Genomic DNA, 55,586 nt, shown 5'->3' on the forward strand with positions numbered 1-55,586 from the left:
GTTAATTTCGTTTAATTTGGTTGATAGAAAATTGGATTTTTTTAAAAATTATTTTCTCTATCTTACGTAGCGATGGTGTGATTAAAAACAATGCCGTTTTGGTCAAAATCTGAATTTTTTTTAAATTAAATTAAAAATAAGGTAAATTTAAGAAAAGGTTTTTTTAATTTGATTTAAATTTTGACAAAAAATCAATTTAAATAAATTTAGTATAAAAAATCGGATTTGGACAAAAACGACGTCGTTGTAGCCCGTGTTTTAGCCACATCATCGTCGCGTAGGAGAGCAAATATTAAAAAGAAATCACGTCAACATTTTCCGTCAGCCAGATTGTACGAAGTTAACGAAAGGACCCAATTGCATTAATTCGATAAATTTTAGAATTTGATTACGCTTTTCATCAGCACTTATCCCGATCATTTTCTTTTCGGAAGATGGACCTTTGGAGAAGGCAAGATGGTGACGGGAAAAAGGCAATTATGCGCTTCATAATTACTGCCGCTAAAGTCCGACCCCCCCAAAAAAAAAGAATTTACCGCTGCTAAGGCAATGGAAGGTAAGAAAAGAAACGAAAAAAAAAAAAACAACGAACCGATTCGAATCTTTGACGAAACGAGCCCCGACATCACTGGCCCCTTCCCCTTCAATAATTCACAGTTGCTCGTTGCCTTCGAATATGTTCGGAAAGGAAGTAGAGATGAAACAACACCACCATCACCACCTCGGAACAGTTCGAGTTTTCACTTGGTTTTTTTCCCTCCCCCATTGGACAGGACCCGCCACCATCTTGTACGCAGGCGAAGAAGACCTCGGGGCTCCACTACGGGCTTCTTCTGACCTCTTATCTCTCTCTCTCTCTCTCTCTCTCTCTCTCTCTAGGAAGTCCGTATTTCTTCTGCTGCACAGCAGAGGGGGGGGGGCGGGGAGGACAAATGCCTTCCTCTTGAAAACGCCGAATGGGGTGGTGGGTCAGTCCCTTTCCACCTACACACCCAAAAGCAAAAGAGACCAAGAAAAACAAAACAGAAGCTATGTCACTATATATGTGTATATATATAATATAAACAGAGAGACCCAGTTAAGATAGTGCAGTAAATGTAAAGTTCTGCTCTTTGGGCATGCAATTCTTGATATTTTTGCATAGCTTGTTTGCTTTTGCCTAACCTTCGTTGTCCACTTGATGATGAGGCAATGATATGGTGCACCCAACTTCAGTATCCAGGCTAGACACCACCACCACCACAGAGAGAGAGAGAGAGAGAGAGAGAGAGAGAGAGAGAGAGAGCTTTAGCCGGTTCTGATCACTGAGCTCAATTGGGCTTTCTGCAATTCGAGTGTGGGTTCGAGGATTTGAGTTACCTTTGGGGGAAAAGAAAGTCGCAAGCTTGATGCTTTCTTTTGGCGATACAAGGGCTATGAGCGGAGGAAAGAGCACATGCACAGAAAAAGGGCCAAAGTTTTTCTTACCTCATTAATGATTCTCTCACGGGTTTTGCTAGCCACAACAACAGTTGGTTTTTTGGGTACAGCTAGTTGTTTTGGAATGATTATCTCCAACTTTATCTTCTTCAAAATAGGTGTGCTCTTGATGACCTTTCGGGCTTCTGAGGGCATGGACTCAGAAATTTAGAACAGAACAAGAAATTACACACCAGAAGGACATCAAGAAAAGGCAAGAACCTGCTGCTTTGTTTTGCCGGTATAGTGTATTAGCTAGAGCATGGTATTTGTCAGGTTGTTTCTCAAGAATCACAAAGCGTTGAAATTTTGTCCGAGTCAGGCCGAGTAGTCTTTTGGGTCATGTTCTCTATCGGTTGAGCTCTAGCTATTGATGAGTTTGTCACCTTTAGTTGGAGTTCTTCTTAGGCTCTCAAGTCTCTTTGTTGAGTGGCCTATGGTAAAGATGCATCCTAATGGCAAGCTTGCCGGATCTAATGGCAAATTGCAAGCGAGTTTCAAGTTGAATAAAGCGAACGAGCCCATTAAGGGTCCCAATTGTATGGAAATATGGAGGAGAAAGCTCATATTCTTTTGTGTTCTGCTTATGGTCGCCTCTGGGGTTGTTTGGTTTTTCTCGGGTTTCAGTGAGAGTTCTTTGGTGGGGAAGGTGAAGTCCCCTGAACTGGGGGAAGAAAAAGCTCGAATCTTACGATTTGTACAGCATTTCAATGCCAGCAAGAACCAACTCCATGCTTTAGCTTCTCTGCTCGGCGACTCTAATCAGGTGATGTTTTGCTCTGTCCTCTTTCTTACGATTTTCAGTATCCCTGCTCGCTCTGCATCTCAGTAAAGTGGCCATTGTTGCAATCGTTGTTGAAATCTCATCTCGTTTATGTGGAAGAAAGGTTGAATATTACGAAGGACATAGTTATGGGACTCCTTTTTTGTTGAAATGTTTGTTCATCCAGCGCGTACTTTTCAAACTTGATTGATGCAGAGACGATATCATATACTAAAAGTTGTAAGATGAAAATCTTGTCTCTTCTCCTTCTCCTTTGACAGCCTTACTGATACACAGTTATTTTGGACTTTGTAACTTTGTTGAGTCGAACCTGGTTTGCCCCATCTATCTTCTAATAATCTGCACCTTGACCCGGCTGGAAGTTTATAGGACATCCCTCTTTCATTACTTTGTCAGAAGGAAATTCGTTGGATGTTTGCAAAGAATTCTGAGGGAGGGCATGAGAGGAACCAACCATTTAGCTTAACTGTAGTGTTCGCGGCACCACTAGAAACGTTGCTACCTTCAAAAGTCCGTATTTTTCTGGAGATTTTGTTTTGGATGGTCATATTCGTTATTTAGTGTATGAAGGATAGAAAGGCTTAGGATGTGGCTGAGAAATGCTAGTTCTCTGTTGCATCAGCGTTTTTTGCGTCTGTTCACCTCCTATGTATCCTGGTTGCTGTGGGCCTTTTGCATCATTATATGTGTTCGCATTTCACTAAGTGGATCACATCTCTGAGCACGCTCTCAATTTTTTTTTAACATTAGTTCGAAGAAGTCTGTTAAACATGCTCTTGGGTTTGTTTAACTAAGCAATTTTAAGAGGAAACGGTGAAGATTGGATTTGTCATCTTTGGGATGGCCTTGACTAAACTACTGTATTCGGTTTATCTATTTCAGGTAGCATCCGTCCAATGTTCCAAATTACATAAAGAAACGGGCAAGGAAATGACATTAATAAATGGTTGTGCCTGCTCTCTAAAAGTTGTTTGCTCAGAACATCTGGATCTTCTGAAGCAGCAAGTATTGAATGGGGAAGATGCTGAACTTGAGGACCAGTGCCCGGCTCACCCTGAGAATCTCTCTTTGGAGGATTGCCAATCAATGCTACAGGAAAAATCAACTGCAACTGCTTCGCTCTCTGAAATTTCATTCCGATCAGTCAATAATCCAAATGTTCTGGAGGTATACTTGCTGCAAGTAGCGACCAACTATGTGTAAAAGTGACTAGATATGTTGATAGAGTTGTATACATATACTTCTCTTCTGTAGTTTGTCATATTGTTCTTAGATGTAATGCTTATATCTCTGATATTCTTGTCATTTTTCATAGCTAGGAGTTTCACCTGAGATACCGTCTGTCTGTAGTGACTATAAGAAGCTATAAGGATATCTGATGGATAGATTAGGTAACTCTATTGGAAAGAAATGGTAACCCCCACATAAGCATCCCCTTTTTATCTGCTTGTTGTGTTATCATTTCCTTTATTGAATGTTAGCATTTTTGTAGAGATCATCTGTGTATTAGACATTTCATTCTCTTCATATTTCTGCATCACTCTCATTCCTTTACTTAATATTGCATATCAGACATTGCGTATCAGTTGAACTACATTGCTTGTTGAAGCATGTCTTCTGTTGTTAACTTGTTAAAAACTAACCTCTTGTTTTACCGACTTTCTAAGTAATTAATAGACGATATCATTTTTACAGTTAAAAGGCTTCTTTCCTTTGTCATGACCAGGACATGTCACAAGCAAAGGGGAAGGGAAATCATGCAGGAGATAGTTGCAGGACTAGGTCCTTTGGTTTAGTAGAAGGATGCTGGTGGGTTATTGTTGTGATGATAGTGATCTGCAAGATGTATGGTTTTTATATGAGAGTTCGGAGGGACCAAACACAAAAAAAAGTTAAGCCAAAACCAGTGAGTCAGCAGCGGGAGCTGCTGCTTCAGCAGAGGCAGCAACAGCAAAGCCATAATTCCTCAAAAAGTGCCGGAAGTTGGCGGAAAAAACTTTTGATTGTATTTGTCCTACTTGGAGTAATGACGTCCGTTTGGTTGTTTTGGCATTTGAATGCTAAAAACACTTTGTGGAGAAAAGAGACCCTGGCCAACATGTGTGATGAGCGAGCCAGGATGCTGCAAGATCAGTTTAATGTCAGCATGAACCATGTTCATGCCTTGGCTATTCTCGTATCCACCTTTCACCATGGAAAACAACCTTCAGCTATAGATCAGGTGACATTGCTCCCGACCCCTTCTTAATTGATATTCGTGCCAAATTTCCATGGCTTCAGGGGTTCTACCTTGACAGTGAAATGTTCATGTCTAACTTTGTGAGCACTTGCGTCGCCACATTGATCAGGCAACAGATAGACTAGGGTTACATTTTTAAATGTTAAAAATATGAAGTTTGCTTGAATTTTTCCCATGTTAGTGATTTTCAGGTCGGGTTAAACTGACAGCCAAGCATTTTAAGGGGTTAGATAATAGGAGTAGATTTCCCATGAAAATTTTGACAGAGAACTAAACCGAGCCTAAGAACAATTGCAATTCTGCCACTTGTGGTGGATGGTCTCAGCAAAGAACAATCGTGAATGATCAAGGTTGTGATAGTTATATGTGAGTGCATATTTGGTGGTCTCTAGTAAGTAATAAGTTGAAATAAAATATAAGAACAATAATGGGGTGTCGAGCTGTACTGGTTGCTGATATTGAGATTCTTGCCCCTTTATATATGTTGGCATTGGATGGGCCAAAAGCCGTGGTAGATGGGAGTTTGTTATCAGCAGCCTCAATCATGTTAATGCATTAGGTTGACATTGAGAATAAGTTATTTGATTTTTTTTTTCTTTTTAAACGAGTTTCTTTCTGTTGAGTAGAAAAACATGTTTTCAGCCTTCAGGAGATTGAGGAGAAAAGCTTTCACACTGTTAACAAATACAACATATATTGTAAAGAAAGTTTGTGCTAAAAAGTGGTTGTTGAGCTCTACTAGGGAGAGAGTGATACCTGCACTTTTGAACTTAGTGCCAAAGTTTAAAAAATGATACCTTGGTGTATTTATGCCTTATTTCCTCAATCATGCATATGCTTCTTTCAAGCTGACACCTTCTACCCATGCTTGTGGTCACCATGACCATCCAAATTGAATCGGATAGGTCAGATAATTGGCTGATATTGTGGGAACTTATCTCAGAAAGATATTGTGGGAACTAATAATAACCTTTTGAGTTTTGTTGCTGTGTGACATGCATGGCCTTCAAGAGCGCCAACTTGGAGTAGTAGTGGCACTCATGGTGCAACAAACTTTTCCTTGGTCCTTTGAAAATTTGATGGAGAAAACTCTGAGATTGATATTTTTTCGATCTTTATCTTGCAGAAAACTTTTGGAGAATACACAGAAAGAACAGCTTTTGAGAGACCACTTACTAGTGGTGTTGCGTATGCTTTAAAAGTACCTCACTCAGAGAGGGAGCAATTCGAGAAGCGACATGGATGGATAATAAAGAAAATGGAAACTGCTGATCAGACACTTGTACAGGACTATATGCTGGATAGGTTGGACCCTTCACCTATTCAAGATGAGTACGCACCTGTTGTATTTTCTCAAGAAACTGTCTCTCACATAGTCTCCATTGACATGATGTCTGGAAAGGTGGGTCAAGTAAGACTAATGTGTTTTATCACTATCCTCATCTTTTTTTCTTTAATATGCAACTTGCTCTAACCTTTGATGTTGTATGGCATTGTCCTTGACTACTGATGATGTCCTGATGAGTATATTCACTCAGCAGGAGTAATTGAAACATTAAATTGTGTGTTAGTACTTAGTAGACAAGGTTATACACGGAAGTTACAATAACTTCTCTTGTGACTTCGGGGGAATCCCATCAAGTTTAATAGCTTCTTATACTATGCTTGTATAACACGTTGCTTTTGCTACAAATATAGGAAGATCAGGAGAATATACTGCGGGCTAGGGCATCTGGGAAGGGAGTACTGACTTCTCCCTTCAAGCTTCTGAAGTCGAATCACCTTGGCGTTGTTCTAACTTTTGCTGTATATGATAGAGAACTTCCCGCTGATGCTACAGCTGAGCAACGTATTGAAGCAACAGTGGGGTATATGTTACTTGATGGTTTGGTAAATTTCTTCTTTTGATGTAGGTAAATGCATTAAGTCTATGTTTTCCATCTTTTAGGTATTTGGGTGCATCTTATGACGTCCCCTCCCTAGTTGAGAAGCTTCTGCAACAGTTGGCTAGCAAGCAGACGATCGTTGTAAATGTCTACGACACAACCAATGGATCTGCACCAATCAATATGTATGGTGCTGACGTTATTGACACTGGGCTGGTGCACGTTAGTAACGTTGATTTTGGGGATCCACTTAGGAGACACGAGATGCACTGCAGGTACATCTCTTTATAAACGAGTGTTCATATCACTACGCACTTGGGGCATCACATGGTTACCTGGGCTGTTGTGTGTAGGTTTAAGCAGAGACCTCCTTGGCCATGGACTGCAATAAATGCATCATTGGGACTGCTGGTCATCACGTTGCTCGTCGGCCATAGCTTTCATGCAGCTATAAATCGAATTGCTAAGGTGGAGGAGGACTATCGAGAGATGATGGAGCTGAAAAGTCGTGCTGAGGCTGCAGATGTGGCAAAATCTCAGGTGCACTTTGTTTCTGTTTCACTAAATTGACTGCTACTTTTAAATTCTTCTCGTTTGTCCTCAACATGTGAATCTATTTACTAATAGAATTCTACTTTGTCACCAACAATATGGGTGGCATCTTTGAGTGATTTCTCTTATACTATAACATAGATACTATGATAAGTACTCTGAATTGAGTTTCCCTGTTTCTGTTTTTCATTTGTAGTTTCTTGCGACTGTTTCCCACGAGATTAGAACTCCTATGAATGGTGTTTTAGGTAAGTAAAAGTTCTTTGGAAATACAATCCAGTTGCTGATCCGACTGAAACATTGACAATGGGTAAAAATGATGTTCCAGGCATGCTGCAAATGCTTATGGATACAAATCTCGATGTAAACCAACTGGATTATGCCCAAACTGCTCATGCATGTGGAAAAGATTTGATATCATTGATCAATGAGGTTCTTGATCAGGCCAAGATTGAATCCGGACGTCTCGAGCTAGAGAAAGTGCCTTTTGATCTTCGTTCTGTTCTGGATAACGTGCTATCACTTTTTTCGGGCAGATCTAATGAAAAAGGAATTGAGGTAAGTACCTAGTCATCTTCATTTTCCAATGAATCATCTGTAGCTGTTTCATGCAAAATCTTACAGGAGCTTGGTTTGTCTCTTGTGGTGGTTCTGTTGGGTGAGGGAAGTTGGCTGTCTATGTCTCTGATCGGGTGCCAGAAGTTGTTATTGGTGACCCTGGTCGATTCCGGCAGATAATTACAAATCTTGTGGGGAACTCAATCAAGGTCATTGTTACTTCATTTTCTGTCTATTTTCTCTCATGCAGTCTATTTCACAAATATTTTTGGCATTCATAAAGTTAGTCATTAGTTTGTCTATTTGTTAAAAGGACCTTATGTCTAAGCACAAAAAAAGTAGCACCGGATCTTCAACTATTTAAAAGAATGTATTTCTTGTGCTTATGTTTCTCTTCAGTCCTTTGCTTTCCAAATTTTCTTGGAGAAAAGGTCATGTGGATAATGGATACTTTACCAGTGAAAAGTAGACCTTGCTGCACAGGTTTGGACAGTCAATTTGCTCCTCCTCAGATCATCTTTTGCTTCTTTGATGGCCTTTCAAACTCTTTCCTTTGAAGAAAAGAGCAATTTATTTGATCTGTGTAATTGTTTGCCGTGTTATCTGTGATCTTTCGGTAACATCAACTTTAAGACAATTCCACTTTTTTGATGTCTTCATGTTTACTGCAGTTTACCCATGAAGGGCATATATTTGTCTCAGTTCATCTGGCAGAAGAAGGATGCATTCAGCATGATTTTAGAGATGCAGAGAAGAGACTAAGTTCAAACTTTGTTGAAGATACATCAGACAAAAGTTTTAATACATTGAGTGGTTTTCAAGTGGTTGACAGAAGGAAAAGCTGGGATCACTTTAAGAAGTTAAATCACTCTGATCAAATTGATGTGAATGAATCAGTTGAAATACTGGTTACTGTTGAGGATACAGGTGTTGGAATTGCCAGAGAGGCACAGAGCCGCATATTCACACCTTTTGTGCAGGCTGATAGCTCCACATCACGTACATATGGCGGCACTGGAATTGGCTTGAGTATTAGCAAATGTCTAGTGGATCTTATGCACGGGGAGATCGGGTTTGTAAGTGAACCGGGCACCGGAAGCACATTTTCCTTTACTGTCCCTTTTGCAAAATGTGAAACAAACTGTCTTGATATGAAGTGGCAAAATTACGATGCAATCATATCAGAGTTCAGAGGATTGAGAGCCTTGGTGATAGATAAAAGAAGCATCCGGGCTGAGGTTGCAAGATATCATCTCGAGAGACTAAGAATATCAGTGGACATCGCTTGTAGTTTGATGTCAGCTTGCACTTATCTATCCAACTCTTCCAGCCCAAGGTAGATCCACTTGCCACCATTGTGACAAAATTAAAGCTAGTTTATTGTTTCGATACTAAATATGTAAAGAAGCCGAAATAGGTTTATACTGAACAATTTATCTATGATCAGACCTTAGTACTTTGCTCTAGAACAATAATTTAACTGAAGGTTGTAATAAAGATGTCTCATATGTATTTCGGTGGTTCCATAGTTGTATAATGTAGCATCTATATGATCTGCATGTTGCCTGGGACTTCTGAAGCTGTTTTGAATCTCCACCAATGAGTGTCACCTACAAAAATTGACTAATGTTTCGGTAATTGTTGAATGATAAGTCTAGTCAGATCTTTTATCGGCCCAGTATTTAGTTATTCTCTCTCTCTCTCTCTCTCTCTCTCTCTCTCTCTCTCTTTCATTGCTGCATAAGTATTGTTGATCTGCTTATGAAAGGAAGATTCATATATTTGAGTTATGTAACTTCAAACAATTGAAAGTCCCTTTGTGAAACAATTTCTTGGTTGTTTTTCCTGCAGGGAACAATCAGATTTTGACATGGTTCTTATCGACGAAGATGTTTGGGACGGGCAAACAGGTTTGGAATTCAATATTTCACTTTGGAAACACAGGCAAAATGGCAGCAATGGAGTGTCAATAGGTCCCAAGATCTTTCTTCTAGCTACATCCATAAGTCCAATTGAGCGCAGCGAGCTCAAATTAGCCAACCTGGTAGATAATGTGCTGGTAAAGCCTCTCAGATTGAGTGTCTTGATTTCCTTTTTCCAGGAAGCCCTTGGTAATGGTAAGAAGAGGCTATCTGATAGGAGAAAAGTATCAAGTCTTGGCAATTTGCTGAAAGGAAGAAGAATCTTGGTAGTGGACGACAACTTGGTAAACAGGAGAGTAGCAGAGGGTGCTTTAAAGAAATATGGTGCCATTGTTACTTGTGTTGGGAGTGGTAAGGATGCTTTAGCCATGCTTCGGCCTCCCCATGACTTCGCTGCTTGCTTCATGGATTTGCAAATGCCAGAGATGGATGGGTAACGAAGCTACTCTTTTATTCATTTATGCTGAACTATGTCGATTTATTTATTTCTTTGTTTATTTTATGTTTGGTAAGCATTTGGTAGTTTATTCTACTGTTGTAGGTTTGAGGCAACACGACAAATTCGTCACCTTGAGAAGGAGGTTAATAGTAAGATTGCCTCTGGGGAAGCATCTTCCGATGCAGTTCATAATGTGTTACATTGGCATACTCCTATATTAGCCATGACGGCTGATGTAAGTCAGGCTACAAATGAGGAATGCCTCAAGTGTGGAATGGATGATTACGTCTCAAAGCCTTTTGAAGAAGAGCAGCTTTATTCAGCTGTAGCACGGTTCTTTGAGTCTGGCTGAGAGAGAATGATATGATGACAGCACATCTACTGTCAAACGTTCCACGCCAGTGGCTGATTACTTTTCACAAGTTCACCAGGGTTTGGGGCGGGGGCATCAAATGGTTGTCGTGATGAGCCTCGTTCATCATACAGCTGTTGTCTTTCCTAGTGGCATTCTTGGAATTCCAGGTATGGGAAACTTCAGCTTACTGTGATATGTCTAGATGTAAGGTAATCTTGTTTCTTCTGTGTATGAAGCATTGCACGCGGTCTTGACTTATTGTCATTATATTCGACTTCTGAGTCAGGTTATTAGATAATCTCATACTTCAAACAATGTGTTCAGAATTGTCCAAATTCAGAACTTTTGGTTGGACTCATCTAATTAACATATGTTCCTTAAATCTACTGCAGGAGCTCTGAGTTTGTTGCCTTAACCGATGGACTTGAATATCTGATCTTGATTCTGGGGAGCAATATACTGGTGTCATGACGCATCCTGATCTCTCAACATTGATTTGTTATTGGATTCATTCTTTTCTTGGAATAGATTCATTGAAAGGGCGCGGCTTGGGGATTGTTCAGAGTCCCAGCTAGCCTGGTTGCAGAGTCAAACTCAGCTCGGCAGATCCTACTACTATACTGCAGTTAAAAGTGAGGTAATTGCCTAATGTCAGGGAGCATTCGTATTAACATCGCAGATTAGCGGTTGATCAAGCAATCGGTTCATATTCTTTAGTTCCTACCAAATTTCCTCTCTTTCTGCAGCTTCGAGGAAGATGAATGGTGATTATTTTTGGCCCTTGGAAGTTGGAGGTGCCTTTCTGAGATGCATCGTGGACCCCCCAAGTTTTTGAGATTGATTTCTCGGGCATGTCAGCTTGTGTCTCAGAAGTAGAAGGGAGTAGAGTTCCTCGTTCGTTTCCTCTCGCCAGTGAACCTTCTCTCCGATGCTCAATAAGGGATTTGTATTCTTTTGGACACTGAAGAAGCAGGCTCGAATTGAAAATAAATTTGTCAAGTGTTATTTCTACCACGGTGGCAGGATATAGTTAGTTTTTGTTTCCTTATGTAAGTGCTGATCCCTGCTCCAGCAAAAGATGCCTCAGCTGAAGAGGTCCAATCTTTAGTAACATTGCCATAAAATACATTCTCACTCTCAATCTTATGTATGGAAATCATAATCTGGAGATTACAGTGGTTCTATTATCCCCACAGACAATGATATGTGACTTTGGGTATAAATGGACATCCCAAAACAGTTCTTTTCCCCATTCTTTACCATGTTGTAGAATCAATCAATTTTTCAAAGCATCGGGCCTTCAGAAAAGAATGAAGTCCACATTTTCTCAGGTTGGCGATAAAAGTAAATGATAAGGCAATATCTTCTCGAGGAGACTGCCAAAACAGCCTTGGTACAACTTCACTAGCACTGCATTTATTTCACAGGAACTAGAGAATCGTTCCCAGGGTTATTCACCCAGTTAAACCATGGTCGATGCATTACAACATTTGAATTGCATCGGACCGACTGATCAAGGAGTATGGTGTTTTCTTGGGTTTCTTAAAACAACAGACATGAACCACTGTGGGTAATCCTTCAGAATCTCAGCTTATACATGATGACAGAGAAACCCAATGAATTTTCAGCAGCAGAATGAACACAGATTTCCAATTAAGTTAAACCTGAAACGGGCACATCCGATTTTTTGAGATCTCGATCATGGTACGTGGTATTTACAGATCTCGAGTTCCTGTTTCCTTCAGATCCTTAAAATAGCAAGCTTGCCCAAGCAGCTACAAACGCGAAACCTCCAACGGGTGCCAACATGGAGTAATCTCTGTCCTCATACAATGCCGCTGCGTAGCACCTAAAATATTTTGCAGTTAGTGAGGAAGTACAGATGATATCCAGATTCCAAAAATTGAGCAAATGGGATTGTTAATGATCATCAAACGAAAAATTGTGGCATCTAGCAGCAAATGGATGATTGTATAGTGCGAGACAATAGCAATTTATACCAACTAAGGAAGGCATGATCGGATGTATCTATCTCCTACAATGCCTAAAGCTAAAAAGATGTAATTCAATACACCATTGCCAATTTCCATGAAACTTCATTTTTACAAAGAATCTAGGTCATTATACCAAGTTAATTGCCAAACAAACCCAAGTCATCACTATATTCAATTCGCTGCATGCGAACTGTACATACTCACAGGCACAACACAATCATCGCAAGTCCCACACCATAATAGAGGGAGCTCATGATGTGAAATATTAGCGGAGAACCACAACCACCCCACTCCCCCAAGGATCATTACAAGAGCGGAACCTCAAAGGGGAAGCTTTTAATGCTTGCTAACAGAGAGGAAAAAGAAAACAACAAACAAGAAAAGCTCTGAAAGCCCCGATGCATTTGCTGAGGCTCTTTTCACAAAGATGCAAAGATGGTTGACGCCCACAAGTAGGTCTCAAAGTTTACACAACACACTCTCTCTCAGCCGCGACAGTGGTGAAGCAGCAAGTAAAAAGACCAAAAATCCATTTTGTGGTAATGGAATCACTTAAAACAACTTCAGAAGTTTCTTTTGGAAACAAAGGCGTTTCTCAGGTTTTCGGTGAAGAATATTTTAGAAAACATCCACCAAGTCAGTTTTGTATCGTACTAAGAAGGTAGTTAAATTTCAAGAAAAATTCATCAGAATTGTTGATGTCGACGAAATTAGAAAGAAATATGAAACCAAGAAGCATAGGAAGTCTTCCAATCCAATTTGTGGATTTGGAAACTATGAATAGGTGGTGTAGTCCTTACCAAAAAAAAAAAAAAAAAGGTGGTGTAGTCAACTCAAGTCAAGTTGGCAAACAGAGAAATTCTCCTAGAACCACCGGTAGACTTTACATGGTCGTCGCTTTCAAACTAAACCTGCACAAGGTGAAAACACCTTTTGCTAGCACACAAAGCAAGTTCTGGTTCCCTGCAAAGCAAGGGAATAAGTAGGTCTCACAAGATCCTTATCACCCACCATGCCAGAGAAAAAAATTAAAATGTCTTGTTTTGTTCCTCCCAACTTCAAAGCATTAACTTTTTTTTTGGTCTAATCAAAGCATTAACTTCACTATGCAGATACTTGCCACTCTGGCCCTAAATCCTTAGAATTTAGATGCCAAGCGCCATCCAAGAAAGTAACAGAGGATACCAAATTCTATGATGTCCTAAATGCTAAAAATGCATTCCTACTTCGACTTTCCTATGGAAAACAATCTCCACTCGCAAATTTCAGGCTTATAACCCCAAAAGAATTCATCATATCAATACAGCATATGGGTGAAATAACATAAAGGGGCTAAGACTTACGACCCGGAGAACAAAACGATTCCAGCAGTCAAGAGCCCTCCGAACTGAAACAGGAAACGAGGTGAACCCACATATTAGAACTGCATAAGCACTTCCATAAAAGAGTAACCAGCTAAATTGAACCGCCTCTAGTTAACATTTAATAACAATTCTTCCACAACAACTCAGCAATCAGCATAACATTAGTTCCTTCCAAAATCAGCAATAGAAACTTTTCCGATTGCAAGAACAATCAGTGTTGAAGGAGAAGATGTACTCACGACATGGGGACGTTTGGTGAAAGGGGCAGTGACAAGTGCAGCCGTGTGAACCAGATGGTACAAAGAGGCTGTTTGCCATACCTTCACATGATTTTCAGATAGAAAAAAAAGATCCACCAAAAAAACAGAAGAAACCCATTCAGTCCTAACAAAATCAGACCCTTAAACGAAAGAATCGAAAGCAAGCACGCGCGGCCATGGAAATGCACCTCCTTGTAAGAGGGATTTTGGGGTCTGAAGACATGGGCGCCATACGTCCCCAATCCAAGAGCCGCTACTCCTGCTCGTACAACCAAAGATATGATCTTTCTCGAACAGTTCGATGATCCAATTTGTCACAGAAGACAGAGAGAGAGAGAGGATACCAGAGACGGCAGCGACTTTGTGCCAGGTGAGAGCGTTCATGTCTCTTCACAGTCTTGATCTTCCTCCGAGCCCCTTTTTGACTCCCTGCAAAATTTCTGCAGATGATCTTGCGAACCAACGCTCGCTCCTCCCAGCTGCTACGACAACGAAGGGAAGAAGGGATCGGAGCGATTACTGGTCAAACTCTTTCTTCATCCGTCCGCCAACCGTTCGTTAAAATGCCCGCCCCCGTCACGGCAAGAACAATGCAGGGTCCCGACAAAAAGCTAGCGTCTTCTCCAGGGGCCCGCGACGAGTTAGGCCTGACTCCATCGATCCCATTAAAGCTTCCCACCAATGGGCCGATCACGAACCCAATTTCTCCGGCCCAAAAGATGGAGAGAACAACGATCCAACGGGTCGTCGTGCGAACTGCGAACAAGGGTCCAGATTTTAGGAGCGAGAGCACAGAGACGGCAATCATCACTTACCCCGTGAACGTCAGTCGCCTGGCCTGATCAAGATAGATGATCACGGGTCCATGCAATGAGCTTTCGTGCCGGAGATCAAACAGGGGAAAGAAGAGGACAAATGAAGCTTGCCACCATCTGTATAGAGGAGGCCAGCTGATCGTTTGCAGGAGGCAAAAAGTTCATCAAGCAATGGACCTCTCTGGGCTGATCAGATTTGGACAGGCGTGATAAAAGTTTTTAGGTGGTCCCCGTCGATGGTTAACATGTACTAAGTTACATGATGTTTTGTTACATGATAATGCCCACAACTCATGCGCCTTGGGTCCTCACTACAAAGCTGTATACCCAATAGCAAATTTTGGTGTTTGAAGGGGGGAAATGTGCACATTTCATATAGATGTATGATCGATTTACACGGTTAAAATTAAGACGATCCGTATTAAAAGCGATGGGAGCGATGTAAGTAAAACGTGATTCACTTTGTCTAAGCACTACCAATTAATCCTTTTATCACAATGTTGAAGAAATAATTTCCTCGGAACTCACATGACTTCTTCGTTCAAAGGGTTATTTCGAATTATTTGGTTTTGTCGATCTCAAGAAAGCGACATTACAATATTTACGAGATTGAGAGGTCAGATTAATAATAGCTAAAAAAGACCAGATAATAAACTGCCATGAGACGCATCTCTCTTTCGATACAAATGCTTCTTGCTGCTATTTCTCGAAAAATCATTCTCCAAATATCGTAACTCATCGTGACAATGCACAAATTCTCCTAGTTTACTTTAGTTGAGAAAATTGTTTCGCCGACTTAGATATACTTTCGCTATTTAGTGACCAAACGGACTTAATTTATCATGAAATCGCTATTATAAAGTATTTACATGTTAGGATATGCAATCATGCATATCATCCAAAGTGAGTGCTTGGGCAGAGATGTCCTGCTCCCTCCCATTGAAATCCAAGGAAAAGAGAATATTCACCAACTAAATAGTACAAATCGCTCCCCTTAACTGTCAACATCAAGCCCAGCTTGGAGGCCAGTGGCCACCTAAGCAGCTGAACTTCAATTAGCTCTATTACAAAAATAACAAATACATCCTTCAATCATAAGCTTAATATGGTATATATTAAATAATTTCTCCCTTCGTTTATCTCATTCTATCAAAGCAACCCATAATTTGAAGAGCATCATACAAGAATATCTGCCACTAAAGTTGTAAATGGAAAACCATCTACATTCGCATAGAAAGTAAATTTCTTTATATTAATCAAATTCAACACATAAAAATAACGTTTCCCGTTAGTTAATTCGGCTAATTCATTATATATTTAAGTTAAAACCACCATTTATATCTATTCATCGAGTAATTAATCACTTTCTTTCTATATTCATCGAGTAATCAATCACTTTCTTTCTATACATATATAACTATCATTCCTTTCATTTTGCATACGTGTCAGTATGATTTCGGGACACAATGATTATTATATAAAATTTGCATTATCATCTCAAAAGTAATTAGAATTAGTATGGTATAAACCAAATAATGCAATAATGATCGGACAAATTGATCATCATATAAAAAGCGGGATATGACATTTATTTCTAATATTCTAAACAAAAGAATTTATAATGGATATAGACTGGCGGGTCGCTTCACTAGCTTTTTCCTTCCCTTCTACGCTCAAGCTTCAAGTTTTTTTCCCTAAGAAAAAGGTCAAAACTAAGAAAAATGGTAAAAACGATCTGATGTTTCTCTTTCGTCAGACGTTCACGGGCTTGCAGAGGAACATGAGCGACGAGGACGCGCCCGCAGACCCGTCACCGAATCTGGTGCCACCACCAGCGCTCCCATTCCCGAGCCTCTCGTAGTAGTCCACGCAGAACAGCGAGAGCGACAGCTGCAGCTCCTCCCGGGACCGGACCCGCCACGGGAGCTCGGCGCGGCGGGACCGCCCGAGGCGGCTGAGGACGGGGCGGATGCAGACCATGTAGAGGCGGCGGTAGCCGCCGAGGGCGGAGACGACGGGGCGGACGGAGGAGGGAGGGGGAGGGGAGAGGTGGCGGAAGCAGAGGTGCTCCCAGACGGAGTCGTTGCGGGCGAGGGCGGACCAGAGGCGGCAGACGCAGGCGGCGACGCAGAGGGAGCGGCCGTCGAGGCGCTTCAGGATCTCGGCGAGGACGTCGACGTGGTCGTTGATACAGAACTTGGGTCTCTTCTCTTTGCAATGGTGGTGGTGGTGCACCATTTTTCAGCTCAGACAGTGAGCGAGAGAGAGAGACAGAGAGCAGTGAGGGAGAGAGAGGAGAGGGCTGAGGGGGTTTATATAACGTGGGAGTGTGTCAAAAGGACGTTGATTACCTGTGAGGAAAAAGAATAGCGTGGAGTTTAAGGGATTTGACTTCACACGAGAGAGAGAGAGAGAGAGAGAGAGAGAGAGAGAGAGAGCGAGAATCGAGGTGAACAAGAGAAGAGGCCAAGAGGAAAAGTTACAAGATGAAGAACTGGAATCAATGCAGAGAGTTGCATTTTCTTCTCCTTTGCTTGTGTGTGTTTGTAAGACAGAGAAAGAGAGGGAGGGGAGATGAATATAAATTGTCTGAGAGTCTTTGTTGGGTAATGGTTTTGCAAACTTCAAGAATTGGGGGCCGTTGTGAAATCACTGACTTTCGAGACCATCATCAGTAGTCCCTCTCTCTCTCTCTGTCCCTCCTTTTTCACTTCGATGTAGGGTTCTGTCTGCAACTGCAACTCTATTTCTCCCTTCTCACTTATGTCTTTGTTGTGCATGGAAGAGTGGCAGTGACCATTCACGGGGGCGAAGAAATTATTGGCCAAACTCGAACTCCAAATTTCAAAAGTTGTCAAGCATTAATAAAAAGTTATTGGGTAGTTCTGCATAAAAACAATTTCCCATGTGTCCATAACAAGGACCCTAACGCTCAAGGGGGGTGAGCGATGAAGGGTCCGGGCGGGACCCTTGTATTGGCCTAAAATATTGTCCAAGTTCACCCGTTAAGGAAAAATGAATAAGAACGGGCTATGTATGCCTAGCTCGCATCCACTGGATCTAGTTGTCCGAGCCTCAGAGTTGTAAACACTTCACCAGACTCATTAAAAGTGTCTTCTAACTTTAATTGTGGTGGATCCTTGATTGCCAAATCCATCATCAGGTCTAATTAACACAAAAGCCCATTCTCTCTCTTTCTTCCATATGCCTGCCCGTGTAGTGATCATATCGTCATTGTTGTCGAGAATGTCGGGGGGAAGGGGGGGTGGGGGGAGAGAGAGAGAGATTTCTCTATACCTTTGGTCCTCGACAGTAACTATTCCAACATACACCCCATTGAGATATGGAAGAACAGAGTCATCGAGATATATGGAGGCCAACGTCTAAAGGAGAAGGCGAAGTTTGCTGTGCTGCACCTATATCGCTTGACCTTAAGATGATTTGTTTGCTCATTGATGGTGACACGACAAAGAGAGATGGAGACTTGTTAGAGAGGGAGGGGGTTGGAAGGGGAAGGGTGGGAGTAACTATTCCAACACACTCCACCATCAAGATATGGAAGAAAAGAGTTGTCGAGATCTATTGAGGCCAACTTCTAAAATGTAGGCGAAGTTTGCTGCGCGTACATCGCTTGATCTTTAGAAGATTTCGTTGCTCATTGTTGGTGACATGATAAAGAGAGATGGAGAGTTGTTAGAGAGAGAGAGAGAGAGAGAGAGAGAGAGAGAGGACAACGATGGCCGAACGACGACGTGACGGTGGATTGACCGCTTGGTGATAGCTTTGACAGCGTCATGGTGGCTAGTCACATGGGAAGGAAGTGAGACAAGAGGATTGAGTTAGGGCTTTGTGAAAGTGTCTATGTAATTTTCCCATATGGGAAATACCACGCATATTTTTCATGTGTCGATTGCTTGATGAAAGACTTGCCTAAATTGGAGAGGCAAGCATGGCTTGTCCCACCTTTTTCCTCGAGCATAACTCTACAAGGCCTCATTTTTCTCATTTATGAGATTTCCTAATTCCTTTACATGCACTAAAATTTAAAACCTCTTTTAAGCCACATGTATGGCTTTTGCACGAATTGGACTTTTAGGGTGCGTTTGGTAATCATTTTGTTTCCGGAAACAATTTCTACTTAGAAATGATTTTTCTTTATTCTGTTCTCGGAAACAATTTTTAAGCATTTGAAAGCATTTGGTAATGGCTCAAAATTTTCATTCCTGAAATAGAAAAAGAACATAAATGCGTTTAGTAACTGCACAAATTTTTTTTTTGTTAATAATATTTTGATAATATTTTAAATTTTTTAATATTTCTTTCTTTTCTTTTTTCCTTCTTCTCCTTCTTGGCCATGGCCGGCGAGGGTGTCGGGGCCCTTGCCGGCGAGGGCAAGGGCTGGACCGTCTCGGCTTGGGCGAGGGTCGCTGTCGAGGCTCGTGGCCTGGGTGAGGCCTGGATCCTCGCCGTCACCCTTGCCAGATCCGGCGAGGGTGGCCCTCACCCAGGCAGCGAGCCTTGAGGGTGACCCTTGCTGGCTCGGGCGAGGGCGGCCCTTGCCCAAGCCGTGAGGGTCCAGCCCTCGCTGGATCCGGCAAGGGTTGTGACGCCCTCGCTAGCCCTAGTCTGTGGCCGGTCACCGGCCACAGGCCAGGAAAGAAGAAGAACCGGCCACAGCCCGGATGGAAAGAAGAAAAAGAAAAAAAAATCTCTTCTATTTTTGATTCTTGTTCCCAGAATTAAGAATCAACATTTTTTTGGATTCTTGATTCTGTTCCAAAACTGATTTTGGGAACAAATTTGTGCCCGAGAACAAAAAATTTACCAAATGGATTTCTGTACTTTTTTTGTTTTCGAAAATAAAATAATAGAATCAGTCACTATTTGGCAAGTTACCAAACACACCCTTAGTCATCTCATTCTTTTATTACCATTTTCTAATAGTCCAGACCTTTCATATCAGATGGTTGTGCTTGTGCATGCAACTTGAGCAATTCCCTCCGCGTTCTACTCCAAGTAGCCTTGTAACATTCACGCGTAAGGTCTCATTTCACGGTTTCGACATATCTGCTAGTCGAGATCGATTTAGCATAATAAAGATATTTAAGGTTTTCAAAGTTTTTTTCAGAACACTAATAAAATTAGAAGCGATAACGTTTTGTTTTAGAAAGAAGAAAGGAGATTTGGGTGGACTTTAACACCTCAACCAAAGAGCCTCTAGTTCTATTACGGGAAATATATATATATATATATATATATATATATATATATATATATATATATATATGTATTGTCTTAAAGATTTATATGATTGTATGTTGAATTAAGAAAAGTACTTTACACGTACATTTCAGACATTTTATGAGATGGGCATTTAAACTCAGAAACCAAGTTGTTTATCAAATTTGGATGAAGCTCAATATTCCAAGATATCCAAACAATTGTTTCTTTTTGCATAGGATCCTGATTGAGAGATTAGGTTACGATTGTCTTTTTCTCGAATAATGCTAGAGATATAAATAATGGAACACAAAGTAATGTGATGTAACGGGATAGACATCTAAACAAATTCATCCAGACTCAAGTTTCCTAATAAATAACAACACTTTTTATGTCGTTTTATAGATCAACTTGAAAGCTACTAGTCGTATATCGTCATTTTTTGTTTTGTTTTGTATCTTTTACGTTTTGCAAGGTTAAATTTATTTTATGCACGTAATTTTGTTTATCCAACATCATTTCCCATATATTCTTTTTGGTTGATTTGCCACCACTTGTTAAGTGAGCTAAACTCTCTCAGGTTAATTCTATAGCCTCAACGATATTTTACTCGTACAATTAGATTTTCTAGGGGTTTAGTGGTTAGGTGGTGTTTAGATTGGCTCTCGTGCACCTCAACTGATCCATCCCACCAAACGAATTTGAGGGCGCACTCTCCCAGATCGGTTTGATGCATTCGGAATTTTACTTCCCGAAGTGCTCCCAGATGCTGTATCATCACATTTATGGATCATCGATCGAATACTGCTTTAAAACTTTAACCTGTCATGACACCAAGTAAATAAACAACTATGAATTCTAGGAAAATTATGAAGCTCAAATACGAAAAAGGAAATGTCGCATTCAGATCATTCAACGAGAAGGGCCCCTCGGATTCATGGTCAGGCGAGCAGCTACATGGTTGTCTTTTGGACTTTGTCTCAATAGAGTTGGCACTTCGCCCGGCAAAGGAAAAAAACCAAGTCCTGCGAGACACAAAGCATGAAATTTCGACACAAAAAATCACCAAGAAGGTCTGTCTAGAATCGACCTCAGACGCACATAGGCTTCTTCTATAATGGAAAAATAAAATAAAATAAAAATAATTGGACCCACCTATATATATAGACATATAATAATAATATATAAATATAAATATACGTATATATGAATGGATGATAGAGGCTGAGAGGGAGTGTCATTGGGAGTTGTTCTCTTTCGTGTTTGGACTTGTTTGTTGGACACACTTGAGGAGCACTTTTCCCTATTCTTGCTTGGAGGAATTTGATAATTGCTAAATTACAAAAGCATACCCGTAAAGTGCGCGAAAAAAGAAGGAAAAAATCTTTTTTTTTTTTTTTCACATATCTTCACTCACTCCCCGAACAACTATCATTTGTACTTAAGTTGCTTGTAAAGTATGTGCCTCACACAAACAAGTCAACACGCATATGAGTGTTTTCACCATGTCCATTTGCCATACGCCCTTATTCATGGGTAAAAATTCCATCACTTATCTATATGTATTGGCATGGATGTTTTCGCACTGAAAAAAAAATCATATAGCTACAAATCATTTAAGTTAAAAATCGAGTAGTGCCGGCGTAAGCCTTCAAATCTGCGAATAAATTATATGTGATGCATGATGTGGGAATGACTTTGAAGATCTTGGTTAGTTAAAATAAGTTTCGGGTCCAAGGCGAGGAAGCATTTGAAGCTCCTAATGCACCAATGACGCTGAGAAGCAAGTTAATTAACATTTGCTTGCTAAATTGGGAAACCACATTTAGCACTTTCGACGTAGGAAGAGAAAACATCATCGTAAGAGTACGATTTGTTATATCACGTGTCAATGGCGAGCGATTTAAGATATTGCACTTCGCGCATATTTGATATACAAAGTTTTAATAGATCCTCAAAGTTTATGACATTTATGAAAAGAATTTTCAGAGAGGCAAATGTGACTTATATACTATACAAAACACATCAAGGGTCAATGCCTCTCCATTTTTCCATAATTTAATGACAAAAAGTGAATCCAATGATACGATCACATCAGAAAAGTTAGTGTGTTGACATGTGTAATGATCTCTCTCTCTGTCCAGCTAATCTCCATGATCAGTAGCATCCAAAGAGCTAGTTAAAACGCCATTTTTGTTGGCTTCTCCACTGACACGAGCTCATTATTAAATGATTTGTATAAGCCCCTGGTCAATGTCGGGGACATACATACATATGAATGTAGTTTTTAAAGAGGGTTTTGTTTTGTTTGTTTGATCGAAGTGCTGGGTTTGCATTGAAAATCTTTTGGGAGACTTCGTGCATGTGATGATAAAAACTCGACAACAACGTGAAAAGGACCAAGACGTGAGTACAAAACATGAAACAACAACAGCAACCCTAAAAGGGGTTTCATTTCAAGAATTGTTGCGGTGTTTGGGTATAGACCGACCTTTCTTGCCCTAACTGCTCCTTTAGCCACGAGTTAGCGACGAAGGAATTTGTGAATATTTCTTGGCCTTGTATTTTGCTATATTGAGTTATTCTTTTCGTTAGAAGTTTCTGATGGGGCTTCTTTTTAGGTGTGTTACGACAATAATCTTATGTTAAAAGTTTATGCTATGTGTCGAGAAATTGACGTGGAAGCAAATGGATATGTACAAGTCGGGCTTTACGTGTAAAAGAAAGGATGTCGATGTACTTATGTCGTCATCGAAAGGTGTGAATAAAATAATACGAAGACAATACGAATCGATAACAAAAGTGAGTACCTTTCATTGAAGCTTGTAACTTGTATACTGATATCACTGTATACTGGACAACCGTTTACATAGAAAGTTTAAGGTTTTTTTCAGCATAATAGTTGTCTAATAATATATATCGACCATCTTGTTAAATAGAAGGAAATTACCCTTGATGTACACAATAATCATTCTAAAATATCAAGCGGTTGATATTTAATTCGCTTTCTTATTCCCTGTAAGCACACAAGCAAACACAATAAAAGAAGTTTCAATATCTTGTGCAATTGGGTCTGATACAATTTAAGTGCTTCTATGTAATAGACTATTCATTGATATAGTATCTTTCCATGACTTTAGACGAATTTCATGACCATGAGATATGTATGTAACAAAAAAACAGACATCTACAGATTAGAGTCCTCCAAGAAGTCGTCTTTTTATCCATTATAATATCTTGTTTTGTGGAAGTTTGATCACTTTGTGATCGAGCCCGAACCAGAAAACAAGTTTCTTTCTACTTGTCTTCCCAAATAGCCTATTTGTCAAATTAGCCTACTAGGATTCAGATCCTACGGATATGAAACTTCTATCTAACATTAGTAAGGAAATTAGAAAATTGCCTTTAATCCAGAAAGAGATGTATCCAGGCAAAACAGAGATGGAATCATACATTTCTTATTTGTTACATTCACACTATGTTCTAGCGACTGTGAAACAACTGGAACTTAACAACAGACCAATTCAATCTAAGACCACCAAAGAAGGTAGTTCCCAAATGAAGAGCACGGCAAGTTTTGTTCTTGTGCCCTTGTTTTTTAGCTTCTGTGCCTTTGTTTCTTCTTCAGGCGAAAATTTTTCACACTCCGTCGAGCCCTTTTTCCCGCGATCCACTTGTGCCCGATCACCACTCCAATCACTAGTCCACTGGCATACTGCACCGAGACAATCTTCCAGTCTATTTCATCTGGACTCCTTGACTTCTGATCTCTTCTTCCGATGTTGAAGATGGTGGTGGTAATGCATTGAGCTCTCCGCATTTCCTATAAAAAGGAGTACCGCACAACCCTGCTTTCCCTCCGTATGAGTTGGTTACAAATGTATCACGACTGTTGCAACTGTGGTCTGGGCCCAGTCAAATGGTTTTAAGGCACATTGAAGAATGCAAGCGATGGGAGTCGAGTCAACTCTTGTGGGATCTCTCCTGAGAGCTGGTTCCAAGAAAGGTCCAATGCTTCCGAATTTGTTAGGTTGGTCAAGGATGAGGGGATGGGACCGCCGAGAATGTTCTTGGAAAGGTTGAGCAACTGAAGCTGCTTTAGGCTTTCAAGAGACTCAGATATCTCTCCAACTGTTGCTTGAAAGATCGATCAATGTGAGATGTTTGTAGATCCTTGAATACTTTAGTTGCGCGAGCCTTTGTTTGTCATTATAATAAAGGGTCGAAGGACGTGTATCGTGGGCAGAACCTGTGAGACAGGTTCTTGATGGGATTTATGATTTACAGATCTGTGTAGGCCAAACAGTCCACTTGATGTACTGCTGCAATTTTCATGGCAGTTCAATGCTCAAAGTACTTAGATGGCAAGCTACCGGCAATTGTTCTAGGATAGGTCGATGATCTGAAGCCTCGGGAAACTATAGTTACTTCCATGTTCCCCAACCACCCCATGGAATGTGTTAGCTTGCCAGATTAGCACGACGAAAAGTGAGCCCAACCATGACGGAAAAGTGTCATTGATTTGATCATCTTGCACACTTAGGAACTCCTACTCTTCACAGCCTGCGAGTGACCTAGGTAATGGCCCTTGGGATTGATTATAACTTAAATCAATTATCATCAGTTGCGCACACATTTTCTTGACTTGGGGAATTCTCCCTTGGAAGTTGTTGCTTGATAGGCTAATCACTTCCAGAGTGTCACTCAGATTGCTCAGACATTGGTGGAAGGGCACCGGTCAATGCATTGTAAGACAAATCTAGGGCATGTGTGGAGCTCAATTTGGAAATTGACGGCGAAACTTGTCCAAAGAGTGTTATTCGAGACAAGACGATGCAAGACGGTTGTCGGGGGACTTAAAGCAGTCCTTGCAGCTTGTTGAAGCTAAGTGTAGAGTCTGGAGCGTTGTCCATTTGAAGACATAAGGACGTTGCGGAAAGCCCGTCAGGGAACCAACAGCCTCTCTTAATTCACATCTGAATCATTCTAGTACTTGGCCAGTGTAATGCCACAAAGTTCACTAAGCTTCCGATGCGCACTTCTGTCCCATGACCACCATCTCCTGTCTCCCAATCTAGGGAAACCTGTCAATACTATGGGTGAATTAGTCTCAACGCTGAGTAAGCAAGTCACTGATTGATATAAGATAATCACGGGATGACATGGTATTTGGAAAGAGAGCGAAAGTGTTTGGAGCATTTGTTGTATAGAACCTGGATCAGGCGTTGACTACAGATTTGCATTGTGATTTGCGTTGCTTTTCATATTCAAAGCAATGTGAACTTAGTTTGATAATTGCTTTCTAAAACGGATTGAAAATGTGAAATGCTTCGCAAAAGTGACAAATGATTTGGCTTGTGAACTCTGATTATACAGTGAGTTGTGATGGTCCATACATTTATTTCAAAGTGGTATTGTTAGACTTAGTGCCATTTGATATTTATGTTTCAAGCTCTGTAACCAATACATATAAGAAATAGGAATGTATTTTTCTTTATCTTCTATATTAAAAAGATTTCACATATTGCATTTTTATGTGCCAATATATGAAGTTAAATAATTGCTTATTACTCCACATATATACTTAAATAAGTAATGAGCCCTTTTATGAAATTAATTTTTTCTTGGTGATATCAATGTTAGATAATCAGAAAAAGATTAAGTGTATTTTATATGATTGGTGAAAGATAGAATGGTTTCTAAGTAATTAATGTGAAAGAAAGTGGAAGTAAATAGAGCTTCCAGAGCAAAGTTTCATTTTACTTAACTTTCTTAATATTTATAGATTTTTCTGATATATGTCTCACATATATATGATTACAGAATGCTTTATTTAAAATTCATATGGACTACATAATATCTGTAGCAGAAAAACTTAGAAAAAGATACAGGTACTCAAAAATAGAAGACGAAAGATTTCGATCGAGTGTTCCTTGGTTTCGGACCATTTCTTCTACCTTCTTCGCCTTTGCTTTCTTCTGCCAAAGTTCTTCACAAGGCTCTGAGCCCTTCTTCCTGTGATCAAGGTGTTCTCGAGGACCAGCCCAATCACTAACCCACTCGCATACCCCATGCACACGATCTTCCAGTCAAATTCCATTGCACTTCCCGAATCTTGATCTTCTTCAGACGTCGGAGATGATGGCGGCGACGCTTTGGGATCTCCGCATTTTCTAGACAGAGGAGTGCCGCATAGCCCTGAGTTTCCCTTGTAGGAGTTGTTTTCGAATGTAGCAAACTGCCGTGACTGCGGTATCGGCCCGGTCATACGGTTATAAGATACGTTGAAAACCGCAAGTGAAGTGAGTTGCGTCAACTCCTGAGGGATCTCTCCTGAGAGCTGATTTTGAGAAAGATCCAATGCCTCCAAATTCGTGAGGTTTGCCAAGAATGGAGGCAGAGGACCGAAGAGAATATTGTTGGAAAGGTTGAGCAATTCTATTTGCTTTAGGCTTCCGATGGTCTCGGGGATCGCTCCGCTGAAATTGTTGCTCGAGAGATCAATCAATGTGAGGTATCCTTGGATCTTTGAGTAATTCATTTGGATGCCTTTGGCAATTACTCTCATAGAGTAGTCAAAGGTTGCGTCTGAAGAGAAAATCCAGGCCCGCTTAATAGCATCCCCAATGTAGCTTGATGAATTTGTCTCAGAAACTTTCATGGCAGCCCAATGCTTGAAGTATCCAGATGGCAAGCTACCGGAAAAAGTATTTTGGGATAGGTCAATGATTTGCAGTGTAGGGAACTCAACCCTATCAGCAGGTTCCCCAATAAGTTCGTGAAATCTGTTATCCCGCAATATAAGTACCTTCAAGTTGAGAAGTGAGCCTAACCATGACGGGAAAACATCACTAATTTGATTGTTTCCGAAATTTAGGAATTCCAAATCGTCACAGTTGCGGAGCGATCTTGGCAATGGCCCGTGCAATTTATTGAAACTCAGATCAATCATAATAAGCGCACAGGAATTCCCATTCAAATTAGGAATTTTGCCGATAAAGTTGTTGCTCTGTAAACTCATTACTTCCAAAGTACCACTCAAATTACTCAAACATTGTGGAAGAGACCCGGTCAAATTGTTATAAGACAAATCGATCATCTGGATAGACGTTAGATTGCATATGAGTGGTGATATTTCTCCCGAGAGCCTATTATTTGAGATGAAGTAGTACCACATTTCAGGAGGGGGAATAGGAACTGATCCTTGCAACTCGTTGAAACGGAGGTCTGCTACAACGAGTTGTCCCCACTTGAAAATAACGGGGTCTTGAGTAAAACTTGTTAGAAAGTTGCCAGAAAGGTTCAAATGATGTAGGCATTGTGGACTCACATTCAGAAACCATTCGGGAACTTGACCAGAAATGTTATTGTAGGATAGATCTAGGAAAAACAATTCTTCTTGAAATTGTAGAAACTCAGGGAAACCATTCAAGTTACATGAACCTAAGCCTAGAGCAAAGTACTGTTGATGTTTGTCGGTTTCGACGATCAATGACAGTTTGTTAGAGGATAACCCAAGTACTCGAAGGAATTCGATCTCTGCAAACCTATCTAACTTTACAGTGCCACTCAAGTTATTTGAATTCAAATTAAGAGTGTCGAGATTCTGTAATTGGAAAATTGTGCTTGGAATTGCACCATGGAATTGGTTGAATGAAAGGTCAACGTCAATCAACTGGGTGAGTATCCCCAACGAGAATGGAATTTCGCCACTTAATTGATTCGACCGAAGTGTTAAGAACCTAAGCTCCAGGAGGTTTTGGAAGGAGAGTGGAATCTCGCCCACTAATTGATTGTATCCAAGATCTAAATGAGTAAGTCGAGCTAGGTTTCCAATGGAAGACGGAATTTCACCTGTTAACTTATTTAAGCTTAAATCTAAACAAGTAAGTTGAACGAGATTCCCAAGAGAGGATGGAATTTGCCCAAAAAACATATTGCCCGCTAGACTTAAATCCTTAAGCTGGACCAAATTTCCCAAGAAAGATGGAATTTCACCCGTGAAAGAATTAAAGCGTAGATCTGAATGCTTCGTGTGACCAAGACGTCCAAAAGAAGATGGGATTTCACCTATAAATTGGTTGACATATAGATCGCCCAACGGAGGTTGTCTCCATCGACTGATGGGAGGATTGAATATGTTTAGGTCTACGAGTGTTGGGCCTATTAGCCTATTATTTGAGAGGTCTAGATGGACAAGTAGGGTCAAGTTACCGAGCGAATGTGGGATGTGGCCCATGAAGTTGGAGCCGGAAAAGTTCAAGTCCCCCAAGGAACCAAGATTTCCAATTGCCGGAGGAATCTGACAATTGAAGTCATTGAAGGCAAGGTTAAGGCTTCTTAGATGAAGAAGACGGAAAATACTGGTGTTGGAGTTGATTTTACCAGAGAGACAACTGCAACTGAGGTCGAGGCCGATCACGTGACCACTTACCTCATCACACTCAACACCAGCCCATGAACAGCAGTCGCTTTTAGCTTCCCCTGTTGATGCATTCCAGGATTCAATATTTGCTTGCACATCTGAAGTGGCGCTGGAACAACACGGAGGCTCTAAGGTGAAGAAGGTTGCCTTGAAGTCCAACAACGCAGATCTCTCGTCTTCACGGCAACGTGGTTGGGTTGAAGCAAGAGAGTGTGAAGCAACAATAGTAAGCAAGAGTATCATATAGCTGAAGTGAAATGACTCTTTTTCCATGGTTACCTTTCCAAACCTAGTGGCACTCTCAAACTCACTCTGCCGACTTGGGCGTACATGAGGCCTCATGATGGATATGTTATATATATAGCCAAGTTCTTCTCTGATGTCATTTTCATGCTTTAATCTAATGCACTGTTAATTATAATTAACAGATCATGTTAGCGCGTTAATGTTAAAAGACATGGATAAATTTGTCTCTTGACCTAGAATTCTTGCAACCCAAAGAGCATGCTAGCTTAGAAATTGCAAGATACTGAATGTCATTGTTTAGGCGCTTTAAAAATACATGCCTAACACCATTTCTTCCCCAAATAAAAGCTGAAAAAGAAGTATATAATACTTGATTTCACCCGGTTAGTGTAGAATTTTGTGAGACCACCGCAACTCTTTTAAAATAGGGTCCAGAAATATTTGAACTCAGGGCTTTCTGGTTTGATGACATGTTAAATTTTGCGAGACCACTCTAAATGATTTTAAAAGATTAAGCTGTTGACGAATGCGTGGTTTCAATCATTTAATATTCTAAATTAGGATCATAGTAGATTTATATATTGGTTATGTCATATTCTGTAATCTTGGATTTCCTATCTCGAAAAACTTGAATATAGTGTAAATACATGTGTGCAGTCTCCGAGTGTCAGGCGGTGTTTTTCTTTCCAATCACACACCTGATCAGCCATAGACCACATGATAAAACCCATTCAATTGGAAACCATGCAGCAGAAAGACAGCTTCAGACTGTCTGTTGAGATGACTTGCATGCCGCCAATGATGAAAGTGATGCAGAGTGAGGACTGATTGGGCCAAACATCAAGTCATCTCTTTCGCCTCAAATGAGATCATTCCCATTTCACATCTCTTTCTTCGTATGAAAATGTTCTTATCAAACTGCAAATACAAAATGCGACACCAGTCTCACAGCATGATTTGTCAATTATCGTGGCCGAATTGTACATATAACTACGTTCCATCTCTCAGCAATGGCAGTTTGCGTGCAAATGGGTAGTGATTGTAATAGTGGCGTTGACCGAGTCAATTGGGTAGCAAAAAAAAAAAGTTGACTCGTCTACAAAGGGTAAGAAAAACTGGACACTACAAAGGGAAAGTTAGGGCGCAAAGAGAAGAAAAGACAAAAGGAGAAAAAGAACGAAAGGGAAAAAGGAAGGCAAGTCCTATTTCATGGCATATCGCCTGAGGTGTTATTGGAATATTGGTACATGATCACAGCTCGTGTTGTTACCGGAGGACAGCGTATTACTTACTGACTTGCCATAGTAATTACTGGGCTGCCTGATCATACTTTTTTCTTTTTGCATATGGAGCATCGATGTAGTATTTTCTAACTTGTCCTAGGAAAAATGAAATTGTTGCTTGCCAAGAAATTTGGATAACAAAACATTTTAGTGTCTTGGGTCGGTTTTCTAAGTTATTTCCAAAAACATATGGGGTGAGTTTTGTCACGGCTAATTTAAGGTTAAGTTCAAAATGTCGTGTTTAGCACTTCTTGATTTTCAATTTGTTCTAACAATTTGTCCATCCATCAAATTCGTTCTCTAAAACTCTAAGGCTCCGTTTGTTTTATGGAAAATGACTCCCAGAAAAATGTTTTCTGAATTTTCTGGCTTTCGTTTCACGAAAAATAAACTAGTCGTGGAAAATATTTTCTACCAATGGAAATAACACATTCAGAAAACATTTTCCATATCTTCTTTCACCTCATTTTCTTTAAAATAACACATTTTTCTTTTCTTTTTTCCTTTAAAAAATCAAATTTCTAATTATTTTTTAAATTTCTTTTTTTCCCTTTTCTTTTTTTTTCTTCTTCCTTGACCGGTCGCCGGCCGCCGGGCAAGCTTGAGCCTTGCCTGATCCAGCGAGGCTCAAGCTCGCCTGTGGTCGATCACCGGCCGTTGCCGTGGCCAGCCAAGGAAGAAGGAAAAAAAAGAAAGAAAAAAAAGGAAAAAGAAAAATAATTAAAATAATTAAAATTTTAGAATTCTTTGGTAATTTTCCCTAGAAAATCAAATCGGATACCGAACGGCGAAAGATATTTTCCAGTTCATTTTCAAGTTTGAGCCGAACACCAGAAAATATTGTCATTTTGGAAAATTACCAAAAAATTTGAATTTTTTTAATTATTAAATTATTTTTATTTTCTTCGCCTCGCCTAATCCGGCGAGGCCTAAGCTCACCCAAGGCCGGTCGGACGAGCTCGGGCTTCGCCAGATCCGACGAGCTGGGCGAAGCTCGAGCCTCGCCCGAGGTCGCTAGACGTTGGTGAGGCTCTGTCGAGCTCGCCTGTGGCTAGTAACAGGCCGAGGAAGAAGCCAAAAACAAAAAAAAGGGAAAAAAGAAAAATTTAAAAATCAATTTTTTCTTAAAAAGAAAAGAAAAATGTGTTATTTGAAAGAAAATGAAGTGAAAGAAGATAAGGAAAATGTTTTCCGCTTTTCCTCACTTTTGAATGTGTTTTTTCAATTGGAAGAAAATGTTTTCCATGACCCATTTATTTTTCGTGTAACGAATAGCGGAAAATCCAGAAAACATTTTCTTGGAAGTTATTTTCCGTGAAACAAACGGAGCCTAAAAGAAACTTGTGGCTACGAGGTAGGTTCTCTCCTTTGATCTTTTCTGTCTTTTTTCTTCTTCATGGTCCCACGGCAGATTCCTGGGAAATAAATACTAAAGTCATCATCTTCATGCCGGCCGAAGTAATCAGCACGATTTTGCTTATCCGTAATCAGCTCTTAGTGGGGACCGAGAAAAGTGCTAGGCTAGACCAGAGTTGACGTTCTTGACACTTTACAAAGTCTTCGATGACCTTGACTTAAACATCTGTGCTTTTTTTCCTGTTACCCTAGAAAAATGCATAACAGTTTCCGTAACAATAAGGATTGAGGGAGTTGGACTCTTTGTTGAGTTAGATTGGTCTCACGAATAGACTCTAGGGGGATCCACCTGATCTTAGGACTGAGGTGCATTGATTCACATCCATTTAGTGCATCCAAATGTGGCTTCAGTACGTTGGTACCATGCTCTTGCACTTTGCAGACTTGCAGGGAAGAAAGGATAGCCTTATTCGCAGTAAGAATGTCTTATTATATTAGTAATGCCTCAATGGCAAAATCTTCTTTCACAAGGACGTGGAGTGCATAATAGTCATTGATACTACTCCCAGTGCTTTGGGATGAAACGTTATAGGATGGCACTTAAGTTCAAGTCATTCTTTTTCCGAGCTGTAGCTCCAAATACCACGGCCATGTCAAACTCTTCTGGCTTCCAATGAAAGTGGTAGAGCAATTGAGCAAGCGGAAGTTCAATACTGGCAAGACCAAATAATATGCGGGGACACATCCTTCTACCTGCTCCAGATGGAATATATTCGAAGTTAGTCCGTTTGTAGGTAACCCAAGAGTTTTCCAAATCTCTCTGATATAAAGCGTTCAGCATCATTCCATTGATCAGGATCTCTTCTGAGTGCCCACGCAATGATGATGACTATAGTTTTTGGCCGTATCTCATATACTGAGACTGCACGTCTGTCCCTAAACTCTCTCGTGATGAAGGGAACAGGAGGATGCAAGCGTAGAGTTTCTTTTAAGACTAGTCTAAAGTAGTGTAGTTGCTGGATGTCTTGCTCGTCGATCCTCTCTTTTCCGAAAGAACTCGCCGAAATTCAGATTTAGCTCTCTCCATTGCTCTGGGGTTCTTCACCATTTTGGCCATCGCCCATTCAAGCGTCATGACCGATGCAATATGAGGACTTTGACTCCGTCAAAAAGCGTGCGCAACAAAATAAAAAAGAAAAAGAAGACCACAAGAGATCGAAGAAATAAAGAGGAAAGTCCAGCTTCGTCCAGTCAACACAGAAAAGGAGAGCGAAGGTTTTTTGCGTATACGCTACGGAGATCTGGTGAAGCCGGATTGTTGCCTAACGCTCGTAAGATTCAAGTCTTTTGTTCATCTAATCAAAATGATTGTTGGAGTTAGGTCATAAATATGAAGTTATGTGATATTTGAACAGCGGGATTTGATTTCAAAGTTGTTAAGGTGTGAAATTACGTGGAAATGATATATTAGGACCTTGTGGAGAGTGAGATTTGACGGAAATCTCTTTCAATCTTGAAATGTAATGAAGGCTCTTATCATTTAGAGTAACGGTTTAGTCGGAGCGAAATTTAAAAGTTTCATACTGCATTGTGGACAATTTCCAATATCTGCTTTTGGCGACTTTTTTTTAATTTTTTCCATAAATAATGAAATTATATTGATTTATATTATTTGGACGATTTGTAATTATTAAATTCTAATGGGTGGTAACTTCAAGGTCACGTGTTCACACTTTGCTTCCCCAATGCCTCCCGTATTGATTGTGAGACTGTTGCTTGAAAGATCGATCAATGTGAGATATTCGTAGATCCTTTTTTTTTTTTTTTTGGTCAGCTTTTTCGTAGATCCTTGAATACTTTAGTTGTGGGAGGCTTTGTTGTCATTATCATAGAGCAGTCGAAGAATCAATGATCTAAAGCCTCGGGAAACTAGAGTTGCTTACAAGTTCCCCAATTACCCCGTGGAATCTGTTAGCTTGCCAGATCGGCACAATGGAATGTGAGCACAAACAGGACGGAAAAGTATCATTGATTTGATCATTTAAAAACTCTTACTCTTCATAGCATGCAAGAGCCCTTGGAATTGATTATTACTGAAATCAATCATCATCAATTGAGCACTCGTTTTCTTGACTTGAGGAATTCTCCCTTGGAAGTTGTTGCTTGATAGGCTAAGCACTTCCAGAGTGTCACTCAGATTGCTCAGACATTGGTGGGAGTACACCGGTCAAGGCGGTGGAAGACAAATCGAGGGCATGTATGGAGCTCAATTTGCAAATTGACGGCGAAACATGTCCAGAGAGTCTGTTATTCGAGACAATATGGTGCGAGACAGTTGTTGGGGGGACAAGATGGTATTGGTTGCCCATTTCGACATGGAATTACATCAAATGGATGCGAAAACGGTGTTCCTCAATGGAGAACTAAAGGAGGAGGTTTACATTAAAAAACTAAAAGGATTCTTCTATAGATGGCTTAAAACAAGCATCCCGCTAATGGTACTTAAGTTTCCATGGTGTCATCTCTTCATTCGATTTGTAGAAAATGTCATGGATCAATGTATGTGGGAGCAAAATTTGTTTTCTTGTCCTATATGTGGATGACATTTTACTTGCAACTAATAATAAGCGGTTGCCACATGAAGTGAAATAATTTCTCTCTAAGAGTTTTGACATGAAACATATGGGTGATGCATCTTATGTCATTGGTATTAAGATCCACAAAGATAGATCTCGAGACATTTTAGGACTATCTCATGAAACCTATATTAATAAAGTATAAAAGAGATTTCAGATAAAAGGTTATTCACCAAGTATAACATATATTGTTAATGGTGATAGGTTCAATTTAAACTAGTGTTCGAAGAACTATCTTGAAAGGAAACAAATGAAAAACATTTCATATGCTTTTGCTGTCGGAAGCTTGATATATGCTCAAGTTTGCTCGACCTGACATTGCTTTTGTTGTGGGAATGTTGGGAAGATATCGGAGTAATCTAGGTTTGGACCATTGGAGAGTTGTAAAGAAAGTGATGAGGTACCTTCAAGTTACAAAATGTTACATGCTTATGTATAAACGGATTGATAACTTGGAGGTAGTTGGTTATTCGAATTTGGATTTCGCTGGTTGCGTTGATTTTCAAGAATCAATATTTAGATACATTTTTATGTTTGTTGGCAGAGCTGTGTTCTGAAGGAGTGCAAAGTAGACTTTGATTGCTACTTCCACTATGGAGGCTAAGTTCGTTTCGTGTTTTGAGGCCACCTCGCATGTTGTGTGGTTGAAGAGTTTTATATCATGGTTTAGAGTTGTGGATTCCATTACTAGGCCATTAAGGATATTTTATGACAATTCAACAACGATTTTCATGTTTAAAAACAACAAAAGTGGTAGTCGAAGCAAACATATCGACATTAAGTATTTAGCCATAAGTAAACGTGTTAAAGAGAACAAAGTGATCATAAAACATGTTAGCACTGAATTGATGTTAGTTGATTGTTTAACTAAAGGCATGCCACCAATGAGTCATAAGGATCCGTGGTTAGGATGAGAATTGGTCATTTCATGTAAATTTTCTTCGTATGGACGAATTTATTCAACTCTTATTTATTTGTGATGTTTTCTCAATTCTAGTATACACATTCGTTTATTCTAAGAATAAAGATCATTTTTTACCTAGAATAAACATAAGCTTTATTCATTAAGTTTTGTTATCACATATGGGCTAAATTTGAAGAGATAAGGTGCATTGTGATATATGGAAGATAATACTTGTTCTAATAGAACTTATCGCCATGATTTATGTGTTTTGTCTTCAATATGAAGTTTTTTTTACGGAGTTGATTCGATATTTCGTTTGATGAAATGTTGGGATTAAGTGGGAGAATGTTATCATACCGATCGTTGGGGGATGTTACTTTAGAAGGCATGGACAAATATGTCTCTTGACTTAGAATTCTTATACCCCGAAAAGCACACTAGCTTAGAAAATGCAAGATACGGAATGTCATTGTTTAGGTGCTTTAAAAATATACACCTCACACCATTTCTTCCCCAAATTAAAGTTGAAACAAAACAATATAATATTGGATTTCACCTTTAGTTTGGAATTTTGTGAGACCACTGCAATTGTTCTAGAAAATGGACTTGAAATATTTGAATTCATGACTTTCTGCTATGATATCAGGTAAAGTTTTTTGAGACCACCTTCAACTATTTTAAAATATTAAGATGTTAGACGAACACGTTATTTTAATAATTTAAAATTGTAACAGTTAGAAATAGGAATATAGGATCATAGTAGATGTTTGTATTGTTTATGTAATATTATGTAATCTTGGATTTCCTAACTCGTAACACTTGAATAGAGCGTAAATACATGCGTGCGGTCTCCGTGCCACGCGGTGCTTTTCTCTCCAATCACACACCTGCATTAGACCAGATCGCAAAACCCATTCAAGTGGAAACTGTGCAACAGAAAAAGCTTCAGACTTTCTGTGGAGCTAACTTGCAGGTCTGCAATGATGAAAGGGATGTAGAGTGAGGACTGATTGGACCAAACACCAACTCATCTCTTTCGGACAAATGAGATTGTTCCCATTTCACATCTCTTTCTTCGTATGAAGATGTTCTTACATCGCTAGTTCCGTTGAATCGTTCACTAAGATGGTCTAATTACAACTTTTTTATCAAACTGCAAATACAAAATGGGGCACCAGTCCGACAGCATGAATTGTCAACTAACGTGGCTGAATTGTACAGATAACTACGTCCCCATATCTCTCAGCAGTGGCAGTTCGCGTGCAATTGGGCAGTGCTTGTAATAGTGGCGTTGATTGAGTCAATTGGGCATAAAAAAAAAGGGGATATGTTTACTAGAAGTCCTAAAACTTATCACAAAAGTGCAATTAAATTCTAAAATTTGTTAAATTGGTTCAATCGAGTTTTAAAGTTAACACCGTCTAATTTACTAACGGAAAATTGTTGACGTGGCGCTGACGTGTCTTATTTTATTAATTTTCTTGATACACGTGGCGTCCAACAAGCGTCACGTCAGAAAAAGTTGAAAAAAATGTAAATTAAATTAGAAAAAGCTATAAAAAAACAAAAACAAACAAAAAAGGGGGAAAAAAAAAATCAAAACCAATGGCTGCAGCGGTGGCCAAGCCCTCGCCAGTGGCCACTGCCACAGCCGTCGGGAAGTACCGGCAGAGGTCGCTTGGGCCTTCTCGAAGCCCGGCGACCCTCGCCGGCCCCCGGCGAGTCCCCAACGAGGGCCTGTAGCCCCCGATCTGAGGAAGGCCGCGACCCTCGCCCCAGATCTGAGCGAGGGTTGCTAGCCCTCGCCTGGGGCCGACGTGGGTCGGCGAGGCCTCGCCTGGGGTGGGTGACTCTAGGCGAGGGTCGTGCCCTCCCCTAGATCGGGGGCTGCATGTTGTCGCCGGGGACCGGTGGGGCCTCATCCGGGGCCAGCGAGGGTCACTGGGCTTCGAGAAGGCCCAGGTGACCTCCGCTAGCCCTTCCCAGCGGCTAGCCAGTGGTCGCCACCACAGCCACTGGTTGGGGTCTTCTTCTTTCTATTTTTTATTTTATTTTTATTTTTTATAGCTTTTTTCTAATTTAATTTTAATTTTTATTTTTGCTGACGTGGAGCTGTTGTTGGACGCCACATCATTGCCACGTGTCTCAAGAAAAGTAACAAAATATGACACGTCAGAGCCACGTCAGCATTTCCGTTAGTAAATTAGACGGTGTTAACTTTATGACTCGATTGAATCAATTTGACAAGTTTTACGATTTGATTGCACCTTTTGCAAGTTTTATGACTCAATTGCAATTTTGTGATAAGTTTTAGGACTTTTAGTGCACATGTTTCTAAAAAAAAAAAAGTTGAATCGTCTAAAAAAGGCAAGAAAAAGTGGACGCTATAAAGGGAAAGTTAGGGCGCACAGCCAAGAAAAGAGAAAAGGAGAAAAAGAAAGAAAGGGAAAGAAGAAGAAAGAGAAAAGAAAGACATGTGGCATATCAAGAATATTGGTACATAGGGCCCATTTGGTTCAACTTTGCAAATGAGTCTTGGGGGAATGCAAATACCTTTAGATCAAAGCCCCTTAGAGAAATGCAAATGGCGTTTGGTAAAAATTCTTTGTGAAGCTACTTTGGCCTAAGTAATATTTGGCTATTTTTTATTGCAAAAGGGTTTTGGGACCCTTTTTTTATTAAAAAAAAAAGTTACCCTTCGCCGGAGTCGGCGAAGGGCTACGGCCTCCAGCGAGCCAGATCTAGTGCCGGCGGCCGTCGCCCTAGGTCGGGTGACCCTTGGTGAGGGTTGCGCAACCCAGGTGGCCGTCGTCGGGGGTCGCGCGACCTCAAGCACCTGTCGCTCAGGGTCGGTTGACTCAAGTCACCGTCACCCAGGGTTGCGACCCAGGCTGACGTCGACTGGAGTCGCGCGACCCAGGCGGTCATCGCTTGAGGTCGCGCGAGCCAAGCGACGGTGGCCTAGGTCGAGCGGCGACTGCCTGAGGCTGCTTGACCCAGGCCGACGGTACCTGGGCGGTCGCGCGACCCCCAGGCGGCCGTCGCCTGGGTCGGGCGACCTCGTCGGCCCTTCATTGTCCAGATCTGGTGTCGTCGACTACCCTCGCTGGCCGCTCTTTCGCAAAGAAGATGAACAGTAACAACAATGGGCAAAATCGGAATATTAAAAAATAAGTGGAGGCAGTTTGGGAAGAAAAAAATTAAGTTGAGCATTTGGCAAATACTTAAAGTCCAAAGTTGGTCCGGACCAACTTTGAGCTTTGAGCATTCCTAATGCTAGCTTTCAACCGAAAGCCCATTGGGAATGCTTGCGAAACGCCCTAGCATTTCTCCAAGGGGCTTTTGAGGCCGAAAGCCCCTTGGGAATGCTGAACCAAACGGGCTAATCACGGCTCATGTTGTTACCGTAGGACAATGTATTACTGACTTGCCACAGTAATTACTGGGGCTAACTGATCATACTTTTTTCTTGCTGCATATAGAGCTTCGATGTTGAATTTTCTAACTTGTCGTACGAAGAATGATATATTCGCTTGCCAAGAAATCTGGATAACTAAACATATTAATTTGTTGGGTCTTTGGAAAAGGATGAACAAGGTTGGTTTTCTAAGTTACTTCCAAAAACATATGGGGTGAGTTTTGGCATGGTTAATTTAGGGTTAAATTGAAAATGTCGTGTTTAACATTTCTTGATTTTCAATTTGTCCTAACAATTTGTCCATCCAACATTTTCGTCCTCTAAAACTCTAAAAGAAACTTGTGGCTACTGGGTAGGAACTCTCCTTCGATCTTTTCTGTCTTTTTTCTTCTTCATGGTCGCACGGCAGATTCCTGGGAAATACAAAAGTCCTCATCTTCATGCCAGCCGAAGCAATCAGCACGATTTTGCGCATCCGTAATCAGCTCTTAGCGGGGACCGAGAAAAGTGCTACACCAGACCAGAATTGACGTTCTTGACTCTCTGAAAAGTCTTCGATGACCTTGACTTAAAGATCTGTGCTTTTTTTCCTGTTACCCCAGAAAAAGGGCACAAATACTGATAGTTTCCGTAACGATAAGGATTGAGGGAGTTGGACTCTGCGTTGAGTTAGATTGGTCTCACGAATGGACTCTAGGGGAATCAACCTGATCTTAGGACTGAGGTGCATTGATTCATATTCATTCAGTACGTCCAAGTATGGCTTCAGTACGTTGGTACCATGCCCTTGCAGTTTGCAAAATTGCGGGGTAGAAAGGACGGCCCTATTCGCAGTAAGAGTGTCTTATTGTATCAGTAATGCCTAAATCTTCTTTCACCAGGACATAGAGTGCATAATAGTCCTTGATAATACTCCCAATGCTTTGGGATGGAATGTTATAGGACGGCAATAAGTTCAAGTCATTCTTTTTCCGAGCTGTAGCTCCAAATTCCACGGTCATGTCTAACTCTTCTGGCTTCCAATGAAAGTGGCAGAGCAATTGAGCAAGCGGAAGTTCAATATTGGCAAGACCAAATAATATGCTGGGACACATCCGTCTACCTGCTCCAGATGGAATGTATTCGAAGTTAGTCTCTTTGTAGGTAACTGAAGAGTTTTCATATCTCTCTGATAGAAAGCATTCAACATCATTCCATCGATCAGGATCTCTTCTGAGTGCCCACGCATTGATGATGGGCATTGATGCAGGAGCAAGCAGCATCCGGGTGAAAGCAGAGTGGCTAGTTGTTAGTCGCCTCCACTATCGTTTCTGCCGTTGCCCACCCCAGGGTCGTTAATGTATTAGCACTTCCACCTGAGAATATTTCTCGGATAGGAAACGTGGCAGGATTTTTGAGTTTGATCAATTGCTAAAAAAGAACAATGACACAAGATGGGCCAGTGAACCTTTGGAAACAAATTTTTTAAATGGTCATCCTACGGACCACGAGGCCTAAGGGAATTCATAGTTTATGTGTTTTTTTTCGAGCCTAGTTGACCATGCGATGCATGAGCACATTTCTTTTTAAGAACTACAGGTTACCCTGTATTACTACATTAATTATCTCGAGCTTAATCATGATAAAAGATCGCTTTTCTCGATCTCGGAGTATGATTAATCGCTCCGTTCCAAGCTAGCTATGATGGCAACTCCGACAAAGTCTCGGCCCTTTTCTTAGCCGGCATGCTTCTTTGGTTCGTACTAATCCTAACGAATCATATCTAAAACTCTCCCTTTTTCACGGCAAATTCTCTCGTAATTCTTGGTAAGTTATTGTACTACGAAGTTTTCTTAGTCAAAGCGGTTTATGATAACCTGGTGTACAAATTAAGCAGATCATGGAGATATTAATGTATGAAGATCAATGAATTCGATTTGAAGCATTTCTGATCATGGGCTTTCCGGCCAGCCTAGGCCTGAAGCACAAATTGAGCGGGTCTAGGCATGTAATTTCTCTTTGGCCCAGCGCATTCACCTAGGCCCACCAAGCCCATGAAGGTCCCATCGTTTTCTAAAAAAAGTTAATAGTTTTTAAATCACAGGCAAGGTTTTAGGTCCGATATTGGCTCGCCATTTTTAAACTCTAGTTCAACCAAAATCTCAGTTCGGACTAGTTCGGATATTTCAACATTGTCATTAGTTGGGGACTCTCTCCGCAATGGAGGAGCACGACAGAGATCTCTCTCAACGGAAGCACATGCAATGGTGCAAACGCTTCCACAACGAGCTGATTCGATTCGTATATAGAAGGATTAGGAAACAGAGAACCACAAATAGGAGCTTAGATTCAATTAAATCCTCAGATCTAGCTATAGGCTAATGCCAACTATGGCCTTGATTACTATCGACAACCTTTAAATGGTAAGTCAAAGCAAAATCATAAACTGCCCGGATTGTAAATCTTCTTAGCAGATGTCCTATGACATGCTAATCATCTGCAATTATAAATGGATTATGAATGTGTGTATGTAAATTTTTGTGTTGCAAGCTCTTTAACCAATACATATTGTAAATAGGAATATGTTTATTTATCTTCTATATTAAAAGATCACAAATTTAGCATTTTTTAAAGCCAAATTATATAATTAAATAATTGCTTATTATTAAACCTATATAATTAAATAGAAATGACCTCTTTATATATTACATGAATCACTTTAACAAATTTTTTTTTTTTTGTGAAATCAATGTTAGATAAGCAAGAAAAATTAAGTTTTTCCATCTGATTGGTGTAAAATATAGTGGTTTCTAAGTAATTAATGTGAAAGGGAGTGGAAGGCAATGGAGCTTTGTGAAGATGTGCCTCAAAAACAAAGTTCCATTCTACTCAACTTTCTTATTATTCATAGATGTTTCTGATTTATGTCTCACGCATGTATGATTGCAGAATGCTTTATTCAAAATGTATTCGGACTATTTAATATGTATAGCAGACAAACTTAGAGAAGTTACAGGTACTCAAACACAGAAGACAATAGATTTTGGTCGAGTATTCCCGGTTTTGGACCGTCTCTTTTACCTTCTTCGCCTTTGTTTTCTTCTTCCAAAGTTCTTCATAAGTCTCTGAGCCCTTCTTCTTGTGATCAAGCTGTTCCCGACGACCACTCCAATCACTAACCCACTTGCATACCCATGCACACGATTTTCCAGTCTAAATCCATCGCACTCTCCGAATTTTGATCTTCTTCGGACATGGGAGATGATGGCGGTGACGCTTTGGGATCTCCGCATTTTCTAGACAGAGGAGTGCCACATAGCCCCGAGTTTACCTTGTAAGAGTTGTTTTCGAATGTAGCGAACTGCCGTGACTATGGTATGGGCCCGGTCAGGCGGTTATAAGATACGTCGAAGACCGCAAACAAAGTGAGTTGCGTCAACTCCTGAGGGATCGGAGAGTTGGTTTTGAGAAAGGTCCAATGCTTCCAAATTCGTTAGTTTGCCAAGAATGGAGGCAGAGGACCGAAGAGCATGTTGTTGGAAAGGTTGAGCAATTCTAGTTGTTTTAGGCTTCCGATGGTCCCAGGGATCGCTCTGCTAAAGTTGTTGCTTGAGAGATCAATCAATGTGAGGTACTCTTGGATCTTTGAGTAATTCATTTGGATGCTTTTGGCAATGACGCTCATAGAGTAGTCAAAGATTGCGTCTGGAATGATAGCCCCGATCGGTAGCCCAATGTAGCTTGACAGATATGTCTCAGAAACTTTCATGGCAGTCCAATGCTCGAAGTATCCGGATGGCAAGCTATACCGGAAAAAATATTTTGGGATAGGTCGATGATTTGCAGCGAAGAGAACTCAATCCTATAAGTTAGTTCCCTAATAAGTCCGTGAAATCTATTATACCACAAAATAAGTACCTTCAATATGAGAAGTGAGCCCAACCATGACAGGATAACATCCGTAATTTGATTGTTTCCGAAATTCAGGAATTCCAAATTGTCACAGTTGCGGAGCAATCTCGGCAATGGCCCGAGCAATTTATTGTAACTCAGATCAAGCATAATAAGTGCACAATAGTTCCCATTCAAATTAGGAATTTTTTCGATAAAGTTGTTCCTATGTAAACTCATTACTTCCAAATTACCACTCAAATTACTCAAACATTATGGAAGAAAACCGGTCAGATTATTATCAGACAAATCAATCATCTGGATAGAGCTTAGATTGCATATTAGTGGCGATATTCCTCCAGAGAGCTGGTTATTTGAGATGAAGTAGGACAAGATTTCAGGAGGAGGAATAGGAACCGACCCTTGCAACTCGTTGAACCTGAGATCTGCTACAACAAGTTCTTTCCGCTTGAAAATAACAAGATCTTGAGCAAAACTTGTTAGGAAGTTGCCAAAAAGGTTCAAATATTGTAGGTTTTCTGTGCTCACATTTAGAAACCATTCGGGAACTTGACCAGAAATGTTATTGTAGGATAGATCTAGCGCTAACAAGTCTTCTTGATCTTGTAGAAACTCGGGGAAACCATTTAAGTTGCAAGAACCTAAACCTCGAGTAACGTACGGGTGAGTTATGTTGGCTTCGACAATCAATAATAGTTTGTTAGCACAAGTTCTATAAGGTTTTCAGCCTCTGAAAACGTATCTAACTTTACTGTGCCACTCAAATTATTTGAAGTCAATCAAGAAGGCAGAGATCCTGTAATTGGAAAATTGGGCTTGGAATTGCACCGTGGAATTGCTTGAATGACAGTACAACGGCAATCAACTGAGTGAGTCTCCCCAAAAAGGATGGGATTTCACCACTCAACTGATTCGACCGAAGTGTTAAGGACCAAAGCTCCAAGAGGTTTGTGAAAGAGAGTGAAATCTCGCCCACTAATTGATTGGATTCAAGATCTATGTCAATAAGTTGAACTAGGTTTCCAATGGAAGATGGGATTTCACCCGTTAACTGATTATAGCTTAAATCTAAACTAGTAAGTTGGACGAGGTTCCCCAGAGAGGATGGAATTTGCCCAATTAACTCATTGCCCATTAGACTTAAATACTTAAGCTGGACAAAATTTCCAAAGGAAGATGGAACTTCACCCGTGAAAGAATTGTGGGCTAGATCTAAATGCTTCAGGTGACCAAGACGTCCAAAAGAAGATGGGATTTCACCTCCAAATTGGTTGGTATGTAGACTCAAATGCCCCAGTTTCAAGATGTTGCCAAAATAAGTTGGAATGGTACCGTTAATGAATTATAACTTAAGTCTAAGTGAGTAAATAGGGTCAGGTTTTCGAGGGACGTTACTGTGCCTATCAGCCTATCATATAAGAGGTCTAGATGGACAAGTCGGTTCAAGTTACCGAGTGAATGTGGAATGTGACCCCGTGAAGTTGGAGTGGGAGAAATCCAAGTCACTCAAGGAGCTAAGATTCCCAATTGTTGGAGGAATCTGACAATTGAAGTCATTAAAGGATCTGACCAAAAAAAAAAGTCATTAAAGGCAAGGTTAAGGCTTCTTAGGCGAAGAAGACGGAAAATACTGGTGTTGGAGTGATTTTATCGGAGAGACAATTACAATAGAGGTCGAGGCCGATCACGTGACCGCTTACCCTATCACACTCAATGCCAGCCCAAAAACAGCAATTGCTTTGAGTTTCCCCCGTCGATGTGCTCCAGGATTCAATCTTTGCTTGCTCATTTGAGGTGGTGTTGGAACAGCACTGAGGCTTTCTAGTGAAGAAGGTTGCCTTGAACTCCAACAATGCAGATCTCTCGTCTTCGTGCCAACGTGGTTGGGTTGAAGCAAGAGAGTGTGAAGCAACAATGGTAAGCAAGAGTATCAGATAGCTGAAGTGAAATGACTCTTTTTCCATGTTTGCCTTAGCAAATCTAGTGGTACTCTCAAACTCACTCTGCCGACTCGGGTGTACATGAGGCCTAATGATGGAGATGTTGTATAGCCAAGTTCTTCTGCGATGTCATTTTCACGCTTTAATCTAATGCAGTGAGTTGATTATGATCAACTGATCCCGTTACCACGTTAATGTTAGAATGGGTTGACTAGATAGCCTTCTAAAACAGTCCATAACGTCCTTCGCAAGGCGTTTTGGAGATCATGACCTAGTCCTGAGACCGACTGCAAAACTTAATTGCTCTGTTATAGATAACGCCTCAAGATATGGACTTCTTGACTCGTCCAAGGATGCATTACAAAAGAATAAATCGAAGTCCTAAGAGTTGCTGTTGTCCTCCTAATTTCCAAGTCATTCTTTAAATTTCTTTTCAACTTTGTTTGGGCCACATCTTTGGGGGATGTTACTTTAGAAGGCATGGACAGAGATGTCTCTTGACTTTGAATTCTTGCACCCCAAAGAGCACGCTAGTTTAGAGAATTCAAGATACGGAATGTCATTGTTTAGGCGCTTTGAAAATATATGCCTGCAGAAGTATATAGTACTGGATTTCACCCGGTTATTTTAGAAATTAGTGAGACCAATGCAACAGTGTATTACTCACTTGCCATAGTAATTACCAGGGTTACCTTATCATACTTCTTTCATGCTACATATGGAGCATCGATGTAGAATTTTCTAACTGGTTGTAGAAATAATGAAATTGTAATTGCCAAGAAATCCGATTAACGGAATATATTAATTTGTTGGGTCTTTCGAAAAGGATGAACAAGGTTGGTTTTCTAAGTTATTTCCAAAAACATCTGCGGTGAGTTTTGGTATGGTTAATTTAAGATTAAGTTCAAAATGTCGTGTTTAGCACTTCTTGATTTTCAATTTATTCTAACAATTTGTCCATCCTACATATTCTTCCTCTAAAACTCTAAAGGAAACTTGTGGCTACTGGGTAGGTTCTTGATCTTTTCTGTCTTTTTTCTTCTTCATTGTCCCACAGTAGTTTCCTGGGAAATACAGAAGTCTTCATCTTCATGCCAGCCAAAGTAATCAGCACGATATTTTCATATCCGTAGGCAGTTCTTAGTGGGGACCGAGAAAAGTGCTAGGCCAGACTAGAATTGATGTTCTTGACACTCTGAAAAGTCTTCGATGACCTTGACTTAAACATCTGTGCTTTTTTTTTTTTCTGTGATCCCTGAAAAAAGTCACAATACTGATATTTCTCATAAGGATGAGGATTGAGGGAGTGGACTCCGTGTTGAGTTAGATTGGTCTCACGGTGGACTCTAGTGGAATCCACCTGATCTAAGGACTGAGGTGCATTAATTCAAATTCATTCAGTGCATCCAAGTATGGCTTCAGTACGTTGGTACAATGCTCTTGCGCTTTGCAGACTTGCAGGGAAGAAAGAATAGCCCTATTTGCAGTAAAAATGTCTTATTATAATATATATATATATATATATATATATATATATATATTTGGTAACCGAGGATCCGCCACCATTCCCCGGGGACGAGCCCGCACAGGTAATCCGGGCGCCCCTATACCTCGGGAGACTAGCCCAAAGAACCCACCGCCTGGGCCTCCCACTTAAATTACGGAACCGAACAGGGGATTCGAACCCTTAACCTCTCGAGGAAAGGAAAGCGCCCACCAACTCGGCCATGCGCAGGTGGGTGAATGTCTTATTATATTAGTAATGCCTCAATGGCAAAGTCTTCTTTCACAAGGACATGGTGTGCATAATAGTATACTACTCTCAATGCTTTGGGATGAAACGTTATAGGATGGAAATTAAGTTCATATCATTCTTTTTCCGAGCTGTAGCTCCAAATACCACTTTAATGTCAAACTCCTTTGGCTTCCAATCAAAGTGGTAGAGCAATTGAGCAAGTGGAAGTTCAATATTGGCAAGACCAAATAATATGCCGGAACACATCTTTCTACCTGCTCCATATGGAATGGAACCGAAGTTAGTCCCTTTATAAGTAACTGAAGAGTTTTCGAGTCTCTCTGATATAAAGCATTCAGCATCATTCCATTGATCAGGATCTCTTCTGAGTGTCCACGCATTGATGATGACTATAGGTTTTGGCCGTATTTCGTATAACGAAAGTGCATATCTGTCCCTCAACTCTCTTGTGATGAAGGGCATAGGAGGATGCGAGCGTAGAGTTTCTTTAATGACTAGTCTCAAGTGTTGGGGATAATATCCACGTGAATCGAAAAGGAAAGAAAATGAAATCAGACTTTGAGGCGTAATAACACTCTTTTTAAAAAATTATTTGCCTCACAACGTTGCTAATGGTTACTGGCAAAAATCCTCCGGGATATAATAAAGTCTCGAATGAAAATATCAGATAACAATTTTGGTACTTTTCTAGAATCTCTCAAGGAAAACAATTGGAAAAGATGGTTGTATTGTTTTTTTTTTTAAAGAAGTACCAAAAAGTAAGTAAAAGAGACTTGAAATATATGAATATGTATATTTCAGTCTTTTTGAACCAAATGCAACCTTTCGGGAGAAGTTGCATTGTCAAAAGATGCCTTCTCAAAAGACATACAAAAAAATAAAAATTCGGATTAAAATAATAAAAATTATTCCGAATTTTATAAATTCTGAAAAATAATCTTTTAACAAATACAACCTTTCAAAGATGAATGAGTTATGTCTGAAAAAGCACCTAATAACCGTTAGGCAAAAATAATAGACAAAAATAATAAAATTCAAAATTAATAACGTGGATTAGTGCAATTTGTTTCTATTGCTAAGTGTGCCTTATCTTCAATTTAACAAGTTAGAAGACATACACACTTATATAGTAGCCCACACAATCAAAACTTTTCTATGTGGGACAAGGAAAAGCACTAATTTGTTTGTTTTACAAACAACCAACCAGCATCGAGTAGTGTAGTGGCTGGACGTCTTGCTAGTGGAAACTCTCTTTTCCTCAAAGAACTTGCGGAATTTCAGCTTGAGCTCTCTCCATTACTCGGTCAAAAGTGTGGAAAAAAAAAGAAAAGAAAAAGAAGACCACGAGAGATAAAACGAAGAAAGAGGACAGCGCAGCTTCGTCCAGCGAACAGAGAAATGAAGAAAAGAAAGGTTTTCGCGTACATGTCACGGATACCTTGTCAAGCTGGATTAACTTCGTTTCGTAACGTCAATAAGATTCAAGCTCTTTGTTAATCTAATTAGAGTAATTATCGAAGTTAGGTTATTAATTCGAAATTACTTGATATTTGAACTGCAGGATCCGATTTAGGAGTTGTTAAACTGTGGAATTACATAGAAAAGATATATTAGGACATTGTGGAATTATCTTTCAGTCTTGGAATGCAATGAAGGCTCTTATCATATGGAGTAACGGTTCAGATGGAGCGAAATTTTAAAGTTTTGCGTCGCGTTGCGGACAGCTTTAAATATATGCTTTGAGTGACTGTTTTGTTAGTGTGTAAAAGTCGTTTTGTAAGCGATTAAGCTTAGTTTACTTGATTCATAGTTTAGGTAGCAAATTGACGGTGAAACTTGTCCAGAGAGTCTGTTATACGAGACATGATAGTGCAAGACTGTTGTCGGGGGACTTCAGGCGGTCCTTGCTGCTTGTTGAAGCTGCAGTCTAAAGTCGGAGCGTTGTACATTTGAAAACATCATGGGTTGCAAAGAGCCCATGAGGGAGTTAATAGAAAGTTTCGGAACCAATTGCTTTTCTTTACTCACATCTAGGAACGATTCTGGTACTTGACCAGTGCAATGCCCCGAAATCCACTTGGCGTCTGTTGCGGACCCTATACCAGGACCTCCATCTCCTGTCTCCCAATTTAGGCGAGCCTGCCATCACTATTGGTGAATCAGCCTCAACGTTGAGTAAGCAAAACACCGACTAATATAAGTATGGCATGACATGGTATTTTGGAAAGAAAGTGATAGTGTTTGGAGCATTTGTTTTATAGAATCCTGGATCGGACATTGACTAAATTTTCGTTTCTAGGATTCGCATTGTGATTTGGTTGTAAACTCTAATTATGACTGTACATTCGGTTGTTTGACAGTGGTATTGTCGGACTTTGTGTTATCGTATATTTATATTGCAAGCTCTTTGACCAATACATATAAGAAATAGGAATGTATGTTTCATTATCTTTTCTTTTTTTTTTTTGGTAACCGAGGTGTCCGGGCCAGCTTGCGCGCACCTCGACTATTCCTTGGGGGAGACTAGCACAGCAACCCACCGCCATGGCCCCCCACTTAAATCACAAGTGCTCAGCTGGGGAATCGAACCTGAGATCAGTGCGCCTAATCACACAATCCCAAGTACGCCCGAACCAACTGAGTTACCCATGGGTGGGATGTTTCGTTATCTTTTATAACAAAAAATTTCAATTGTCTAATTTTTTACGACCCAATATATATAATTAAATGATTGCTTATTATTCAACACATATAATCAATTAGTAATGACCCTTTTATGTTTTACATGAATCACTTTTAAGAATTTTTTATAGGGATATCGATGTTAGATAAATAGAAAAATTAAGTTTTTTAACATATTGGCGTAAAAATTATGGTTTTATGAAAGGGAGCGGAAGAAACGGAGTTTTGGGATAACGTGGCCCAATAGTTTCATTTTCTCCGATTTTTTTATTATTCATAGACGTTTCTCATTTATATCCCACGCATGTATGATTACAGAATGCTTTATTTAAAATGCATATGGACCAAGTTAAGAGAAAGTTCCAGGTACACAAAAACAGAAGACGAAAGATTTCGGTTGAGTATTCATTGGTTTCGGACCATCTCTTCTACCTTCTTCGCCTTTGTTTTCTTTTACGAAAATTCTTCACAAGGCTCTGAGCCCTTCTTCTTGTGATCAAGCTGTTCCCGAGGACCACTCCAATCACTAACCCACTTGCATACCCCATGCACACGATCTTCCAGTCTAATCCCATTGCGCTTCCCGAATCTTGATCTTCTTTGGATGGAGGAGACGATGGCGGCATTTTGATACCTCCGCATTTTCTAGATAGAGGAGTGCCACGTAACCCCAAGTTTCCCTTGTAGGAGTTGTTTTCGAATGTAGCAAACTGTTGTGACTGCGGTATCGGCCCGGTCAAACGGTTATAAGATACATTGAAGACCGCAAGCAAAGTGAGTTGCGTCAACTCCTGAGGGATCTCTCCTGAGGGATGGTTTTGAGAAAGGTCCAATGCTTCCAAATTGGTTAGCTTTGCCAAGAATGGAGGCAGAGGTCTGGAGAGAATGTTGTTGGAAAGGTTGAGCAATTCTATTTGCTTTAGGCTCCCAATGCTCTCAGGGATCGCTCCGCTGAAGTTGTTGCTCGAGAGATCAATCAATGTGAGGTACCCTTGCATCTTTGAGTAATTCATTTGGATGCCTTTGGCAATTACTCTCATGGAGTAATCAAAGGTTGCGTCTGAAGAGAAAATCCAAGCCCGCTTAATAGCATCCCCAATGTAGCTTAACGAATTTGTCTCGGAAGCTTTCATGGCAGTCCAATGCTTGAAGTATCCGGATGGCAAGCTACCGGAAAAATTATTTTGGTACAGGTCGATGATTTGCAATGTAGGGAACTCAACCCTATCAGCCGGTTCCCCTATAAGTTCGTGAAATCTATTAGCCAGTTCCCCAACAAGTCTGTGAAATCTATTATACCGCAATATAAGTACCTTCAAGCTGAGAAGTGAGCCAATCATGACGGGAAAACATCACTAATCTGATTGTTTCCGAAATTTAGGAATTCCAAATCGTCACAGTTGCGGAGCGATCTTGGCAATGGCCCATGCAATTTATTGAAACTCAGATCAATCATAATAAGCGCACAGAAATTCCAATTCAAATTAGGAATTTTGTCGACAAAGTTGTTGCTCTGTAAACTCATTACTTCCAAAGTACCACTCAAATTACTCAAACATTGTGGAAGAAACCCAGTTAGATTATTATTAGACAAATCGATCATCTGGATAGAGCTTAAATGGCATATGAGTGGTGATATTCCTCCTGAGAGCCTGTTATTTGAGATGAAGTAGTACCACATTTCAGGAGGGGGAATAGGATCCGATCCTTGCAACTCGTTGAAACTGAGATCTGCTACAACGAGTTGTTTCCACTTGAAAATAATGGGGTCTTCAGCAAAATTTGTTAGGAAGTTGCCAGAAAGGTTCAGATGACGTAGGTTTTCTGGGCTCACATTCGGAAACCATTTAGGAACTTGACCGGAAATGTTATTATAGGACAGATCTAGGAAAAACAAGTCATCTTGATCTTGTAGAAACTCAGGGAGACCATTTAAGTTGCATGAACCTTAAGTTAAAGAATTAAAGCCTAGATCTAAACTATTCGGGCGACCGAGATGTCCAAAAGAAGATAGGATTTCACCTCCAAATTGGTTGACATATAGACTCATATTCAGTTTCGAGCTGTTCCCAACTTGAGGTGGAAGTTTACCAACTAATGAATAATTTCTCGAGTCTAAGTGAAAAAATATGGTCAGGTCTTTGAGTATTGTGACTATCGGCCTATTATTTGAGAGGTCTAGATGGACAAATTCGGTCAAGTTACCAAGCGAATGTGGGATGTGGCCCATGAAGTTGGAGTCGGAGAAGTTCAAGTCCCTTAAGGAACCAAGATTTCCAATTGCTGGAGGAATATGACAATTGAAGTAATTGAAGGCAAGGTTAAGGCTTCTTAGGTGAAGAAGACGAAAAATACTGGTGTTGGAATTGATTTTACTGGAGAGACAATTGCAACTGAGGTTGAGACCGATCACGTGCCCACTTACCTTATCACTCTGCCAACTCGGGTGTACATGAGGCCTGATGATGGAGATGCTAGTTATATAGCCAAGTTCTTCTCCGATGTCATTTTCATGCTTTTGTCTAATGCAGTGAGTTGGCTATAATCAACAGATCCTGTTACCGCGTTAATGTTAGAAGGCATGGAAAAGATGTCTCTTGACTTGGAATTCTTGCACCCCAAAGAGCACGCTAGCTTAGAAAATGCAAGATAAAATATGTCATTGTTTAGGTGCTTTATACTCCCGACGCCATTTCTTCCCCAAATAAAAGTTGAAACAGAAGTATATAATACTTGATTTCACCCAATTAGTGTAGAAATTTGTGAGACCACTGCAACTGTTATAGAATAGGGTTCCAAAAGATTTGAACTCAGGGATTTATAGTCTAATAACATGTAAAGTTTTGCGAGATGACTCTCAACAATTTAAAAGATTAAGCTACTAGATGAATGCATGGATTCAATAATTTAATATGCTAATGGTTAGAAATAGGAATAGAGGATCATAGTAGATGTTTATATTGGTTATGTCATATTCTGTAATCTTGGATTTCCTATCTCGTAAAACTTGAATGTAGTGTAAATACATGCGCGCAATCTCCGTGTCAGGCGGTGTTTTTCTTTCCAATCACACACCTGATCAGCCAGAGACCAGATGACAAAACCCATTCAATTGAAAACCATGGAACAGAAAGAGAGCGTCAGACTTTCGGTTGAGCTGATTTGCATGCCGGCGATGACGAAAGGGATGCAGAGTGGGGACTGATTGAGCCAAACATCAAGTCATCTCTTTTGCCGAAAATGAGATCATTCCCATTTCACATCTCTTTCTTGGTATGAAAATGTTCTTATCGAACTGCAATTACAAAATGGGACACCAGTCTCACAGCATGATTTGTCAAGTATCGTGGCCGAATTGTACATAAAACTACGTTCCATCTCTCAGCAATGGCAGTTCGCGTGCAAATGGGTAGTGATTGTAATAGTGGCGCTGACTGAGTCAATTGGGCAGCCAAAAAAAAAAGTTGACTCGTCTACAAATGGTAAGAAAAAGTGGACACTATAGAGGGAAAGTTAGGGTGCACAGAGAAGAAAAGAGAAAAGGAGAAAAAGAAAGAAAGGGAAAAGAAAGGCAAGTGCTATTTCATGGCATATCGCCAGAGGTGTGTTCTTGGAATATTGGTACATGATCACAGCTCGTGTTGTTACAGTGTATTACTTACTGACTTGCCATGTAATTACTGGGCTGCCTGATCATACTTTTTTCTTGTTGCATATGGAGCATCGATGTAGTATTTTCTAACTTGTCCTAGGAAAAATGAAACTGTCGCTTGCCAAGAAATATGGATAACAAAACATTTTAATGTCTTGGGTCTTTTGAAAAGGGTGAACAAGGTCGGTTTTCTATTTTATTTCCAAAAACATATGGGGTGAGTTTTGGCAACTTCTTGATTTTCAATTTGTTCTAACAATGTGTCATCCAACATATTCGTCCTTTAAAACTCTAAAAGAAGCTTGTGGCTACTGGGTAGGTTCTCTCCTTTGATCTTTTCTGTCTTTTTTCTTCTTCATGGTCCCACGGCAGATTCCTGGGAAATACCAAAGTCCTCATCTTCATGCCAGCCTAAGTAATCAGCACGATTTTGCTTATCCGTAATCAGCTCTTAGTGGGGACCGAGAAAAGTGCTAGGCCAGACCAGAATTGACGTTCTGGACACTCTACAAAGTCTTCGATGACCTTGACTTGAACATCTGTGCTTGTTTTCCTGTTACCCCAGAAAAAGGGCACAATACTCATAGTCTCCGTAACGATAAGGATTTAGGGAGTGGACTTTGCGTTGAGTTAGATTGGTCTCACGAATGGACACTAAGGGATCCACCTGATCTTAGGACCGAGATGCATTGATTCACATTCATTTTGTGCATCCAAGTATGGCTTCAGTACGTTGGTACCATGCTCTTGCACTTTGCAGACTTGCAGGAAAGAAAGAATAGCCCTATTCGCAGTAAGAATGTCTTATTATATTAGTAATGCCTCAATGGAAAAATCATTTTTCAAAAGGACATGCAGTGCATAATAGTCCTTGATACTACTCTCAGTGCTTTGGGATGAAACGTTATAGGATGGCAATTAAGTTCACGTCATTCTTTTTCCGCGCTGTAGCTCCATATACCACGGTCATGTCTAACTCTTCTGGCTTCCAATGAAAGTGGTAGAGCAAGTGAGCAAGTGGAAGTTCAATATTGGCAAGACCAAATAGTATGCCGGGACACATCCTTCTACCTGCTCCATATGGAATGTATCCGAAGTTAGTCCCTCTGTAGATAACTGAAGAGTTTTTGAATCTCTCTGATATAAAGCATTCGGCATCATTCCACTGATCAGGATCTCTTCTGAGTGTCCACGCATTGATGATGACTATAGGTTTTGGCTGTATTTCGTATAAGGAAAGTGCATATCTGTCCCTTTTAACTCTCTCGTGATGAAGGGAACAGGAGGATGCAAGCGTAGAGTTTCTTTTAAGACTAGTCTCAAGTTGTGAAGTTGCTGGATGTCTTGCTGGTCGATCCTCTTTTTTCCTCAAAGAACTTGCCAAATTTCAGATTGAGCTCTCTCCATTACTCTCGGGTTCTACACCATTTTGGCCATCGCTCTTTCAAGGGTCATGGCTGATGTGATACGAGGACTTAGGGTGCATTTGGAATTGGCTTTGCCAAGCGGCTTTGGGCATTCAAAGCTACTTGGGCTAAATTTTGGTGTTTGGGAACAATTTTAAAAACTCCCCGTCAGCAAAAGTGAGCCTTGTGAAGGCTGAAAGCCCAAGGTAGGTCCTAGGCTGCCTTGGGCTTTCAGCTTTCTCGGCATGCAAGTCTCCCAGATAAGTAAAAAAAATTTCTTCCGAAACTACCCTCATCTACTTTTTGATTTTCCGGTTTTGGCTTCGTCTGTCATTGTTCATCATCTTCTTCGCTTACACCTCGGCAGGCGTGGCTATGAGGGGACGTCGACCGGCCGGAGGGGGGCCGGCGTGGTCGTGCAACCCAGCGACCGTCGCCTAGGCTCGCAAGACCACCGTGAGGGGCCACGCGACCCAAGCGAGGGCCGCCTGAGGTCGCGCGACCTAGATGACCTTTGAGGGCCACTAGCGACCCAAATCTGGCGCTGCGCGGCCATCGTCTGAGGTCTTTCGACCACAGACGACAGCCACCGGCACCAAATCTGGGTCGTCGGCGGCCGCCTGCCCTTCACCAGCTCCGGCGAAGGGTTTCAACTTTTCATAAAAAAAAAATGAAAAAAAGTGCCTTGCAAGTATAATTTTTCCGAATACTATTTTACCCAAAGTTACTTTGCAATGGACTTATTTGCATTTTATTAAAATCCTTCAACTTAAAGTCCTTTACATTTTTCCAAAGACTTTCCCCCAAAGTGTTCCCAAACGCAGCCTTAGACTCGGTCAAAAAGTGTTGGCAAAAAAGAAAAAAAGAAAAAGAAGACCACGAGAGATGAAAGAAAGAGGAAAGTGCAGCTTCGTCCAGTGAACAGAGAAAAGAAAGAAAGGAAGGAGATAAATGAAGAAATATAAGGTTTTTCCCGTACACGCCACAGAGATTTCAAGTTGGATTAACTTCGTTTTGTAACACCCGTAAAATTCAAGTCTTTTGTTCGTAAAATCAGAGTAATTATTGGAGTTGGGTCATAAATTTGAAGCTATGTGATGTTGAATTGCGAGATTCGATTTAGGAGATGTGAAGCTGTTAAATTACATGAACACGATAGATTAGGATATTGTGGAGCGTGAAATTTGACAGAAATCTTTTATGGTCTTGGAATGTAATGAAGGCTCTTATAATTTGGAGTAACTTCAAGGTCACGTGTTCACACTTGGAAATGCTGACACAATGCCCACCGTGTCTATTGTGAAACTGTTGCTTGAAAGATCGATGAATGTGAGAGAATCGTAGATCCTTGATTACTTTAGTTGCGGGAGCCTTTGTTGGTCATTATCACAGAGTAGTCGAAGGGCGTGTATCGTGGGCAGAACCTGTGACAGAGGTTCTTGATGCGATTTATGATTTACATATCTGTGTAGTCCAAAATAGTCCGCTTGATCTACCGCTGCAACTTTCATGGCAGTCCAACGCTCAAAGTACTTAGATGGCAAGCTACCGGCAATTGTTCTGGGATAGGTCGATGATTTGAAGCCTCGGGAAACTAGAGTTGCTTATAAGTTCCCCAAATCACCCCGCGGAATCTGTTATCATTGATTTGGTCATTTAGGAACTCCTACACTTCACAGCCTGCAAGTGCCAGGGTAATGGCCCTTGGAATTGATTATTACTGAATTCAATCAGCATCAATTGCACACTCGTTTTCTTGACTTGAGGAATTCTCCCTTGGAAGTTGTTGCTTCATAGGCTAATCACTTCGAGAGTGTTTACTCAGAATGCTCGAACATTGGTGGGAGTGCACCGATCAAGTCGTTGTAAGACAAATCGAGGGCATGTATGGAGCTCAATTAGGAAAATTGACAGCGAAACTTGTCCAGAGAGTCTGTAATTCGAGACAAGATGTTGCAAGACGGTTGTAGGGGGGAGTTAAAGCGGTCCTTGCAGCTTGTTGAAGCTAAGGTGTAGGGTCTGGAGCATTGTCTATTTGAAAACATCAGGGCGTTGCGGAAAGCCCGTCAGGGAGTTGGTAGAAAGGTTCTGAACCAATAGCTTCTCTTAATTCACGTCTAAGAACCATTCGAGTACTTGGCCAGT

The 55,586-nt window shown here is 40.5% G+C and overlaps 6 protein-coding genes across 6 annotated transcripts; 1 reads left to right on the forward strand and 5 right to left on the reverse strand.

The window, feature by feature from the left end:
- Positions 1–1,068: 1,068 nt before the first annotated feature.
- Positions 1,069–11,445, forward strand: LOC115680604 (histidine kinase 2). Its single transcript, XM_030604423.2, has 15 exons — positions 1,069–2,224; positions 3,125–3,409; positions 3,969–4,463; positions 5,608–5,883; positions 6,180–6,349; positions 6,430–6,642; positions 6,721–6,907; positions 7,116–7,167; positions 7,248–7,477; positions 7,588–7,686; positions 8,149–8,813; positions 9,329–9,832; positions 9,941–10,360; positions 10,586–10,830; positions 10,940–11,445. Exons 1-13 carry the CDS (start codon positions 1,832–1,834, stop codon positions 10,188–10,190), a joined length of 3,819 nt encoding a protein of 1,272 aa, XP_030460283.2. The 5' UTR covers positions 1,069–1,831; the 3' UTR covers positions 10,191–10,360; positions 10,586–10,830; positions 10,940–11,445.
- A 138-nt stretch (positions 11,446–11,583) lies between these two features.
- LOC115680606 (uncharacterized) lies at positions 11,584–14,394 on the reverse strand. The gene is made up of 5 exons (XM_030604426.2): positions 14,156–14,394; positions 14,000–14,070; positions 13,791–13,871; positions 13,531–13,574; positions 11,584–12,042 (listed from the first exon to the last, which is right to left on the reverse strand). The coding sequence occupies exons 1-5, from the start codon at positions 14,193–14,195 to the stop codon at positions 11,943–11,945; spliced, it is 336 nt and encodes a 111-aa protein (XP_030460286.1). The 5' UTR covers positions 14,196–14,394; the 3' UTR covers positions 11,584–11,942.
- Positions 14,395–16,096: 1,702 nt separating this feature from the next.
- On the reverse strand, positions 16,097–17,426 carry LOC115680605 (F-box protein SNE). The gene has a single exon (XM_030604425.2). The coding sequence runs from the start codon at positions 16,862–16,864 to the stop codon at positions 16,379–16,381; it is 486 nt and encodes a 161-aa protein (XP_030460285.1). The 5' UTR covers positions 16,865–17,426; the 3' UTR covers positions 16,097–16,378.
- Positions 17,427–25,799: 8,373 nt separating this feature from the next.
- On the reverse strand, positions 25,800–28,544 carry LOC130140996 (receptor-like protein 49). The gene has a single exon (XM_056321566.1). The coding sequence runs from the start codon at positions 28,542–28,544 to the stop codon at positions 25,800–25,802; it is 2,745 nt and encodes a 914-aa protein (XP_056177541.1).
- Positions 28,545–38,938: 10,394 nt separating this feature from the next.
- On the reverse strand, positions 38,939–39,376 carry LOC130140997 (desmethyl-deoxy-podophyllotoxin synthase-like). The gene has a single exon (XM_056321567.1). The coding sequence runs from the start codon at positions 39,374–39,376 to the stop codon at positions 38,939–38,941; it is 438 nt and encodes a 145-aa protein (XP_056177542.1).
- A 9,435-nt stretch (positions 39,377–48,811) lies between these two features.
- On the reverse strand, positions 48,812–49,723 carry LOC130140998 (putative receptor like protein 25). The gene has a single exon (XM_056321568.1). It carries the CDS (start codon positions 49,721–49,723, stop codon positions 48,812–48,814), a length of 912 nt encoding a protein of 303 aa, XP_056177543.1.
- Between the last annotated feature and the right edge of the window lie 5,863 nt (positions 49,724–55,586).

Source organism: Syzygium oleosum, unplaced genomic scaffold, assembly GCF_021117445.2.
Source record: "Syzygium oleosum isolate NSW1041296 unplaced genomic scaffold, Sole_v2.1 Sole_v2.23, whole genome shotgun sequence".
Taxonomy (NCBI): domain Eukaryota; kingdom Viridiplantae; phylum Streptophyta; class Magnoliopsida; order Myrtales; family Myrtaceae; genus Syzygium; species Syzygium oleosum.

Coding starts and splice junctions, on each gene's coding strand:
- LOC115680604 (XM_030604423.2), top strand. CDS start 1,832: ATGAGTTTGTCACCTTTAGTTGGAGTTCTTCTTAGGCTCTCAAGTCTC. Junction 2,225..3,124: donor TGCTCGGCGACTCTAATCAG/GTGATGTTTTGC, acceptor TATCTATTTCAG/GTAGCATCCGTCCAATGTTC. Junction 8,814..9,328: donor TCCAACTCTTCCAGCCCAAG/GTAGATCCACTT, acceptor TTTTTCCTGCAG/GGAACAATCAGATTTTGACA.
- LOC130140996 (XM_056321566.1), bottom strand. CDS start 28,544: ATGGAAAAAGAGTCATTTCACTTCAGCTATATGATACTCTTGCTTACT.
- LOC115680605 (XM_030604425.2), bottom strand. CDS start 16,864: ATGGTGCACCACCACCACCATTGCAAAGAGAAGAGACCCAAGTTCTGT.
- LOC130140997 (XM_056321567.1), bottom strand. CDS start 39,376: ATGCTGCTTGCTCCTGCATCAATGCCCATCATCAATGCGTGGGCACTC.
- LOC130140998 (XM_056321568.1), bottom strand. CDS start 49,723: ATGATTGGCTCACTTCTCAGCTTGAAGGTACTTATATTGCGGTATAAT.
- LOC115680606 (XM_030604426.2), bottom strand. CDS start 14,195: ATGAACGCTCTCACCTGGCACAAAGTCGCTGCCGTCTCTG. Junction 13,872..13,999: donor AAAATCCCTCTTACAAGGAG/GTGCATTTCCAT, acceptor AATCATGTGAAG/GTATGGCAAACAGCCTCTTT. Junction 13,575..13,790: donor TCACCAAACGTCCCCATGTC/GTGAGTACATCT, acceptor TTCCTGTTTCAG/TTCGGAGGGCTCTTGACTGC.